This window comes from Typha latifolia, chromosome 14 (genome assembly GCF_019914945.1).
Source record: "Typha latifolia isolate L0001 chromosome 14, TyphaL0001v2, whole genome shotgun sequence".
Classification (NCBI taxonomy): domain Eukaryota; kingdom Viridiplantae; phylum Streptophyta; class Magnoliopsida; order Poales; family Typhaceae; genus Typha; species Typha latifolia.
In genome coordinates this window covers 6705440-6777528 of record NC_133099.1, presented here as the reverse complement: position 1 = coordinate 6777528, position 72089 = coordinate 6705440, and the positions used below count along the sequence as shown (strand labels likewise).

Below are 72089 nucleotides of genomic sequence, written 5' to 3'. Positions count from 1 at the left end.
GGTGGCCCTCTCTAATATTGTCCAGAAACTACTTCCATGTATATCCTGTCTCAATATTGACGACAGCAAATGCTAATGGAAAAATCCCATAATTTGCATCCCAAGCTATTGCTGTAAGAAGATCACCAAGATATTTCCCTTTCAAGTGGCAGCCATCTAGTCCTAAATATGGCCTACAACCAGCCATAAAACCATCACTGCATGCTTTGAAATAAATAAAGCATATATTGTCTTTTAGGTTTATATCCAACTTAATTGTATTGCTAGGATTTTTATCTTCAAGCTCTCTATAAAGAGAAGGAAAAAACTCAAGGATTTGTTCACATTTCCATGAAGCTTCTCAAATGCCAATTCTCCTCCTCTCCATAGAGCATAATACAACTGTACATGATGTCGTCCTTGATTCTTGCACGAATATCTTTGATTGTAAGGTTTAGGTTCCAATCTTATCCGATCAATTATTTTATTACATATGCAACTAGATGTAACCATTTTGTTCACATAGACATTAACAGCCTCACATGTGTGTTCACCTTTTTTACTTGTATAACTGGGCACCTTGTAACTTTGATGCATGCAACCTCTAACTACAATCAGGTTTAGCACATCTAACTGTTACCCTGTGTTTCTCATTATGGATATAATGTGTTTTAAAATGGTTGCATATTGCGTAATCCTAGAGAGCATCTCTAAACATATACACATTATCATATAAATTACCAACTATCATAGATGATTTCTGCTTCTCTGTTTCATATGCGTGAATCCTAAAATTCTCCACATCTTCGGATGAGCTATCATCTTCATCTATATCGTCATGTAGGCCTCTTCCATAATGCCATCAGAAGACTTTTCTGTAATGTCACTTGCTATATCCACATCACTATCAAAGAGATAACCAACATTAGTCTCTCCAGCATAACCCCCAACATCATCACAATAGTGAGGCTACTCACTTTGCTGTCCATTATTACTAGCAGAAGGATTATATTCCTGATTACCAAAAAATAGGCTATGAAATGATTCCTTCAAGGTCTGGATTTATTACAAGAATCAGTCTGCATAATCATGGAAAAATATTCACCAAATATCCTCCTATAGTCAAAAAAAATTATGAAACTAAGTGGATTAGATCCATAACTCTCTGATTTTCATATTTATTCCCTTCACAGATTCGAACTGCAATTGGGACGAAAATACGAAAGAATGTGGGTGATAGTGGTGGTGACGGGTGGAGTGAATGTTAGGGTTATGGATGATTATGGAGATGAAAGTGGAGAAGGCGAAGGTAGACCCACAGCGCCCTTCAGACGGCTTTCAACAACTTTCGCTTTAGCTTCCAAGAAGTGGTCGAAATCCCAAAGAAAAGGGAGGACTCGACATACAAGGGAGATTAGAAGTTAGGAGAGACCTTGCTAATGGTTGAGGTGGAAGGATGGTGAAGAGGGAGGAGGGAGAGAGAATAGAGAGAAAATAGGAGGCAATAAATTAATAATCTAATAGCATAATGAATTTGGCTGCCATCCATACCTTTATAGAGGCTAGCCAATAAGCCCTAATACAATAACTAACGCTAATCCTAGTGCAATCTCGTCAATCGTGTTCGAACGCACCCGATCACATTCGAACGCACAAAAGATATTCTCTGTATATGCGAACACGATGCAGGCATTCGAACGTCGTGTTCGAACACGCCCAACTATAATCAAACGCATTTTCGCGTCCTCTTGTATTTGCGAACTTGATATAGGCGTAGCCCACTACGCTTTCCCCACTTGTATTTGCAAAATTTTATTTTAATGAAAATAAACAACTAATGCAATAAGAAAAGACTCTAACAAGGTGTATTAGCCTACCATGCTTCCTCAAGGTGTAAAGTTGGAGAAACGCTCCAAGATATTAGTCTCCAACTCCCAGGTCGCCTCATCGGATGGCTTACCAAGCCACTCGACTAGAATCTCCATCTCTAATATGCTACCATGTCGTCGTCGGCGCCTAGCAAATACATGAACCAGCTCTACGATCTATGTCTCCTCCAATGGCTCCGGTAGAACTAATCCAACGACCTCATTATCTCCAATCCGCTCCCTCAGCAATAAAACATGAAAGACAGGATGCACTCTCGACACCACCGGCAGCTCCAAACGATATACAACCGGACAAATACGCTCTAACACCCGAAACAGACCAAAGTAGCGATGTGCTGACTTTTAGTTTTGCATCGGACACAAGGTCACCTGTCGATATGGTTGCACCCTCATAAACACCCAACTATCGATGTCGAACTCCTGCTCCCTATGGCTATGATCATAAACTTGCTTCATGCGATTTTGAGCAAGTTTAAGATGGGCATGCAACCTCCTCAATGTGGCGTCTCTATTCATTAAAGCTAAGTCCACCTCCGTCTAATTTGCAGATGCCACTAGATCATAAGCGCGTAATGTCGGAGTCGTGCATCAATACACCACCTCAAATGGAGTCATGCTAATGCTGCTATGGTAGGCGGTGTTGTAAGACCACTCTGCCCACGGTAAGAACTCCAATCATCGTCTCGGCATCTCTCAACAAAGCACCTCAAGTACTGCTCAATGCATCGATTTACTACTTTGGTTTGGTCGTCCATCTATGGATGGTAGGCCGAACTAAAGTTTAATCGAGTCCCTTGTAATCTAAAAAACTCAGTCCAAAAGTCGCTCATAAATACACGATCACGATCTAAGATAATCATGCGTGGCATGCCATGTAATCGAGCAACATCTCTAACAAAAATTCCAGCCACTGATTTGGCTAAAAATGGATGTGACAATACCAAAAAGTGTGCATACTTGCTCAATCTGTCAACCACCACAAAGATAACAAAATAATCACGTATCAGCGGAAGACCCTCTATGAAATCCATAGAAATGTCTTTCCAAACACGATTCGATATAGGTAAAGGTTGAAGTAATCCTGCCGTTTAAATGTTGTTGCCTTCGCCCTTTAACAAACTTCGCAAGCATGGACAATACTTCTCACATCCCGTCTCAATCCTGGCCACGTGCAACTCTGAGATATCCTCCTATAAGTCCTCAAGACACCCTCATGACTAGCCTCTGGAGTTTGGTGGAAGTGCTCCAACAATTTTTGCCACAATCCATCATTGCGAGCACTCGAATGCATCCACGGTCTAGCAGCAAACCGCCTTGATTCTCCAACTCTGGATAGCACTCTAGATCATCCAACACCTCCTGCAACAATCTCAAAATATTTGGGCCAGATGTACATGCATACCTCAGCTCATCAAGGAAGGGAAAGGTAGGAGAAGAATAGGCTGCAAGCTCGGCGGTGTCGGGTTGGCGCGTAGCGCATCCGCCGCTCTATTTTCTGTTCCCTTCTTGTATTGGATTTCATAATCACACCCTAACAATTTTGTGACCTATCTCTGTTGTGCGGGAGTGTGTATATGTTGTCCCATAAAGTATGAAAGGCTCCTTTGATCGGTTCGGATAATGAATCGCCTATCGATCAAATAAGGCCTCCACTTTATCGCCGCATGCAGAATTGCCAACATCTCTCTCTCGTAAGTCAATAATTGCTGAGATTTTTATGATAAAGATTTGCTAAAAAAGGCAATGGGACATCCTCTTTGCATTAGTACAGCTCCTATACCAACACCCGATGCATCACATTCCACAATGAACTTTTTGGTGAAGTCCGGTAGCGCTAAAACGGGCGCCGTCGTCATTGTTGTTTTCAGTTTTTCAAAGGCTGTAGTGGCTTAATTCGTCCATCTAAAGAGTTCTTCTTCAACAAAGAAGTGAGAGGAGCAGCGATCTTGCCATACCCGGCGATGAAGTGGCGATAATATTCGGTAAGCTCCAAAAATCCTCACAATCTAGTGGTAGTAGTAGGAATAGGCCAAGCGCCATGCATGCTACCTTTTGAGGATCCGCCGCTACACCTTCTACTAAGATGATGTGGCCTAAATACTCTACTTGTGGTACTTCCTTTAGGCACTTGGACTTATTGATCTTCAATTGGTTTTACTTCAACAAATTCAGCACATTCTCCAAATGCCTCTAATACTCCAATTCAGTCTTGCTATACACCAAAATGTCTTTAAAGAAAACCAAGATATACCTTCGCAATAGAGGCCGAAATATATTATTCATGAAGCCTTGAAAGCCGGAGCATTGTTGAGACCAAAAGGCATCACCCGGAACTCGTAATGCCCGTCTGGAGTCTGAAATGCAGTCTTATGCACATCCGCTGGGTGAACTCTAATTTGATGGTACCTGGCCCTCAAGTCAAGCTTGCTAAATATAGTCGCCCCTACAAATTTGTCCAGCAACTCCTCTATAACTAGAATGGGATACCGGTCCTTAACAGTAATAGCATTTAGTGCCCGATAGTCGACACAAAAATGCCATCTCCCGTCCTTTTTCTACACCAATAGCACGGAGGATGAGTATGAGCTATGACTTGGTTGAATGAGGCCTTGCTCCAACATCTCGGTTACTATCTTGGAGATAACTTCTTTTTGCACATGTGGGTACTAATATGGCCTAACATTCGTCGGTGCAGCCCCAGGCACAATCTCTATGTGGTTGTCCACCGTTCTTCTTGGTGGCAACTCCTTTGGTTCCTCAAACAGTCCAGCAAATTTGTCTAATAAATTAGATAACTTGATGGTAGTGTCTAGACTCATTTTAGGTTCATCTCCTGCTGGTCCTAGCTGAAGAAGATAGGATAAATCACTCACATATGGCAGCCCCACCATAGGTTGCATCGTAGAAATCGACGGAGATCGAATGCCATCAGGCCGCACATCTTTGTTCCCTTGCTTAAATTTCATCCAAATGCTCCGAAAATCAAAAGTGACGGGTCCCAAGCTTTGTAACCACTGAGTGCAAGAACAATGTCTACTCCTCGCAACGCCAACAGATACAAGTCCACAATAATATCATATCCTTGCACCCATATACCGACCCAGCGACACAAGCTCTCCGCCTTAAGCTTTGTGCCGTCTCCAATAGCAACGTCAAACCCCGTGGTCGGTTCAACATCCAAACCCAATCTCTTCACTAACCTCTGGTCTAGAAAGTTCTGTGTACTCCTAGAATCGATGAGGATGTGCACACAATGCTTTCTAACGAGTCTGTCTACCTGTAATGTCCTCGGCGTGGAAGTACCCGAATATGCATGCATCGATATTTCAGCTTAGATATCTTCCTCCGCGCCCTCCTCAATAGCCTCCTCATGGACCTCCTTTGGACACTCTCCATCATCAACAATCTCATCATCCTCCTCAAGACCATCGATGAGCATCACACTCCTGATTCGTTTGGAACACCGATGACTAGGGGTGAAATGTTCATTGCATCGAAAGCAAAAGCCCTTCGCTCTTCGCTCCTCCACCTATGCAGGTGTGAGAGTTCGAATGGGGGGGTCTTGTGCCTCCTCTAACATCGAAAGAAGTAGTCTTTCAGATATGGTAGTCTTATATGGATAGGTGTAAGCTCTTATATTGATTTATCTAGTAATTTGTAAAATGGTTTAAGCATATGAGCAGTGCATTTTAAATAAGAGACTTTGTGCTATTGCCTAAATTTTATGAGGATATCGGATGATGTTGAGTATGTTTAGATTAGTGACATTATTTATTAGAAAGAGAAGTATGAGTTAAGTCTTTCAGATATTCTCAAAATAACTTGTATTTATCGTTCTACTTGCTATTAGTGATAGTATTGAGGAATAATCCATTGAGTATGTTTGGGATCGGAGTATATATTCAGTAGATTAAAGATAATTTACTTAAACAGGTTGTATCATATTATCATAGGTATTGTTGTAGTTAGCAAAAAAAAAGTGATAAATTAGGACAGCTTGAGGTACTTTGGAGTAAAATATGATTCAGTTAATAGATGACGACACATTTTATATTGCAGAATGAATTTAAGCTTTCCCGCATACAAGTGGTATTAGTAATGTTTATGTGATTACCTGACTAACCTAGATCTAGAAAATTTAATTTTTGTAAGGGGGTTACTTGTAGTGGTATAAGTTATAGATGTGAAAAGTAAGATTGTGCAATTGTCGATTTGATTAGAATGTACTAGAACTAGATATGTAGATTTTCTTACAATACCAGTGTGATTTAAATTTCGGGGTCGAAATTTTCGTAAGGGGGAAGGAAAATGTAATAACCAAAAAAAAAAAAAATATATATATATATATATATTGGTGTTCCATGGCACAAGCTCGTGCCATGCAACGTGGGCATGTGTTGGGGGCACCACGTGCGCCCACAACTGCCGGCCCGGCCAACCGGGCCGGACCAGCTAGCTGTGGTGGGCCCCGCCGCCACCGCAGTCGCCGCCCTTCCCCCTCCTCCACCGCCTTCCCTCTCTCTCTTTATATATCTCTCTCTCCTTCTCTCTCTCTCTTTTCTCACATATTTTCTTGCCGACACCTCTCTAGCGTCGCCGTCGCTGCCGTCGCCGCCGCAGCACCACCCTCACTACCTCTCTCTTTCTCCCTCTAAATCTCTCTCTCTCTTTCGATCTCTCTCTTCGAGCTCTCTCTTTCTCTCCTTCCCTTGCCAACGTCGGCCTACCACCGCCGTCGCCATTGCCGTCGTCGCCGCCGCACCACCTTCTCTTTCTCTAACTCCCTCATTCTCTCTCTTACCCTCCTCTCTCTCTCTATCACCTCTCCCTTTCTCACCATCTTCTCTCTCTCTAACTCCCTCGTTCTTTCTCTACCCTCCTCTCTTTCTCTCTCTCTAGCACCGCTCTCTTTCTCTCCTCGCCAACGGCTTCTCGTTGTCGCCGTTGTCGCCGCCGCACCACCTTCTCTCTCTCTCTTACCCTCCTCTCTCTCTATCACCTCTCTCTCTCTCTTGAGCTCTCTCCCTTCTCTTATCAACGCCAGCCGTCACTATCGCTATCGCCGTCGCCGCCGCCATGGCCGCAGCCTAGGTGAGCCTCCCTTCCTTCTCCTTCTCTTCTTCTTCTTCTTCTTTCTTCTTTCTTTCTTTCTCTTCTTCTTCCTCTCTTCTTTTTCTCCATTCTTGGCCCTCCTCCTCCTGTTGTTGTGTAGCAGACAGTGTTGGAAGAGGACTATTATTATATTTTTTTTATATATAATTACTTCCTAATGATAAGTAACATAGTCTATTATTTTGATAATTTATAACTAATATAATTTTACTAAGCATTTTAGTATAATAATTTATTAATTAATTACGATTATAAATATTGCCTATAAATTTATTTAGAGTTTTAGTTATTATTTATTAGTGAATATATGGTCTTATATTTATATTTAACTTATATTATATATGTCTATTTTTAGTATATTAGTATTGTATAATAGTTTGTATAAAATGGAATACTAGAATTGCATATTATTTTTGTATAATAGGATAATGATTATTATGTATAATCTAGGATTAGTTAAATAAGAGTAAGTATTATAAAATAACTAGTAATAATATTATTCTATAATTATATTTTTATTAAATCATATATATATAGTCGTCTTGGTTATTTATAAAAAGGAGATAAATTACTATATACTTATTTCTATACTTACCAAATTAGGATTTTATTAAATAAATATAAATAGCATATTAATATTGCCATAATTAAATTTATCATATAAATCTAATCAATATTAAACCTAATAAAATATCATATTTTACTCGAACGAATTATAATCAGATAAACAACTAACTTTATGTTACTTAAACATTTTCAAACTCTGAACCCCGTTATTTGAGACCCCGAGGATCTCAGCAGCATCGAGTGGCGGTTGATTGATGGACCCGAGTGATATGTGTGTTGAGTCTTCTGATAAGATGTGAGTAGTCTTATCCCCTAGATATCTTTCTCAAATTAGGTTATAGTATATATGATGTACATGCATGTCTTGGCCTTCAGCATGATTATATGATTTTATTTAGAGATAATTTCAGTCGAGCATATTTTATCATGCATTTGATTATGCTGATTTGGGATATGAGTACATTGGTGATATATATAGAGATGATTAGAGATGATTCTACTATTATGATTATATACCGAGTTGATCTGTAGCATGATTATGCATGTGTTGACGATACAGTTGGAGACTACATTGCATCATTTACTCTTGATTCCTATTATACCTAAATTCCTGTTATGCATTGACTTGTTATCGTATTGGATATATGCATTTGATCTGTCATTTAGAAGGAAAGCATGAAATGTGATTGATAGGATAGTTGATAGAAAGCATGAGGATACTCGAGTGGGCGCAAGGGTTAGGACGCACTTGGTAGATGATTGATCGCTCGACATAGTCGTGATCCTATTGGCCTTACGTCTGAGGTCGTTGGCCTTACATTAGAATCTAATAGATAGTATGACATGGAGATTTATTTATACATTGTCGAGGATTATATATTTTATCAGTTATGACATGACATGTTATCTATTTTTTATTTATGTATTATTAAGGAACATTCATATACTCATTCATGACATGATGTTCTTTTTTATTCATATTATTCAGTATATGATTTACTCTCTGTTTGACATCACTGATTCGGGGTAAGGTCTATTCACTGAGCCTTTTGCTCATGACTCTTTATTTTTTTTCTAACCCCTCAGATATGTGGTATGTGATAGCGACTTGAGATATCTTGAGAAGATATTTTAGAGCGATGATGATGTGAGCTATAGATGTGAGACGGTATAGATGATAGTTTATATAGAAATTGAGTTGTACTAGTATTTGATATTTGTACTCTGTTGTATTAGACAATGAATTGTATAATACATGTCGAATCATAGTGTACTCTTATATTAGTCATTTTAGTTGTATTTTGATGGTTTGTTGTGGCCTGTGTGGGTCCTGCCAGATTATGTAGTGGTTTAATGTATATTATTGTGGATTGGGATATTCATATGTTAACAGGTTTATTTGGTTAATAATATAATTTAATTGGGATGGGTTATGTGATCATGGATATGTTAGCAGGTAGTATTTGATGATGTCATGATTGTATGTGTAAAGGAGAGTATTTGTGCGTGACGGGCCCCGCCCGTCCTATCGCGTGCGCTGCGCATGCCATGTGGGCTCATGGGCGTGCACGTGCCCGTTGCCGGTGAGGGCGTTACATAAACCCTCTACTACAAATAACTTATCAATATCAATATAATATCGTTCCTTGGAGGTGAAAGCTTGCCATCTGAACCTTTGCGTCCTCGTCTGTCTCTTGACGATCAAAGTATTGTTCCACTTGAAACACCCAATCTGTTGGATCACCTCATTAGAATTTTAGAAAGTCCAAGCATGTAGTTCTCCCCTAAATAGCATTGTCGGGTTCGCGAAAGATCCTTAGTTTAGGTCTGAACATTTGTGCATGTTGATCTCCTTCTCTAAATCCTCAAGCACGTCCATCACCATCTTTGAAGGAATCAACCTCATCCTTAAAGTGCCAATCCTCCTCGTCGATGAAGCACACCAGTGACGCACACCTCTCGGTTTCCACCACCGTCGGTCTTGAGTTTTGTATCGAAGGTGGGGGATAATGTGTAGGCATAGGTAAAAGAGGATTATTGACACTAACATATTGCACCTGGACATGTGGGGTATCAGTTCAGTGTGGTCCCACCGCTGGTCCTTCTTGAGGTATCGATCGTCGTCGAGGAGATGATGAAGCCGATCGGTTCATGACATATTCTTTTAAATCATTGTGATCCTTTTGCATTGCGTCAACTCTATCCAGCAATATTTGGAACATGCCCCTAAGTTCATCCGCCAAGCTCATATTCACACCCATGGACATTGGTTGACTCGGTTCAGCCGTGGTCGCTCCAAAGAAATCGGCCTCACGGTTAGGGTTATCATGGGTTGAGTTTTCCCTTGTCGGTGTGCTCTCCATTGGTCTCCTTGTTGATATCATCTTCCTTGTTTCCACCATTAATAGAGGTCTGAGATTCACCTAGCTCTAATACCAAATTGATGGGGTTACAGTACCAAAAGATAGGCTACGGAATGATTCCTTCAAGGTCTGAATTTATTACAAGAATCAGTCCATGCAGTCGTGGGAAAATATTCACCAAATCTTCTCCTATAGTTAGAAAATTATGAAACTAAGTGGATTAGATCCGTAACTCCCTTATCTGCAATTTTAGTATTTATGCCATCTGCAAATTCGAACAACAACTAGGACGAAAATATGAAAGAATGCAGGTGATGGTGGTGGTGATGGGTGGAGTGGATGTTAGGGTTAGGTGAAGGGATATAGACAAAGGGGAAAAAGTGGTCGAGATCCCAAAGAAGAGGGAGGACTCGACAGACGACGGAGATTAGAAGTTAGGAGAGACCTTGCTAACGGTTGAGGTGGAAAGTTGGTGAAGAGGGAGGAGGGAGAGAGAATAGAGAGAAGATAGGAAACAAGAAATCAATAATCTAATAGCATAATAAATTTGCCTGTCATCCACACCTTTATAGAGGCTAGCCAACAAGCCCTAATACAATAACTAACTCTAATCCTAGTGCAATCTCGTTGATCGCGTTCGAACGCACAAAAGACGTTCTCTGAATGTGCGAACGCGATGCAGGCGTTCAAACGCGCTTTTTGTGTCCTCTGTATTTGAGAACCTAATGCAGGCGTTCGCAAGGGCATTCGAACACGACCCCTCCACGTTCGAACACAACCTATAGAAATTTTATTTTAATGAAAATAAATAACTAACGCAATAAGAAAAGACTCTAACGAGGTGTATCAGCTCCTCATTAGCCACAACATATATGTCAACAAATTTTTAAGCTTCACATTCATCAATCATGTTGAGTACATCATAATCTGTGGATAGAGTGGCATAAGTTTTCTTTTTCTCAACATCTTTTAGCAAATGTGCATGTTATACTTGTACTCTAACTTCGACTCAGTCTTAATATATTCATACAAATCTTTGAAATTAGAGTAGTCTTGTTTCATTACAAAGTTAATTTGCCTTCTATTCACATATTTCGGTAGCAATGCTTGTTGATTTGTCCTCCATGTACCTCCATAATAAATTCTTACATCAACAAAGCTATTTTCCATCTACAATACAACCATAAGAATACATACCACTGGAAATCCATCACATAAGAGCACATAACTATAAAACCCATTACACTGAGAAAACTTAAAAGAAATACATAACAAAATAGGGAACCTTACTTTAAAATGCATCGGAACATAAATTCTTAACATAAATCCATTATTGGAAATTTTAATAGAAATTTATTACTGAAAAATGTAAACAAATCCCTAACAAAAATCCTTCTCCACGAACCATAATACAAATAAGTAAAACAATGTAACAAAAGACAAAAGAAACAAAAATAAAAAAGATTTAAAGTTAAGATAACAAACCTTGATTGTTTGCATGCGACTATGTTTCTTAACAAAGAGAACCTTAGCTTGTGTAGAGAATACAGGGAGGGAGATGGAACCTTGACTTTATTGCTTGCGACATGAAAGACAGGGAAGAGATGAAGAAAATTTGGGAAAAAAATGGAGAAAAATAGGGTTTGAGCTAGAGAGAGAGAAAAATAGGTGAAGTTGTGGGAAGCTTCTAAGACTTGTACGTCGCAGAGATTTTTGGGGATTCTTATGGGGTTTGATATTTTAATTTTATGAGATAGGGTTTAGTTTTAGAAAATAGGATTTAGATTTTGTGGGGTAGGGTTTAGTTTGGGGAAAAGAATTTTGTTTGGTAAGGTTTCGTTCTGCTAACCCAAGATTTTTTAAGGGTATTTTAGTAATCTTTGAACTAGAGTCACATAAACCATATAATATGGTTAATATTAATTAGTTAAAGTAACGTTAGGGAGTTAAATAAATATTATAGGAAAAAGGAGGTGTCGCATTATAAAATCCCTAAAGACGGGGTGCAAATCACAAAATAGGCAAAATGTAGGATGTGATTTGTAAAATTCCCTAAAATTATACCCAAAATACTATCATATAATCAAAATTATTTTAGCCTTTTTATTAAAAGAATATGTTTCTCAATTACAAGTTTTTATTATAACTTCTTTGCTATCATTGAAATAATGTAGCTATTTATTATTTGTTATCATCAAATCAAATAGTAAACTATAGATGATGCCAACTAGGTCAGATCGGGTCACATCATTAAAACATTGGGCTCGATGGATTAAGTTTATTAATATTTTAATTAATTTATGATGTAAGCTTTTAAGCCAAGTCTATTTAAGTCATGTGAGTTTTTAAAACAAGTCCAATTAAGTTAAGTAAGTTTTTAAGGTAAATTCTAATTCGAGACGTATAAGCTTGTAGGGCTAGTCCTAGTAGGACTTAGTTATACCCGACCTTTATATATAGAGGGGTTGGGCTCCTCTTTTTAATCATCAATTAAAGAATTGAGAATTATAATTTAGCCTTAGTCCATCTTAGGAGTAAGAGTAAAAGTAGCATAGGAGTAGTCATAAGAGTAAACTAGGGGTAGAAGTAAATTAACCTTCCGTCACCACCTCCATTACCGCCCATCTTCACTTTTTAAACCCTAGTCACCACCTTCCTCCATATGCCACCCTACCTTACAGCCATCCACCACCACCTTTGGTGGTTCGCCACCCTCCAACGACCACCGCAACATTAGATAATTACTAATCTATTTATTTTTGACCTTCCTCCACTATTTTAATTTTATCTTTTCTCTCCAACTTCAGAATCATGTGAAATCAAAACTGTTAGATTCGTGACTCTCAACTCCCATAAAAATATTATAATTTTATTACATCCAGATCAATCTAGATTTGGTTTATAACAGTGGAATCATGGTCACCATTTCTCAACCATCGGTGAATACGTGCTCTAAGACAAAATCGAAAGAGATTGCTACCATGGAGGACCAAGAACTCATCTCCATACCAACTGGATCTTCTTCGAGGCCACCATCGGCCACCCTCTCATGAGCGCCGCACCATCGGATATTTATAATTCTATCCAATTTTGATCTTCCTTCCCTGTTTCCTTTTTATTTTCTCACCTCGATCTTAGAATCACATGAAGCCAAAGCCATTAGAGTCGTGACTTCCGAGACTTCCTCATATAAAAATATCATAGTCCTAACACAAATTATAAAAACAAACTAAACTCAAGGCAAAAATGAAAATCAAGTAAGAGAAGAAACATAAAGCTAAGAACAAATAGAAAATTTAAACATGGCAAAGACCACGACATACATATTTTAACATGAAAAAACCTCTCTCACAAAAGAGAGGAAAAATTATGGATCTAATGAATTTCTCGTTTCAATTTATTTTATGCTCAAATGTAGATACAAGATTCACTTACAACCATTCTCACTATGCTTAGAACAGTCTCAAAGATTGAAATCATTCTCTTGCTTGAAATTCAAGTCTAAGTTAGCTAGGGCAGCGGGCTGATTAAGTCGATTGAGTAGATCTAGTCAAGTCTAAGTCTGATGGATTCAGACCTAATTGGCACATCAGAGGACATTGGACTCGAATGGATCAAGTCTATTTACCTTATTTGTTTTATTTATTTATGTGACTTAGTCAAAGTCTTAGTAGGTTTAGCCATTTTACTTATTTGTATGAGCTACTTTTCTTATTTGCTTGAGTTAGAGTCCTAGTAGGCTAATTAAGACATGTTGAATTAGCTAAGTCTAATTAAGTTAAGTTAAATTAAGTCAAGTTGAGTCCGAATTAGAGTCGGGTTAGTCTCTATAAATATGTGGAGTCTTTTGATAATTATACAATTATTGGATTCATCCTTTTTGATAATTGTACAATTATAGGAAAATCTCAACTCATCTCTAATAATACTTAGGGTTAAATATATTCTACTATCATATACTTATACTCAAAATTATTGTAATAACCCAAGTAGGGTAAAAAAAAACTGATGGGCACGACGCGATCGGCCATGTTATGGCCGACCTCGTGCCCAGCATGTTGTGGCAGCGGTGGGGGGTGCCACGCACCTCCACCGAGCCACACTACTACATGCGGCAACGACACATGGAGGTGGGACCCGGCCCACCGGCCACTCCACCGCCGCCACGTGACCAACTCTCTCTCTCTCTCTTCCTTGCATTCTCCCGACCTCTTTCTCTCTCTAGCTCTCTCTCTCTCCATCTAGTGCACCAGCGGGCACCGACTATCGGAAAAAGTCATCGTTGGCCCTTCTGTCTATCGGTGAGCCTCTCTCTCTCTCTCTTTGTCAGTTTCCTCTCGGGACGTCAGAGGTTTGAGCCACCGGCAAGAGGCCGGCCGCTGAGTGGCCACCAGCGACCGTACCCCTTCCCTACGACCCAATCTCCTTTCCTTTCCTTCTCCTTTTCTTTTTTTCTTCTTCTTCTTCTTCTCCTCCTCCTTTCCTTCTTTCCTCCTCTCGGATTGCACCCTGCAAGAGGTGCTGGGCTCGGCCCAGCACTTGCTATGTCAAGGTGCTGGGCTGAGCCTAGCACTATGTATATTTTTATATATATGCATATTATTGATTACTAATTATATTTGTTTATGTTATTAATTATTTAATTAGTTTAGTTAATTTAGTGTATTTAATTTATGTGAATTAAATATAATTATATCATAGTTAGTAAATAAATCTAATTATATCATGTTTAGCAAAATACCTGCAATATAAAATACTATTTTAATCCTAGGTAGGTAATAGTAATTATTAGGGTTATATACGTATATTCTTGCGTAATTTTTGTAGTAACTTAATTCTTATTTTCTTAATTATTAAAGAGAACAATAGGTAGATAATTATGTTTTAAATACACTATTCAATAATATAATTATGGTTAATAAATAACAAAACAAATATAAAAATAGAGTACATGATTACAATAAGAAATTATCTTTAAGCCGGGTTAATTTTAATGAATAGAAAGACTGACATTATTTGTTATAAATAATTTCAGATCTCGCCCCCCCTGTTCAAGGCCCCCTGGACTTAGCTATCGAGGCTGATCGTTGTCGTAGCAACGTGAACAAATGGTTGTTTGGTATTTGTAGTGGTGGTGAGTAGTCTTATCCCCTAGATGTCTTTCTCAAATTATGTTATATTATATATTATGTACATGCATGTTTTGGCCTCCATCATGATTATATGACTTTATATAGATATGATTACAGTCGAGCATATTCTTATCATCCATATAATTAGGTTGATCTTCGATATGAGTATGATGATGATAAATAGAGATGATGAGATATGATTATACTGTTGTAAGATTATGTTCAGTTGATATGTAGCATGAGTATGCATGTAATAGATTAGCATAAGTATGCATGTGTTGACTACATAGTTGGAGACTACATTGCATCATTTTTCTCTTGATTCTTATTCCACCTAAATTTTTGTTATGTAGTGACTTGTTATCGTACTGGATATATACATAAAATCTATCATTTAGAACAAAAGCATGAAATGTGATTGATAGGATAGTTGATAGAAAGCGTGAGGATACCCGAGTGGGCGCGAGGGTTAGGGCGTGCCTAGAGATGATTGATCGCTCAACATAGTCGCAATCCTGTTGGCCTTACATCCGAGGTCGTTAGTCTGTATGCGCAGTAGACATTCGGACACATGTCGTTCGTCAGGGTATATAAGGTGAGCTATTCTCACGAGGATTCCATCAGCTAGGAAGGGTGCCTGGTCTGGATGGATGTTGATACCTAGCGGGTGGCGAGGTATGATTATATTTGAGATACTCTTGCGGGTGGCAGAGTATAGTCTGAGCCTTCGGACATGATGTTGAGACCGAGTACCGGGTGCTGACTGTGCACAGTGGTCTAGTATGATGATGACATATAGAGTGGACATTGATGACTGAGATGTTGAGAAATGCATATGATTTCATTATCATCTGATTACCTAATTATTGAGTAGTTAATATACATCATATATGATTACATTTGATATCATAATATCATCATGGTCGGTATGCATCATGTGTCATATTTGAGAGAGAGTTATGATGATACTATGGCATGAAGATTTGTTTACTTATTGTCGAGGATTATATGCTTTTATCAGTTATGACATGTTATCTACAATTCAATTATATATCATTGAGATTATATTCATACTCTCATTCATAACATGATGTTCTTTCTAATTCATATTATCCAATACATTATTTGCTCTTTGTTTGGCTTCACTAATTCGGGGTAAGGTCTATTCACTAAGCCTTTAGCTCATGACTCTCTTTGTTTTTTCCTTTCCAAAAACCCAGGTGAACGAGTGGAGTAGGATACTCCCTTAGAGATCTTGCTAGTGGGTAAAGAGTAGTGTGTGGTTAGTGTTATACGCTATATGAATTATCTTATTTGATGTATTAGTGAACATCCTCCAAAGTGTGTCTTTATCCTTGTCTTATATTCTAGCAGGTAACTTTGTACTTTTATAATTATGTATATACCACCGTTGTGTATGTGTGGTGGTGAAAAGCTCTTAATGATGTGTTGTGGCCTGTGTGGGGCCCAAGTAGGGTTATCTGTGTACTATTGACAGTTAGACTTGTGTTATTCTTAGTTTAGATGTTGTGAATAAATTTATGATATTGATACATATTTATTTGATTGTTAGTAACTAACCAAATAATTAAGTGCCACGCACGTACCATGTGGGCTTGTGCCATGCACGTGTTTAGGGTTGTAGGTGCTACAATTATTTTACCCATCTGTACTTTAAAAAGTCTCAAATCTATTTCTATAGTTATAATTAAAGTGATAACGTTAGTTTTTCTATCAAATTTAACTAAGCACCATTGTCATTTTGGTCATTTAGCAGCAATATCTCAAAAAACTATATATCCTATCTAAAAAAACACAATAAGGGTATTTTGGTCATTATAATATAATTCAGTTAAGTTTAATAGAAAAACTAATATTCTCATTTTAATCATAAGTACATGAACATTTAGAAGTTTTCAAAATATAGAGGAGTAAAAACTAATTTTAGACATAAATACAAGATGGTAATTTATAGGGTATTTTACAAATCACACCTTATATTTTACCTATTAAGTGATTCACCGTCTTTAACAATTTTGTAATCCGATCCCTCATTTTTTCCCTATAATTCTCATTTAACACCCGGATGTTATTTTGACTAACTAATATCGACTAAATTACTAAAATACTCTCACCACTATTTTTTCTCCTCTCTACTCTTCTTCTAAAGAAGGCATGAGTAATTTAAGTATTTATAAATTATTTTATATATTATAACAGAATGTTCCTTTACTACCGTTTAAATTAGCAGAGGGTGCTGAATGAGAATTATTAAGAAAAAAGTAGGGTCGAGGTACAAAAACTCAAAGACAGGGTGTGAATTATAAAATAAATAAAATATAGAGTGTGATTTATAAAAAAATTTAAAATATATTAAACCTTAAAATTTAAATTATAGCTCAGATTTCATGGTAGCCGTTCACCACTTCCTATATACAATGGAACATTGAAAGGAAAAAACTAATCCAACTTGCGAATACAATCATATAGGAAGGTCGAGCTAGAATACACAGCTGGATTCAGGGCCCACAGCACGTGCATGTGCTGCAGCTCATGCCCCACGTGCTCTCCGGAGACCTCATCGATCCCAATAAACTTGATCATCCCACCATAAGTTCCCAAGTAATATATCTCAGAACATACGGCTAGGATTGGCCTGATTTATCTTAACAAAATAATCGGACGGTTGGGGCTCCGTGTGCGTTTAGCCGAAGAAGGAATCTTTTGTTAGTTGCCATGAAGCTGCTTAGAAAGTGGCATAGCCATAGAGATTCCAATATATAAAAAATATCTCCAATGATTTGGTGGGAATGTTGACCGTGATAGTAGGTTTGACCGCATACCCACGTGTGGGCGTCACATGATCGTACATTTTCTTCGCTGGCTGACCTTGGGATTCCACGTAAGATGTTCCGTCATATGTGACGGAATATACTAATGATCATTAGTCTCCATCTTCTTCGTTGTATAAAAGTAGTTACTTAAAATAGGTGGTTGTTATTGCACACTTGGAATATTCCCCAGCTCAGGAATTGATGAGTTTAGGAGATCTATCTATCTATATATTTACGTTTTAGATGGGTATAAGCATACAGGAAAATTTACAAATTTCTTTAGCCAGACGATCTACAGTTGTTACTGGTCCGGTCCCTGAAAACATAAAGAAAGTTTAAATACATTTTATATTGAGTACTTTAAAGAAAAAAATGTCCTTCCTTTTGAAATTTTCCATATCATTTATGCCCCCAAAATTTTAATTAAATTATAATTACTAAGTTTTTCTTTTATAATTAATAGTGTCCGTGTTTTATCTTCCAACATTTTATTAGTTTGAACACCTTTACATGTAAAACTTTTTTTTAATCTGCGTGTCACGCTAAACTTTGTATCTGAATACACATTTATTTAATAAAACTATAATTCTTAAAGTCATTTTTCACCTCAATTAATGAAGTTATAATTAGCGTTCGGTTAAAAATTCAAGGGGTACAGTGACACGAAAAAAGTCTTAAAAAATAAATTAATTTCCATCAATAGCATAGGCGGTTAAAATAACCCAATAGAAAACTTCGCTCAATCTCAATCTGGTAATCAAGCGCATTGCAAACTGTACTTATCGTATAAATTGCTAGTTCGGAGCGCAAAATAAGTACAAAGTTGTTGGTTCCTCAAGATGCCAACTAAGAGATAGTTTGTATTATTCTAGCATTCATAGTATACACTTTTGCAATAAATCAAATATTTGGTTGTCATTCATACACCTCCTGGGCAGGTGTAAAAACAAGTGTAAATCTTCTACCTAATATCTTCGATTTATATGAAGTTAAGAAAAAAGTATATTTTTATATTAAGTGTAAAATCATTAGTTTTTTAATCAAAAGTAATAATAAAAATAATTTTATTAAAATTATTAACTTTTCACTATTTTGCCATTTATTTTATTTTCTTTTATTTTTAATTTTTTTTTAATGTTTAAAATATAAAAGTGGGAAAGACTGAATGAGAGAAACTTAAGGCAAATACAAAAGTTAGTTTTTTTAATTAGTTAATGACAGGTGTAAATTGTTTTTTTTATCCGTTTAGATAATCATATTAGTCCATATAATTAAAAGCGTGCAGCATGATGAGGAGGGAACTAAGGCACATGGATCGCACATGGGGAGGGGAGTCCGTACGATGAGTGGGTCCAATGTGGGTGGTAGGGTATGATTGGGGGAACACGTGGGACAGCTAATATGCGCGTGGGGAGCGCACACTTCTGATTCATCTACCCGACAGCGCCTGGGATTCGGAGATTACCCCGGTGCTCATCACTGTTCAACAAACACTTTGTTATTGCAATTTGCTGGCTGTGATCTGATGCAAGAAATTATCACACTTTTAAGTTTCCTGGTTTTCAAAAGTTTTTATGTTTCATTTTCTTTTCTTTTTTTGAGGAAACCCAAATGTCACTTTCAAAACTTATGAAGATATCTACGAGGTTTTTCCCGGATTTCTCAAAAAAGAGTAACAACAAAAAAAAATCCTAACTCTATAGGAATTTCATTTAAATATTTATATTAACCGGAGTTTTTGAGGGGGGGGCGGGGGGGGGCGGAAATATCATTAGGTAGGTAAGGGAAGAGCTGGGAAGAGAGCCCAGCGATTACGGGGGGAAATGAGGGGTGTCCGGAAAAGGCTCGACAAAATGACACGCACGGCCAGAACTTGTGGGTCCTACTTGCCTCCTCCTTGGACCATTCGAGTGCTTTGGACGGCTCAATATCGACTCTAATTAGCTAATTGATTGTATCGAGCCATTCAATTACCCATCCATTATTACCCATAATTAGGCTCCCCCTAAGTAACGAATTCCTTTATGATCTATATTAGATACGAATCTCCTTTTGTAGAGCATATTAATCTTCTTTGCCCACACTAATTTGGGATTTTTGCAGTCAAAACATTAAACCAGTCAAGGAGCCGGATTTTATGGGCTTGGTCCAAAGCTCAACAAGGAAGCTCAGCTAGAGTCAAATGGCAATAATTTATGCGATCATGCCTGCCACAATAATTGTTAAAACCTCCGACAACGCTAAGTCATGATTGTATGCGCTGCGACCCTTTACCTATTTAACACCCCAATACAACCACTTCTCTCCCCAGAGCCTAAGGCCTTTCATTTGTCCTTCTTCTCCCACCTTCTCCAAGAGACCCAAAGATGACAGTAGACAAGGTAGATCTCGGACTTAGTTTGAGCCTCACCTGTTCTCACAACCACAGCTTGCCTGCTCCTATCTATCAAACCACACCGTGGAGCAATCTCCTAGCTTCTTCAGGTAGTTTTTGTTTTCTTCTGATTCAGGTAGCTAATTATAGATCTATATTCCAAGAAAGAAAGAGTACTTCTTTCTTGCATGTGTGTTACATATACTCTTGGAATATGGAAATTAATTAATAGTGCAATTTAGTCGAGGAAGCTCGGCCGACGCTAAAAGGCATCGACGTTATCCGGAAGGCCATGGCGGTGGAGAAGGCGACGGAGGAGGAGGAAGAGGGCGCGTCGTCGCCGGACAGCACGCTGTCGAGCGAGAGCGGCAAGCGGAGCGGACCGGATCCTTTCGACATCCATCAGTTGGAGCGGACCGGCTCGAGGGGGATCAGCGACGAGGAAGACGGCGACGCCGGCTCCCGGAAGAAGCTCCGCCTCTCCAAGGACCAATCCGCCATCCTGGAGGAGTGCTTCAAGGAGCACAACACTCTCAATCCGGTATATACGCATTGCTCATCTAAGAATAAGAATATGAATGTAGCTTTCATCTCCTAGAGAGGGAACGACCTAAAAGTGTAATCCTTGAAACAGAGGCAAAAGTTGGCATTGGCAAAGCAACTCAATCTGAGGACAAGGCAGGTGGAAGTGTGGTTCCAGAACAGGAGAGCAAGGTACGTAAAAATAATCTAGACCTCTTAATTTATTTTTTTATCCTTTGAATAATGTGAATAGTATGTGATAATGATGATTAAAATGTGAATGTGTATATGATGCAGGACTAAACTGAAGCAGACAGAGGTAGACTGTGAGTACTTGAAGAAGTGGTGTGAGAGGCTAACAGAAGAGAACAGAAGGCTACAGAAGGAAGTCAGCGAGCTAAGGGCACTAAAGGTTATGCCGCCGCTGCTCCGACCGCCGCCGGAGAACATCGTCCCTCTGACTACCTTGACAATGTGCCCCTCCTGCCAAAGAGTCAACTCTTCTAGTATTGCTACCACCACCGCCACCACTTCTCCTCTGCCTAACCACCATCAATTTTTCCCGATGGTCACCGTCTCGAGTCAACGTTCTTCGACATTGCCGGTTCTTGCTACTGCCTATAATCCACGTTCGCGGTGCATCTAATTATTCTTTGCTAGATCTCGTGTTCCATGAGCTGACTAACATTGCAACAGAAGGAACTTCTAAATCACAGTGTTGGGTCTCTAATGTTTGGAGTGATGAAGAAATTGTATCTTATAAGTTTGACACGTTGTTTGGTGATCGAAAAAAGATGATTTTTTTCGTTTTTAGTTTCATTAGATTTGTTACTCTGTAGGTGACGGTAATGAAATGTAACCCCATCTACTTTTTCTTTGATGGGAATGTAACAATGTAAACTGTGTTCTATCTTGGAACAAACTTTATGTAAGCAAGCTCTCGGCAAAAGCAAGAAATCTGGAGCTTTTTCTCGGCTAAACTGATTTGCATAGTTACTGATTCATTTCAATTCCCTCTTGTTCTGCTCATGCTTCCAGGTAGATCCCCCAAGATATTGAGAACTTACAATTATTCACCAGACCCTCGACTCAGGAGAGTTGCAGTCCAAAATGGTTCAAAGAACAAGATTAATGTCTACCAGATTATAATTACTTACCTATGAATAGTTAAGGGAAGGGTAAAACACGAGCTAACTAGCCATCAGATTTATATGAACAAATAGCAGTTTAATGCTACATTCATGGGCCAAAGTTTTTTACACTCAAAAGTCATAACCACAGGGTAGCAAGCTGCACGGAGATCATATGGGGACAATGGAAATTATTTTCCACTGCAACCTTTACTAGTTATCCTTGCTTCTATGTTCTATCTATTTTCTTTACGTCCAAACAATTCTACAATACTTGATAAGATTTACAATATTTCAGTTTGGCATCTCCCACAAATGTCAACAAAAGAAAAAAGCTTTGTTGAACTAACTAGGTGAAAATCGGTATTAAGGCATATTAATTTATCCTCAGCTTCCAGTTAACAATATCAATTTGCCCTTGACTTCCACTCGATAATGGCAGAACGAAGTGAATGATTAGGTATAAGAGTTTTATTCGGTAACTGCAAATTTGTCATTGGAGACTTATCATTCATGCTAAGCCACATCTCTATCGCTCTGCCATCATAAGTGTATCCATCCGATGCAACATAGGGATCATCCATCACCTCCTGCATAGAAGTTGGTTCCATGGGTGTCAGATCACATAGAGAAAAATTGCATGCTCATCAGATCTTGTAAATTGCATAAACCAAAGTTGGCTACCATCTTAGGAAATATAATAACTGAATGGCGACTGGCAGCACACAGTTTACAGACAAGAGGCAAATGACATAATAACCTGAAGTATGGGACAAATAAAGTGGTTTGGAGGTGCAGATGGGATATGAAGTGCTGAATCTGGAGCCTTCATTGCGATCTCTTTCAGTCTTTCCACAATTGGAAGAACTTGCTCCTTCAAGTTAGGCCGGTCCTTGCGCCTCAGTTCAGCACAGCTTAGGCCAAGACGAAGCAACTCCAGCGTCTCCTCAAAAGGCCAATCCCCAGCTTTTGGATCCAATATTTCTCTTATGCATCGATTTTCTAATGCTCTTTCCACAGTGTGGGCAAGTCCCATCGGTGACTTTGCTGTTAGCAACTGCAAGATAACCATTCCTAAAGCATAAGTATCAGACTTAGGTGAGACCAGACCAGTCCTTTGGTACTCAGGGTCTATGTAGAAAAACGTCCCAACTGGAGCAGTGTCCTTGATCACTGTAGACATTGTACAATTCACAGAAGGAAGTATGGTGGAAAGGCCCACATCGCCAATTTTACTCACAAAGTTACGATCAAGCAAAATGTTTGCAGGCTTAAGATCACGGTGTATAATGGGTTCTGGCTTTGAACTGTGAAGGAAAAGGAGAGCTGAGGCAACCTCATAGACAACTCTATACCGGTGGAACCACGGGAGAGGGGGAGTATCATTTTTGCACTGTAATCTATCATCCAGACTACCATTTTCCATGTATTCATACACCAGGCAACCACGTTCAGGACAAGCGCCAAGAAGCAGCAAGAGATGTGGGTGACGAACTCGGCCAAGAATTTCAAGCTGAAAAAATAACCATTAACTAAGACAAATGAGGGCTTGAAATATTCTGAAAAAATCAAGTAAGAAAGAAAAGTATAGTATTTGAGCCTTTTGAGGACACATAAGTACACATAAGTAACAGATAGAAAGCTTATATTTGATTTAATTCGGACATCATGATGGATATATCTTTTGTAGAATGTAGGGCATGATATCAGATGGAGATTTTTCAACTCTGTTATATCTAAGAATTACATAGTTTATTCTGCCATCATAGTTGCTATCTATGCAATCCTTGAAACTTCCATACCTCTTGATTGAATTGCTTGGTTCCATGACCCTCATTTGAGTGAAGAACTTTCACTGCTGCAATTGTATGATGAAAATTACCCTTGTAGACAGTTCCATTTGACCCCTTACCTATCATAAACGCATTAGAGAACGATGATGTTGCAGATTGTATCTCGTCCCATGTATACCTCTTAAATTGTTCACTGCAACCTTCACGGTATTTCTCTAGCATCTGCTTCACCGCTAATTCCCTAGCAGCACTCTTCTCTGTGTACTTTCTTTCTGCAAGTTCTCTCTCAGCACATGCCTTTACAAATTTGGCCTCTCTTTCTGCTGCTTGACGTTCTTCCCTTTCTTTTGTAGCCAACAATTTTACTTTCTCTTCTCTGAGTTTTATCTCATTGAGTTTAACTTCTTCTTGAATTCGTCGAATACCTAATTCATGTACCTTATGCAAGATAAATATGTAGGCACATTATTATAGTTATCTTCCTCTAATATCCACGCTAAATTATGGAACTCTTAAACTTACTTGGCGAGAGGCATCAACTGATTCATCCTCAGCAACCTCACGAAGCTTCTGAAAATGCCTAAGTTCAATTCTCAGTCTTTCAAGCTCAAAATTAATATCAACCTGCATTTAAGAAATCCCTCAGAATGGATAAATCATTGCAAAAAAGGTAAGCACTCTATGGACATTGCAGCCAAAGGTAAACACCCTTTAAGTTGTTCAGTCAGTTTGGTTACCTGATCTTGATGAAGTGGTGAATCTAATCTATTTTCTGATGTTGACGTCACATCGGAATCAAGTAAAAATTCATCTGACTTGAAGCTTCTGTAACTTGAAATCATGCTGTTACCATGTGTTTTGGATCTCGTTGAACTGGAACTCATCGAACCTTCATCAGTATACATTCCTAAATTGTCGTAAGAAGTATGCCTCCTATCAGCAAAATTGTTGTTTATATTTGCGATGGCTTGGCTACGTTGACATGGTAGGGGAGAATGGTGAAGGGAGAGACTTGTTGTTCCATCTGTTTCAGTCCATATGTAAAGCAGAAGGAAACAAAATTAACTCAAAAAAAAAATCACTCAAGTACAAAATAAAGAATATACATATATGCATTTCACAGAAGTTGTAATAGAGTACATAGATTGATAGAATTATAGAATATAAACATATTCAGAATCTTTTATATTCATCAGTACAAACTGTGGGAATTACAGTAAAAGACAGTACAACTGTAAAAGATGCATGCTTACAGGTTGGGTTGTTGAGTTAGGTAGTGTCCAGTTTAAGTTAAATCTCATAAATCTTGTCACATATCAAACTTTTCTCAACTCAGACCAAATAGTTCTGTAATATGGTGAAATAAGATCACAACTGAGTCCTTTACTAAATAAAGATCCAAATCAGAATTGCTGACCAATTAAGAAAGAAGGTCAATCTAAGCCCTAACTCACTTTCACAGTTTCCATATTTGATAGCTGTTGTTTGCGCCTTTCTTCTTCTCCTCCTCAAATTCCTTGTCGAAACCCTACTGCCCTCATCTCTTCTTCCTTCGTTTGCATCTTCCGTCATTGTATCTTCGACCTTCGTTCGCTACGCTCTCTTTCTCACATGCAGCGGCTCCAACGGCCAAACCTATGTGGAGTTCCAGGGGAACCCAATTTGTTTATTTGCTGTTTTTCTACCCTTAATTTGGTTATCCTGAGTTTGTTTGGATCAATTGCAAAGACATTGTTATATCCAATCAAGATTGATGCTATAAGATAATTAGATTAACAGGCTGCACACAGCTACTACTGACATCTTTCTAATCTGAATCCCCATTGCCATGAAGTCCGCTGAGCTTTCTTTATTTGTTTATTTTCTTGAATGAATCAGAAGGGGAATATTTCTGGTGAGGCTCGGAGGGTTGTCATAATTAGCCAGGGCGGAGAGGGATGATCGGATCCTCCTTCCTAATTTGGCATGCTTAACCAGCATCCATGATAGGTTGGAGTGCCCGAAACTTGCTTGTTTTGATATCTCTGAAAATTATTTTTGAGCATAATTGTCGGCATTTCAATGTTTCATTTCTATTTTAGTAGTAAATCTAGTCAAAATTATAGATTTGGGGTTCAATGTTTCAGGGCATGTGAATTGTTCTATTATCTAAAAGGAGGACAAGTGGATGATGGAGAGGAGCATAGCAGGATTTATGGGTATTCTCAATTTGGCAGAAAAGGTAATGAAAACGAAACAGGAGCAAAAACTTCCACTTTTGTCTTAATTATTTTACATTCTGTTTTGGTTTTCTTTTCCTTTTGGTAGGATTATGATCTTGGGAGAATAAGAGGCTTGGAGCGATGTTGTTGTTTGCTTTTGTTCAAACTATGAAGTTTAAAATAGACTACGAACTTGAGTTATATTGTACTTGTGATGGATTATTGTTAGCTTTGAAACCTGGAACTATGATTAACACTTAAACTTAATTACTTAATGGTGGTGATTAGTGCCTTTGAAATTGGCACAATATCTCTTTAATTACTTAATGTTCTTTTGTGTTAATTTTTGTTAATTTATCAGTGAATTGGTGAGTTATTATTTTTATGTTGAATTTAATTTATGGTTGAATTAATATTTTTGTGTTGTATAAGCTTTTTAATCGTGTTAATCGTGTTACCCTGTCATGTTAAAATATTATGTGTACATAACCTGTTTACCATACGGGTTACATAGGTCATCTCGTGTTACCTATTTAATATTCGACTCGTGTTTCTGTCTATCAAATTTGACCCGTTTAATAATCGGATCGTATTCGTGTTAGGATGAAATTGGCATGATCCAAATCTGACCATTACACATAATGGTTCTTCCATAATAGTTTTTTGATACATATGTTATTCTTAAAGTTCAAGCACTTTATACATAAAATATACTTATACTTATAGTGTGTTGTTATTTATGAACATATTTGAGTACAATAGAGTCTTCAAGGGATCATAAAGAATTCAGAGTAACATATCATACTAAAAAGGACATAGAAATTGCATTAATGAACATGAAGTATAATAGAGTATTTTCATACTTAGATATATGTTAACCTTTTAATATTAATAACAGAATGGCATATACATTTTCTTGCTTGTAAATTATGGAAGAGATTCAAAGATTTCAATTGGGGTCTCATCTCTGTTACAGGAATTTACCTGAACATGTAGTTGAAGAAGAAGTTGAAAAGCTGGAAGAAGCAAAACTTGAACTATTAGCATCGTTGGTGATTTCTTCTACTCCTGATGTTGCACTATGAGCAGATGAGAGTTTTCCTTTGTATACAATATAGACTGTACAGAAGCTGGGAATGCATCCTGAGATTTTTGAAGACATCTTGGAGTCTTTAACTTTCCTGAGAGTAGATTGGTTGTTGCAATATGAGTATCAGACTTTCAGTGAAAAGTATAGATGGTCTAGCCATGCAACACATTATGCCAAATTCATGCATGGACTGATCAGAGCATGCATTCAGCAAGCATATGGCAAATAATTATTCATTATCTGTACTAAGCATCATTTTTAAGAAAGGAAACTCGGCATTACAAACAATTTTAAGATAATGGCAACAAAATTACATATTGAGAATAGGTGAAAAGGATACTTCTAACAGATTTAATATGTCTTATGTTGCTGATAAGATAATGTAACCTCCCAAAGTCGACAAATGCAAAGTCAAGGTTTAGAGTTTACTATGTTTTAAGAAAAACATTAAGAAAGGGAAACTATACTAGCAATATATATGCCATAGTCTCCTTGAACAAGCATACGACCAATAGAACTCATGCTGGATTCCTACTATAACAGGGGATTTTTCCAAAGAAAACAGTTCTTGCTAGCCAATAGACAATCTTTCTCCATGTTCAAACTTACTCAAAGTCTTCAAAACCAAGTGCAACTAAGTTATGATTTTACCACATCATTGGAACCAAGTCCATAACTCCATATAATATTAGATTACTTCCACCACTTTGACAAGGCACCAATTGCTACAATATATCTTGGTGTTTTGTCCAAAGTCAACATGTAAATTTCACAAACTAGAATAAGAAGTTAACTGATGCAAATATCAGTGACATTACATGTGCATATGTATCAGTGCAGTTCCTCCTTCAAAAAATTAATCTTAAGTCAATTATATTTTTTGGCAATTGTTTAGCATGTTATTTGCTTTTGAGTGTGAAACCGTAGTTGTGATCGGAGGTGTGGAACCCTATTCCTTTTTTCTTTCTAACCATCATCATTCCTAGAATCCTAACGATCCCATTGTTTCACATTATTTACGGTATCAAAGCAATGGTCTTTTAGAATTCAAATCTTCTCCAAACCACATTTTCTACCTCCATCGCCCATTAATCTACCCATGCTGCCCATCTTCCCCAACGTTATCACCATTTTCACCGAATATAGACAGCCCACCTCCTAAGTTCTATGCAGCTCAGCACTTGTCCTTCATTCGACACTTGCATCACGAATGTCAGATCATCACGAACTTCATCGCATGTTGAGTACAAGAGATTTCAACTGGCATGAGAGATCACCGTTATAGAGGAACGAGAAGAATCAGTTATCACGGCGAAATCGCAAAGCAAGATCCAATGATCACCATACATGGAGTTTTTCTGCATCATTCAAAGTCCATCATCACCTAAATCAACTTCTTCTTTGTCATAGGTGAGCCCAAAAAAGTTTGAATTTTGAAGAATTTCAAATCCCCCCCAAAAAAAAATATCAAAATTCCCTTTCTTTTCTTTCTTACCATATCTACCAAAATTTCAAATTTTAACTTCCCCCCAGAATACCAAAATTCCCTCTCTTTCTCCAACACATTAAACTCAAAGCTATGAACCCAAACCAAGTCAACTCTATCCAAATCCATTAGCATCCAACCCAATCTGCCATATTAGCCTTAACCCCAACCCTATTCCCACCAGTTAGCCTTAAGTCATCTTCAACTTCAACATATTTAAACCTACCCTAACCCCAACCTGATTCATTCCTTCACCAGACTCCCCATAGTTAGCAACTTCTACCGATATCATCGCCGCCAGCAGTGCTCTCTATTGACGATGACGCCGCTAGTGTCGCTCTACCAACGCCGTCACTGCCAGCATCACTCTCCACCACCGCCGACGCTGCCAACATCGCTCTCCACCACTGCCATTGCCATCTTCTCTAAACTCCACCTACCATCGCCTCTTGTAGTTGCCAACCCCCATCTACCACTGCCGCGTCTCTATCGATTTATTCTCTTGTCTCCATGATCAGTGTCATTTATGAAAGTGAGGATAAGTCTTGATATGAGGAAGATTTGGGTGTGAAACCCTAGCTTGAAGGTGAATGTGTGAAATCTATCCCTAACCATGACGATACTTGGCTTGACTGAAGTGACTTGGAACAATAAGAACTCGACAAATTAGAACAGTATAAGAAAAGTTTTAGTCCACTACTCAAAGTCACTAAGAATAAGTCTTGTCATAAGAAAAACGTGGGTGTAAAACTCTAGCTTGAAGGTGGAGGTATGAAACTTATCCCCGAATATGATGATATTAGGCTTGATTGTAGTGACTTGGAGTGTCAAGAAACTATGGGACTTAAGCAATATGAATGCTGGACTAGAGCAATATGAATGTTGCAGGGGACAAAGTCGAATTCTCTCCCACTCAAGAAGAATGATGCAGACATCAGTGACATACTACACAAGCACATTTGTTAGTACAGTTCCTCCTTCAAAAAATTAATCTTAAGTCAATTATTTTTATTATACATTTTGTTATTTATAGTGTTTAGTGTTATATTTACTTTTTTACAATTGTTTAGAGTGTTATTTGCTTATTGTCATTTATAAGGTCTATATATATACTAACTTTTTTCTCAGTCGGAGATTTATCTCTAATGTGAGTTGTGGGCATGTAACCTTAGTTGAGAATGAAGGTGTGAAATTTTATTCTTTTTAAACATTATCATTATTAGATCCTAATGATCCCGTTGTTTCACATCATTAACTCAACCTCCAACTAATCAATTGTATATGACAAATATATTCCGCATAACATGATGCCACAAGTTCTTTTTTCACAACTCCACAAGGCACAATGCTTCTGTGCAAAAGTTAAGATTTCTGACCTTCTTCCTCCCATTACAAACTAAAGAACCTTTCCGTGTTTCATGGCTGCACTTGAAATTGCATAACTACAAAATCTACAATCAAAATCTTGAAAGAAATCAGGATCCTTTTTAGAATTGGAAATCTACTAAACTTTAGTCTTGTGGTTGAACTTCTAAAACACAACAGCCATGGCCACCATGCTGGTTTTGTCTTCATAGTGCCACGCTATTGTTGTTGTGGTGGAAAATGGGCAAACTAGCACGTGGTGGCCAACACGGTGAATCATGGCAGCCGTCACCGATGATTATGGCCAATGATAGTCATAGCATGTTCAAATTTATTTCTGTTTTGATAATGTATATCAAGTACTCCAATTAAGGATTAATAAAAATGTAGCTCTCTGCTTGCATTTCAATCCTATTGACATGAGGCTAACTCGAAGTCTTTCAAAACAACTATGCAAAGGAACATAAAAATGGAAGTATACATATAACTAGTAGGAATATCGACATTATTTTAAAATGAAGTCTTCTTCTTACATTTTAAATCCAGGATTTCTTTCTCATATAAGACTATCGTCATTTCATAGTCTTGACCTACAGAAGTTGCACAAATTCCTAGTTCTGATTCTTAGGATGAGACTATCTCCCAAGCATGACTAGACTCCAGCATGACATCTTGAATCGTGATGGTCTCTATATATGTCTATGATTCCTAAACATCAATCTTCTCTGTCAAATCAATGATCATAGTCAACACCAACCATACCACTAGGGAAGTTCAATTTGAATTCTCCCTAGCATGCTGAACTGGTTGATGAAAGGTGGCTACTAATTAAACTTTTAAGATCGACCTTAAAGCTTGACATCCTCTCAGAAGTTTGACATCCAAGCTTTTCCAGAACTCACCTTTTAACAAAGCATGACAAGTTCATTGAAACTAACATCACCAGCAGTTATGGACTTAGGAGAGATATATCATTGCACTTTAATCTAGCTTATCGTTTGTACTTTGTAGGATATGCATAGGCACACAAACAAAATATCAGAGTAGCTAAATATTTATCATGGGAAGTAGAAAATACATCCTTTACCATCTTGAACTTGATGGCTCCAGATGGAGACACGCATGAGCCTTTTGATAGAAATGTAAGTTTGCCTTTTAGGAAACCCTAACCAAACAACCTGATCTTGTTGTGTTGGGTCAATGACAATAGCTCCATTACAACTGTTCGACAAAGCCGAAAGGTACTTGCAGAAAACCACTCTTAAGAGGTATATAAGGAACCTCAATCTACAAAGTTGAGCACTTAGGTAGGGACAATTCTCAAATGTTGATCATTTATTATGAAAAGAAATAAAAAAGGGGTTGGCCAAGAACATTTTGATGGAGTGCAACTCTAATTTCAAATGTGAATCGTCATTTTGAGAAACATATCTAGCAACATCTTCCTGTTTACTTAAATTAAATCAAGATCTACTGTTTACTTTCTTCCTTATCTAAATAAAATTGGTTTAGATAAAAAAAGTTTCCTTCCTTTTCCATCTAGCAACATATTTTTAACAACAAAATCCTATCAAACTACAGATTTTCAGCAAAAGATCTCCATCGAGTGACAGATTTTCAACAAAAATCTCTGTCAAGCTGCAGATTTTCAACATCCTCTTCTACCTAGCTAGCTATGTTCAGCAATCAAATCTCTATCAATCTGCATATTTTTAACATCCTCTTCTACCTAGCTATTTTCAGCAACAAAATCTCTATCAAGCTGCAAAATTTCATCAAAGAATCTTCATCTAATACAGCAGATTTTCAGCTCTAATTCAGCAACAATTCTAACAATAATTGCAACAGCAAACAGATTTCAAATTCCTATTTAAGTAGCAATTTTCAGCCAAGCAAATTACTCATCTAATGCAGTAGATTTCCAGCTTACTAACCAAGATCTTAGCCACCGGATTTTATCCAAGAAGTTTATAAATAGAGGGGTTGGGAGCTAGAGAGGAATGTCTTTTTAAGAGTACATTTTGCTTAGTTTTTTTGGAGGAGTTGTAGTTTAAATTTCAGCTTTTAGACTTGCAATTGTTTTAATTCAATTGACAGCAATAGAGCTTTTTTAAAGAAATTTTGCAAGCTTCAAAATTCATATTCTAATATTTTAGCATAATTTCTTATTTTTGGGTTTGGACTTTGATGATTTTTTAAAAAAGTATTTGATCTACAACTCTCCAGTTCGAAGAAATCTATTTGGATCTGGGGTTTGATGTTTTTACAGCTCAATGCTAACAAGGGTCTTTAGATAACCAAGGCTTTTGATCATATATTTTGTGTAGTTTTTTATAAGAAGTATTAGATCTATCATTTTGCTACTTGGTCATACATATTAGAGTTACTCTTTATGTGTTAAATCTCATGTTTATCTTTACTCAATTTTGCGTTATTAATTACTAAAATAAATTTTTAATTTTTTTAAGGTTGAGGATGAAACTTGTAGATAACATATTTCTTTTATTCTAAATCTCTCATATTTTCTTAATTTCTAAATAGTTTCTTATTTCTTCTACTTTAAGTTTATTGTTTAGAAATTAGATATTAGTTGTTTTTCTTAAAAAGGATACATCTAATGATTTAAAATTCTTACTCCATATTTTTATAAAAGGAAGCAAGAACTTAATTTTTAAAAATTGAATTGTTCATTTAAAGATAATCTTTCGATTTACCGGTGATTGATTTCTTGTGAATTGTAGAAAACAAAGAGATTTAGATTAGCTAATAAAAATGTGTTATCTATAAAGTGGATTTTAAAACCTTGTTTCTCTCACACTTAATTAAAAAAATTTGTAAAAAGATTTTCTATTTTTTATAAATCTCCTAAACTCTTTTCCAACTAGGTTAAAATTATCATTAAGATTTTTAAACATTTCGAATTTTCAAACAAGTCCTAGTTGGATCGATACCTTGCTTATCGATCAACTTCATAGATTCGTACAATTACGAGTATTATTAAATTTGTCACAATAAAGACAATCCATACATTACTTTAAAAACTCCTTTGAGGAACTGAGATGTAAAATAAATATCATCTTCCCCTTTCAGGAAGAGTGACAAGAATCTTGTGTCCTATTTTCTTTTCCATCTATAGAGCCTCTACCTCCATTTGCAAAGAAAGGTGAGTTCATTTCACTATGTTTGAGAATGTTGCACATCACTTCCAGATTTTCTATACATATTCTTAATAAAGTAAACTTTAATTTTTCAAGATAAGGTAAGTATTGATAAGGTAAGGTATTGATCTACGATCATGGAAAAAAATGTTTTGGTATAGTGTGGTCAAGAAAGAAACATCATTTAGGAAATGGACAGCAAAGCATGGATTAAGTCTTAAGAAAGGTTGACATAGAAACGACTAGCTTGAAAAATGTTGTTCAACTATAAAAATAAATAATGAGGACGCTCGACTTTCAAAACATCAAAGTAAACTCAGAATGATAAGAACTGACAACTGAGGTAATTGAACCTATAAAACACCTTTGATGGTAGAGGAATGAAAACCATTTGATTATGACTGATGCATATACAGCCTAAATTGAAGAGAATATCCATCTTTCTTCTTAATCTTTGATAAGGAAACAAAAAGATAAATATTTAATCATATTCTAATACTTCCCTTGATTCTGGGTTTGAGAAATTCTGATAGGCTCAAGAAGTGGATTTGACTTCAGAAGTTTTTAAATTATAAGTGTCAGATGAGATTGGCAAGATTCGAATTCAGAACCTTTTCTTTGATACCTTTAACTGACTAATTATTCTAACAAATCTATACAATAAGTTCATTAACCAACAATTGAGGTAACATGCAAATATGAAGCTCCCTAAAAGCAATTAGCATGGGGTACTTCAATTTCTAGATTCTTTATTGTGTTAGGCACTATGAGAACTCCTAGTCCTAGATCATTTCAAATTATCATTTATGAGCATTCCTTTTCTTGCCTAATATTTAGTGGACTAGTATAAATGTTGACATCCACTTCCTGATTAAAAAGTAAAGGGACCTAAGAGCGATAAAGTATGGATTACCAAATGAATGAATCAAGGAAATAACATACCACAATCAATTCGTTGGTGAAAATGTCATAAGATAGTCGGATCTCATGTAATGCAAATACACGAAGCTTTGCTTTGTATTTTTGGCCATATCATGAAAAAGTTCTGGAAAGGGAAAATTAACTAGAAACCTAGTGACAATTTTCCAGAACCTAATTCTGATTGCCAACTTGCCATTATTATCTGGATTAGCCAAAAGGTTCCTTCTCTAAAAACTTCGAGAAAGAGATCCTAGCACCTCACAATAAATAGTCCGTTTTGCATTCTTCTTTTCAAGTCATTAAGTAGTGTCCTGCTTATTAGGTTGTTAGTTGTCTACAACATACAAAAAAACATGTCATTTAAATTGCATGAAAACTCATGATAAAAATTACAGAGGTACTTTACATGAATATGAAAGCATATCATATACACACACGCTAAATTAATTTTCACTCACTAAATTAATTTACAAAGTTACTTGCTATTTTAAATTTTTAACTGAAACAAAGCGCATTCACATTACTTTCTAAAATTCAATTAAATTTGCAAAGACACTCGATACTTGAATCAAAAGTAGAGTACTTAAGCGTCTTGTATTACCTAGTAAAGATACTTTTGGATGAAGCACCTATAACTAGCTTGGTAATCGTAAATTTAGCGATTTCCCCAGATATTGCATCAGCTACATCATCTGCCTCAATTATTACAGCTTCAGCCTCCACCTGCATACCAAATCATTTTAGTGCTTATCCTTCAGTGATTCAAATTCTTAAGAACATACTACAAAATTAGCACACTGACCTGATGTTTAGCACACATTTTCTTGTATGGTGAAAGCATAGCATTTATCTGCCACTCCACCTCTTTCTTGTATGCAGACGCTACATCTTCTCGCACGTTGGATATAGGAAGGTAATTTCCCACTGAAATTAAAAGAACAGAAATACTTTATCAATCGTTATGTTTTACATTCTTTCTTGCATGCAGAGGAAAGATAAAAGCCAAAATAGAAGAAGAAAGTAATTATGCAACAATAAAAGTCATATATGTATTAAGATAACTGAACAAAGAAACAAGATATTGAGATGCCATGATATGTCCATTGATGGAAGGCATGTACACTACGATGTGCCTTAAGTAGTTCACCATTGCTGCAAAGCTGCCGACAATGGCCGACCACAACTGAGATGTATTAGATGGCAAAATACTAACTTTATATGCACACCCGATCAAGCAAGCATATGAGAATGGATGGATTAGCTGACCAGTGTATGTCCTATCCACTCAATAATGTAAAATCCTTCTATTCAGAAAATGCATGACTAAGAATATATTAGTCTTAGAGAAAGTGGCTAAGGTGTCATTTGGCTTCATGCATTTACAAAAAGACTGATCTACACATATAAAGTACAATAGAAAAATTACTTATTTTAATGGATCAATGGAATATCATTTCCAAAGGATAAGTAGGGCAGCTGATAAAAAAAAAGTTGGCTCATATGTTGCATGTTGAAATCTACCCTAATTAAGTGGGTGTCAAAATGCATTCTCTCAAACTTTAATGGGAAGAAAAGAGAGAAGATGTGATACTTTTGTTTACATTGGTTTTTCATTTAACACTACAAATGTATCTTGAAACACATGAAATCAAACTGGTCCTTAAGAAGTTTCTTGTTATAAAATTCCACTCACCTACAAAGTTTAGCATTGCTAACACAAAACACACACACACACAAAAGTAGGAGGTGTGGACTAACTCCAAGAATTATGATCTTGCATAAACTAGCCAAAGTAGAATCTTGTATTCAATAAGTGAGCATGTTCCTTTACAAGGAGGGAATAAATTTAATCGTTGTTCCTCAAATTAAAACAAATCGACTATAGGAAACAAATGTATGAGATTGCACTAAGAAGAACCTTCAAACACTGAAACAGGATTTTGAGAACAATCATTTTATAAGAGATCTTACTTGGTGTCGGTATCATGGTGATCTTCGAACGAATATGCAGCAGCCTGAAGAAAACTCTCCCTTCAGGTATGAATTTCTCGAGAGCCCATTTAACCGCATATTTGCTGTTCTTACTTCCATTAACCGCGATTGCAACAGTTAAGAACGTGGGAACTTTCAATTCTTCCGGTTCATCAGCTTCCTGAATTTCCATATCTTCTCGCTTTCTTGCACCAATCAGTAATCAAAATCACTCCTCTGCCAATAAAAAGAAATGGTTCATTATTTTCTCCATATTGCCTAGTTCTTGGAGGCATGAGTAGATTTCTCAAGGACATCTTTAGAGAGAAAGAATATTGCATAACGATTAGTACTAATCCTGAACGGTTTAGATCATTTGCAAATATCTGCAGAAGTAAAAGCTAAATACCAAATGCACAAACAATGAAGGGCAAAAAAACAAGCATTTTGACCGCATAATGTTATAAAAAATCTACTCTCTTCACAGATAAAACAAAACAAAACAAAAACCCAGAACCGGTGCATCGTTTTATTCCAAAATACAAGGCAGAGAAGGAGAAAGGAAATACCATGAACAACCATGAAGGCTTCGAGGCATGAAACGGAGATGGAACCTCCTTTGATCAGTGAAACCCGCGAAACAAAGAGAGAAGAAACCAGGAGACAAGGGAAAATCCAAAAGGACTCACCGTATGATATGAATGAACAGAAGGGAACCCAAAAAAATAGTTAGAAGTTTCTCTAGAAAATATATAAATAGATTAGCGTGACAGGCTGACAGCAAAAGTTTTGAGATTGATTGGATTGCTACGACTTTTCTAACAGATTTAAGGGTTAATTACGTCAAACACCCAGAACTATACCCCCCGGAGACCCATTTTTTTAAGGTTATAATGGCCTCCTTAAATTTTTAATAAATTTCAATATCATCTTTCTATTACTGTGTCGTCAAAAAAAATTAGGCAGACGTAATTAATTCTAAATTACCTCATAATCGTTATACAACCCATTAATTAAATTAGAATAAAAAATATTCTAATAAAAATTTAATTTTTTTATTATTATATTCAATATCTTTCTCCCCTCCCTTTCACCATCACCACCCTCTTCATTCTTCCTTCCCTTCTATTCACTCCCTCCCTCCTCTCTCCTCTCTCCTCTCTCTCTCCCTCTCTTCTATTCTCTCTTTCTCTAAGTGAGGATGTCGGCATGTCTCCACCACAGGTGAGTTTGTTGTCACGCCGCATGGGACAGGGAAGCTACAACAAGCTTATTGCCACGCCGCGTGAGACGGGAGGGCACGGTGAGGTCACTCTCACGTCGCATGGGATGAGGAGGCTGCGACGAGCTTGCTATCATCACCCTCCTGCCCACGCACCACTACCTCTACCATCGCCCTCACACTCACGCACTGTCGCTGTTGCTGTCACCCTCCCACTGATGTGCCACCTGATGCATATGAAGGTAGAAGGAGTAGAGACGGGAGAGAGAAGAGAGTAAATTATTTGATATTTTAATTTAAAAATTAATAATATTGTGATATATTAATTAGATATATAGTTGGTCATTACATGTTTTCTAACGTCACCGGCCCTAAATTTTAAGAGTGACATTGTAATTTAAAAAAAAAAAAATTAGAACAACTCCGAAAAAATTAGGTATAATTTAGGGGTGTGAGCATAACTATCACTATGAAAGAGAAACTAAAATATACTTTGTTCTCCGGCCTTATGTCTCTCTTCGACGGATCCAACTTCTAGAATTTCTTGCGGGACCCACTGGAACTTGTGGTTGCTTTACTTCAGATTGGTTGGTCCAAGGAGAAGAATTAATGGTCTCTTTGGACTCTTGTGTGGAGATCACAGCAGTTGACTTCGACGACTCGATTACAAGCGATTTATCTACACGGATAAAATTTATCCATCTAATCAGCGTTTCTATCCATTACAAAATTTATCAAATATCAATTTTATAATTAGAAGGACAAATCATAAGTTTTTAAGATACAATCACTGGATCACAGTATTACGATTGATCTACTTCTAAATCTTTGATAAAATTATGTTACCAATTTAAACAAAATCACTTTATCCTTTAACATTTTCTTTTTTTGGAATCAGGTCACCTAAAATTTTCTATTAGAATACATATTTATTAAAAAAAATAGAGTCATCTAAGTATTTTTGTTATTCTCTGTTGATAATGTTTAAAAGTTTATGGGAATATAATGATATGAAACAACGTTTAAGAGTAAAACAGTTTTTATTAAAATTACAAAATTTAAAATATTTTTTATTTTATTGGTGAAAACAGTGGACTCCACTGTAACCCAGTTTGAGATTGCATAGTATTGGAGATGGTGACCCAACAGCTAGCCTGAATAGATAAAATACCAAGCAACCAACCTCCTCCACTCTTAAGCAACTGCATCATCTTAAACTATTAAAGGTCTAATCCACCTTCACCAACCCTAGCTGAGTTCCACCATCACCATCACTCAGCTACCCTTTTGCTGATCCATTTTGATAGATTTGATCCTCCATCCCGAATCTATCAAACTCCAAAATATTATTTTGATCCATTTATTGGATCTCAAGGACTTTTTTAACTTTTAAGGTTCACAGTAGACCTAGCTTCCAAATCCGAGATCGGATTGTGGATTAGAGATCTTATTCAGACTCGCATCGCTCGTGGGAGTAGAAAGAAACCTTCAAATCACCGATCAAAGGCAGATCGTGATGACAAACCCACGAATGAGTCTACTTGAGAATTGGAATTGACATCATGGACTGCTTCCTAGGTTTCACACTTTAAGGTCAAGGTGACGGAAGCATGGTGGAATGATATGATTTAGGCCAACCCATTCCTCTCGGGCTAATCTGATAGTGGTCGAAACCCCTTAGTCTAATTAGTTTATTTTCTTTTGTAATTTAATCCTTGTATTAGGTTAATTTGCTTTTAGCTTTAGTTGATTTGAGTTGATACAATCGAGCTAGCCGAGCTGATTATACTATGGCCACCTGTAAGTATATAGGTGCGGACCACATTTGCATTATGAATGAATTAGAATTTTGACATAGACTCTTTCTCTAGACTCTTTCTCCCTCGATCTCTCCTTCACATGCGATCTCCCTCTCCCTCAATCCCTCCCTCTTTTAGACGACTAGATCGATCAACATTGATCCCCAAAGTTTTAATCCATTTAGTTAGGATATAATTTTAAATTTTGTTACCCATCCAATATCTGTATTCAAATTCATATCTGAAGCTAAAATATGGTTTTCACCCATAACAACTAGCATAAATGACATGTTGAAACTTATTATACAAAATCAAACCAATAAGAGCAAACAAAAAGATCATCATAGTGCACAAGATTCCACCAATACAGTGTCTTGGAAGCCCTAGATGATTCTTTTACCTAGAAGCCATTCCTATGTGTTAGGTTTTTATTTGTTGGCAATTGTGTACAAAATATACTAAGTATATTTTTTCATGTATATGAGCTTTACACAAGTCTAGAATATATCTGGTTTGAAGAATTGCAAGATTATTGGAGAAGAGCCGTCGAGTTCACACCGCGTTCACAAACGCGTTCGAACGCGGTGCGTTCACAAACGAGTTCGAACGCGAAATCTGCGTTCACACAGACAGAGAGCCGCGTTCACAAACGCGTTCGAACGCGGTGCGTTCACAAACGAGTTTGAATGCGAAATCTGCGTTCACACAGACCGAGAGCTGCGTTCACAAACGCGTTCGAACGCAACCTGAAGAATTCAAGCTGTCGCGTTCGAACGCACTCGAGCCCGTTCGAACGCACCAACAAAGTTTAAGAATATTGGACTTTCGTGAGTACGGATAAGACTCGGATTTGGCTTTATCTTGAAGATCGTGAGTATAGATAAGATTTGAATTTGGCTATATCTTGAAGATCGTGAGTACGGATAAGATTTGGATTTGGCTCTATTTTGAAGATCGTGAGTATGGATAAGATTTGGATTTGGCTATATCTTGAAGATCGTAAGTACGGATAAGATTTGGATTTGGCTCTATCTTGGAGATCATATATAAGGATTGTGAAACCCTATCTCTAAGGTGGTTGAAGAAACATTATTGAAGGAGACTTCTTGAGGCTACAACGATTCTTCAACTAACAAGGCTCTTCTCATCTACAAATCTTAATCTTTCGTCTTAAGGGCTATCTAGACGAAAGATCAATCTCGAGGGTTACTGAGATTGGACTTTAATCACGAGAAGCGGTGAATCGTGGGTTCTAGCGAGCAAGACTGAGAGGAACAAAGTCGTTTGGTTCGACGGGTTGTTTTGAGAGTCAGTCTTGTAACTGCTACTATTCTAGTGATTGGTTTTGATCCGAGTTTGGATTCGTGGTTTTTTCCCGTTTGGGTTTTTTCACGTTAAAATCTTGGCGTTCATCTCTACTTTCGTTCTTAATATTTCTACGGACTTTTACTTAAGCGAACGAGTGATATCATTGCCTAGTATTTAGATACATACGTGTGTCTAGGGGTTTTTTCACTATGGACAAGTCTTCCCATCTTGCAAGTTATCATCTAGTTCTATTAAGTGAAACAAAAGAAAATGGGATGTAGTAAATGAGAATATTTTTTTGCCCTCTTTCACTTTTGTAAGCAAATTTTTATTCTGGTATAAGTTTCTTATAGGGATAATTCTCTTTTAACCCCACTAAAGTATCACCATTTTTCATAGCGACTCCTTGAACTTTTTTTGGTACATAATGGCCCCCTAAACTATCAAAAGGAACCTCATCATATTGACGTCATTAACAGTATTAGTGAATCGACCAAATTGCCTCATGTCCACTGACGACAACACCTCCCTGACTCTATCCACTCTCTGTGCTCGTCACCATCTTCGTCAACGCACCAAAATCAACCCCGTTGTTGCAGTTGAAGCCGCTCCCCAGGGCAATCTACAAGATCTTATGGCCTCTCCGAATGTGGCCCTTAGCATCAATGTATGCGAGTTTGTACTAGATGGAGCTTGAGGAGGTGTTCCCGAACAAGTGGAGGATCATCTTGAGGGCCCGACGTGGATGAGGAGGAATTGCGATCACTATAGTGGATGCAGAAGTGGTCGAGGAACTACTCGATGAGGGGGAGGACGAGGGCCCATAGGGTGGTGATGTTGGCCTTCATGGCCTCACTCTCGATGGCCATTAGGTCTTAAAGCAATGGCGGATCTGTCTCACCTTCATTGGCCATAGTCGCCGGAGGCGGCGGCATAGCTACTAAAGCTACGCCGATCCAAGATCCAACTCCAGCAGGGACCTCAACGGAGTTGAAGTAAAAGAGGATGCAGATCTTGCTCATGATTTCAGAGCTATGGAAGATGAGCATGATGGATCCAAGCTCGAGCACATCCCTTGGAACCAACAGTGAGCTATAAAGGATGCGACAACGGTCAATGTTGTGGAGATGGCGGCTATGATGGTGTGTTGTGGAGGAGGCGACGGTTGTCGGTGCCATGGAGGCGGCAGCTATGGTAGTGAACTAGATAAGAATTGGTGACCGCAACTATGGAGCGAGAGGATGAGGTGGGGTATTTTCGTCCACCTAAAATTTTCTCATGACTTGTACATGACTTGCACATGTATGATAGGTAAATTGTCATATATTTGTCATGTTATGACACTTTTTTAAATTGAAATATGTAACAAAACTCTAATAAAAGGGGTCAAGTAAGATATTTTTAATAGTTTAGGAGTCATAATGTACAAAAAAAACATAGAATTACTGTGGATAAAAGTGATAGTTCAAGAGAAAAAGGAAATTCCCCTTTCGTACATTAGTAATATTTCTCTAATATTTTTATATTTTTTAATTACTATTTTACTCTTAAAAAGATCACTTTAACCGACTATCATTTCAATCGCTCTTTTTCCTCACTCTATGTCTACCCATATCATTATAAAAGGTATTTTAGTTATTAAGATAATTCAACTTTAACCCATTGAACTACCACTGTTTTATATTTGCATTTTCTAAACTTTTATATTACTTAAATACACCTCATAAACTAGGAAATAAAATTAACTATATGGACCTCTAAACTAAAAAACTTTTAGATACAACTCTTTGAATCAAAGGGTATACGTGGTAAAAAGATAATTTCAAAGAGTATGCAAGATCTAAGTGAAATTATCCTCTTAGTTATTTACTAAACTATCATTTTAATTTTATGTCTTGGACATTATACTAATTTTAGAAAAAAAAACACAAGAATAAGTTATATTATTATTGAAAATTAGCTATATAATAGTATTAAACTTATGATGCACAACTCCCAGGACTGAGAAGAAAATGATCTTTATTACAGGTTCTCAGTGTAACTTGACAAATATCCCCAAACTTGAAAATATTCAACAATAACTGAGACTATTAGATAACAATATTAAACATAGAGTTCTCCTATAAACTATAGATAAACTGAGGAAAGCAAAACCGATATAGCTAATGGTCTTCTATAAACAAGCTACAAAATCTCGTCATCACTAGACAAAACTCCAGTCACGATCCTCGTTACCAGCAGAGTCACTAGAGTGTCTGGATCGGACAAGTATGTGAACTCAATTTTGAAGCACCAGTAGAAAAATTAGCATGGAAAGCAGATTGTCTATGTGATCCACTAAGTCTGTGTGGCAGAGATGAAAGACCTCTTTCAGGACAGCATTCCGTGCCAACAAGCCCATCAACTTTTATGGGAATCCTTGAATGCACTGCCATTGGTTTGACGATTTCATGCTTCTTTTTCTCAGTATTTTCTGATCGAAAAGCTGGCCAAACTGGAAATGGGACAGGAAGCATTGGGTACAAACAAGCAGAAACCGTAACTGGATAACTGCAGGGCAAAGCTTCTGGTTTTGAATAAGCTGCTCCATTATTTAAATTCACCGACTCTTCAGGATGAACTTCAGGTGCAGTTTGCAAGTTGTTTACCTTCTCTGGGTCTTGTGAAATTGCAAGCTGAATGTCCGCAGACTGAGTTAAAATAGAAAAGAAAAGAAAAGAAAGATCAATAACAAATGAAGCCAGCAATGATTGATAGAGGAAAAAAAACACTAATCTGTCATTAAGAACTCCATTGTAAATAGAGGGAAGAAAGGGATAGATAACAGTCGGTACCATATGACTTCAAGGAAAAGGCATTCTAACTGAGTTAAAGAAAAAAGAAGGATCAATAACAAATGAACCCAGCAATGATTGAAAGAGGAAAATAACACTAATCTGCCATTAAGAACTCCATTGTAAATAGAGGGAAGAAAGGGATAGATATAAAACAGTCGGTACAATATGACATCAAGGAAAAGGGATTCTAACCATATCCATTAATAAGAACGTAAATAGAAGATTTATGAGAGAGAGCACTAACTTCATCAGGTACAATATCAAAAAGGCTTGCTCTTTTCTTTCTTTTATTTAAATTTGAATGCCGGAAAAAAAACTTTTGAGCGTGACTGGCAACTTGAGTAGGGGTCCTTGTTAGAACAAAACGGTGAGATATCCCACGCCAATCACCTTTCCCAAGCTCCCGCAACCCTTGTAAAAACATTTTGTGCTCCTTTTCAGTCCATGGAACACCTGTAATTCAAGAATCAATGTCAAATACAATAGATGAATTATAGTAGTACAATTCAACAAAAATATTGATTAAACTACAAAACAGACCGTACACGAGGCAAGAAATTTAATGTAAATATCAAAATATATATTTTCATTTGTGATAGTACTAGGAGTGAAAACGGGTTGGATTAACTCCGACCCGACCCGCTATCTGACCAAATTCGGATCGGATGCAGATAAAAAATTCTTATCTAATTTAGATGCGAGTAAAATTTTTGAGAAAAATTCAGATAAGGATTTTTGAAAAAAAAAATAGAATACGAATTTGGATATGGATTGGATATAATTTTTGGATTCGGATACAGATATCGGATACCCATTTACCCACATATTTTTTTGAATGATTTACAATTTTTAGTTTGCTTATTTAAAGAGTGAATATTAATATTATTACTAATGATGTGTTTATTAGTAGAGATTAATTTTTCTAATTTTCTATGTATTCGACATACAAAAAATTTACTTTTTATGAAACTCTTAATATTTTTTTGTTAATAAAAGAGAAGCATTCCCTTTTTCCAATGCTGAATCTTTAGCAGAAATACAATAATTTACTTGATTAATTGATTTTAAATTTCATTTTTCTTATTAAGGTGAAAATTGAGAAGACATTATAATGCTTCATCTAGAAAAAGAAACATACTATTCTCTCAAATCAATAAACACTAGGGTTAACATGAAAAAACAAGTCAGCAAAACAGTTTCAATCATAAAACTTGCTTTTTGTACAATCAGGCTTAAAATTGAGGAGTACTTGTGGTGGGGACACCACTTTTCGTCATGTTTATTCTCGTAAGCTTAAAAGGGCTGCACCCATAGTCCTTTGGCTTAACGAGGGTTGTAACTAGTCACCTTCTAGGGCTATTTTCGTCTTTTGTCTTTTACTTTATTTTGTCTATATAAAGGCTTGTAATCATTTTTTATGGATCAATAGAATAATTTTAAACAAGGAAATAGGTCTGTGAGGAATTATGTCTCCCAATTTAAGGAATACATACTGAGATGTAATATTGTGGAGGATGAGAGAATGACACTAAGTTGTTTTAGGTGTGGCCTTAACAACGACATTTGAAGAGAGTTAGTTTTTCGGGAGGTTACCTCCTTGGATCAGGCTTATACTCTTGCGTTGAACTACGAGATGGTTAATAGGCAACAATTGCCTAGGCGACCAATTGGGCGCACCCATCCCAGTTACGCACCTGCTGACGTAAAAGCTCCCCCTCGATACCTACCAAAATTATCCAAACTGTCGCACCTGCCTAACCTGACAAAGGAAAGAGGCCCCTCCATGAAATTGCATCTGTTAATGACCCCCGTCGATGTTACAAATGCAGACAAGTTGGACATGTAGCATCAAACGGTCCTCGAAAGGCCCTTTATCTTGGGGGAACAGGATGACACTATCAGGGAAAATGAGCCCAATGAACAAGTTTATGAACCTGACCCCGATGATGTCCAAGATAGTGACGAAGATCGTGATTATAGAGACCATATTGTTGGTGTCGTTTATTGCGCTTTGACGCAACCCTGGGAGACCAATGATTGGCGAAGAAATTGTAATATTTCACACTTACATTAAATGTGGGACTAAAGATTGCAAAGTCATCATCGACAGTGGAAGTTGTATTAACGTCGTCTCTTCTAGTGTTGTATCTCGCCTGGCGTTAAAATCCACACCTCATCCGAATCCTTATAAGGTATCTTGGGTAAATAATTTTTTCATTGCTATAAATGAGAGATGCCTCATTCCTATCACATTCCTTTCTTATAAAGAAAATGTGTGGTGTGACATTGTGTCGATGGATACCCTTGGTTATTTGATCATGATGTAACTATTTTTAGGCGTTCGAACTCATGCTCTTTCAATTTTGAAGGCAAAAAAATTAAGAAAAATCTTATGCGCCCTAAAATAATTAATAAAGATAACAAGAAAAATGCTCCAAGTAAAAAGGGTTTGCACATAATAAATTCTAAAGAATTTGAAAAGGAAGCAAACCAAGGCTCTATTGTGTTTGCCTTAGTGGCTCGTGAAGTTGAGAGCACTACCCTCACTCCATCATCCGACGAATCTGCTCCTATACTAAATAAGTTTCAAAATGTGTTCCCGGATGATCTGTCGGACCAATTGCCTCCTTTGTGTGATATCCAACATGCAATTGACTTTGTCCCTGGAGCGTCTCTCCCAAACTTGCCACCCTATCGAATGAGCCCCAAAGAACATGCTGAACTGCAACATCAGGTAAATGAACTTCTTATGAAGGGTTTCATTCGCGAGAGCTTAAGCCCTTGTGCTGTGCCTACCTTGCTCACGCCAAAGAAGGATGGGTCCTAGCGTATGTGCATCGATAATCGAGCCATCCATAGAATAACAGTCAAATATCGTTTTCCCATTCCACGACTTGATGACATGCTTGATATAATGGCGGGAGCTTCAATTTTCTCTAAGATTGATTTTAAAAGTGGTTATCACCAAATCCGAATTCGCCCAGGCGATGAATGAAAAACTGCTTTTAAGAAGAAAGACGAATTGTATGAATAGTTAGTAATACCTTTCGGTTTATCAAATGCCCTAAGCACTTTCATGTGTGTTACGACACAAGTGCTTCGCTTATTCATGGAAAAATTTCTTGTGGTGTATTTTGATGACATTTTAATTTATAGTCGATCAAAAGAGCTTCATTTGAACCATTTGCGTCAAGTCTGTCTAGCGCTTCGTGCTGCTCAACTCTATGGCAATAGGAAGAAGTGTTCTTTTCTTGTCGATCAAGTTATCTTCTTAGGATTTATGGTTACTTCAAAAGGAGTCCGCGCTGATCCTGAAAAGATCAAGGCAATTGTTGATTGGCCGAAACCGCAAAAATATTCATGATGTGCGTAACTTTCATGGTCTTGCTACTTTTTATCGACGCTTCATTCCAGGGTTTAGTACTATCATGTCGCCGATCACTGCTTGCTTGAAGAAATGAGATTTTCATTGGAGTAAGGCAACAAATAAGGCTTTTGAAGAAATTAAGAAAAAAATGACAATAGCGCCTGTAATGCGTCTTCCTGACTTTTCTAAAGCTTTCAAGGTGGAGTGTGATGCCTCAGACATCGGGATCGACAGTGTCCTTAGCCAGGAATGCTATTCTGTTGCCTATTTCAGTGAAAAACTAAATAAGGCCAAACAAAAGTACTCCACTTATGATAAGGAATTTTATACGGTTATTTAAGCTTTACGCTATTGGTGCCATTATTTACATTCGCATGAATTCGTGCTTTATTCCGACCACGAAGCTCTTCGATTCCTAAATTCTCAGAAGAAATTAAATTCAAAACATGCTCGTTGGATCAAGTTCTTATAGAAGTACACTTTTGTACTCAAACATAGAGCTGCGGTTGAGAATAAGGCGGCTGATGCACTTAGCCGAAGGGTTAACCTTCTGTCTGCCATTAGCATCAAAGTCACTGGGTTTGACAAAATAAAGGAGGATTATACAACTTGTTCGGACTTTGGCGAAATCGTTCTCACTTTGTTGACTGATCCGAACTTAGCTTTGGACAATTATTCCCTCCAAGACGGTTACCTGTTTAAGGCTAACAAGCTTTGTGTTCCCCATACGTCTTTGCGTGACTTCCTTGTTTAGGAGATCCATGCCGGTGGCCTATCGGGTCATTTTGGACGTGATAAGACTATTGAGGAAGTGGAGCGTCAATTCTATTGGCCAAGTCTCAAACGTGATGTCGCAAAATTAGTTGGTCAATGTAGAACTTGTCAGTTAGCAAAGCACAGAAAGCAAAATACTGGACTTTACACTCCGTGACCTGTGTCTGATCACCCGTGGCAGGACGTTAGTATGGATTTTATCATGGAATTGCTTCGCATATTTAGAAAATATGATTCAGTCCTCGTGGTTGTGGATCGCTTCTCTAAGATGGCCCATTTTATTCCTTGTGCTAAGACCTCTGATGCATCACATGTGGCCAAATTGTACTTTGCCCATATCGTCAAGTTATATGGTCTTCCAAAAACTATTGTTTCCGACTGGGATGTTTGCTTTATGAGCTATTTTTGGAAAACTTTATTGCACATGGTTAACACAAAATTAAAATTTTCTACTGCCTGTCATCCTCAAACTGATGGTCAAACCGATGTCATTAATCGTAGTCTTGAAAATCTTTTGCGCTGTCTCGTGGGTAATCATAACAAAAACTGGGATGTCATTCTTCCTATAGCCCAATTTGCATATAATAACTCTATTAATAGGTCTATTGGCATGAGCCCATTTGCAGTTGTTCATGGTTTTAAAGCACGCAAATCTCTAGATCTGTTGTCTATGTCATCTCATTCTAGAGTCTCTGAGTCTGCCGAAACATTTGCACATCATGTTCATTCTTTACATCAAGAGATCACAAAGCGAATTGAGGTGAGTAATTACCATTATAAAGTACATGTCAACTTGCACAAACATGCCAAGGAGTTCGATGTTGGAGATCATGTTATGATTCGTCTCAAACCCGAACGATTCCCTTCAGCAGCTGTTCGGAAGTTGCATGCCCGTAGTGCAGTACCTTTCCAAGTTCTGAAACGTGTAGATGCTAATGCTTATGTCATTGATATTCTCCCTGATTATGGCATTAGTTGTACTTTTAATATTAAGGATCTAGCAGCCTACCATCCACCTATGCACATCCCCACCAAACCCTATGCTACACCTACAACCCTTCCAGACATCCCTGCTATGCCATATACCACTTTTCCTTTCCTAAAAGATAGACGCTATTTTGGATGATCAGATAACATCTATTACAGAAGGAGGGTTCATTGTTTTCTTGTTCGATGGCACGGACGACCAGAGTCTGATTGTACGTGAATCACTCGCAAGGAGTTACAGCAGCTTGACCCTGACATTTTGGAGTACCATCAGAGCCACTCGACTGGGTCGAGTTTCTTTCACCCCAGGAGAGTTGGTGGGGACACTATTTTTCGTCGCGTTTATTCTCGTAAGCACAAAAAGGTTGTACCCATGGCCCTTTGGCTTAATAAGAGTTGTGACTAGTCACCTTCTAGGGCTATTTTTGTCTTTTATGTTTTACTTTATTTTGCCTATATAAAGGCTTGTAATCATCATCTTTTATGGGTTAATAAATATTTTGAGAGCTTTTGCATATTGAGTGTTTGGTGGTGGATTCCAACGTCAGTTGATTCCGACACTCCGATTGGTAGATTCCACGGGTTTGATTATTTTTCCCTACTTCTTCTCAACGCTACAATCGAGACGACGTCCTGCATCAGCTTGGACAATCAAATCTTCCCATCCCAAAGTCCAAAGAATCCCAACTTAATCTCCCAACCAACTTCTTTAACTCTCATCAAACTTACCTCCCTGTCTAAAGTTTCTAAGATAATTTAATTTGACATTGAATATAAAAGAAAAAGGAAATATGCTATGAAGGGACAAAATATTTAGTCATGCTTTTCAATTTTATCAAATTGATGCTTCAAAAAAGAAGTCACTTCTAGGAGAATCTGAGAATGGACCCTAAAAATTGTTAACACAATCCTACAATATGCTGCTAACAAGTTGGAGTGTCAAAAGAGCTCATCGACTTGCATGTTACTCAAGCTTGCTCACTTATTAAATGACTTGAGATTAAGCTCAAGTTTAGAGGTCGTTAAATAAATGAATTGAGCTTGCACTGACCATGGCTAACTCAAACTCGGCTCGATTTAACTCATATATATATACACAAAGACACAGAAACTACGCACCGGTATAGTAAATCATAGTGTCATTCTACTTCCTAGAAGGCTAGAGTTCATATGGGAATCATTCAAACTTTAATATCTCACTTTTATCTTCTGCAGCAGAGCATCTTAGTCCCACTAAGAAGAGATTCCTCTCATGTGAGCATTTATTTGCCCTTTCCTCATAGTAGTATGCCAATATCTTTTTTGTTGTAGGGCATATGCAGGAAGTGTGTAGGAGGCTCAACTATATTGTACCATTATTTTTCGAAACAGAGACAACTGAGCAGAGCTTGGTCCAGCTCATGAAGGGAGCGATCAATGCTCAAGCTGCCCCCTAAGCCAGCTTGACTCGAGAGCCTGGAGCTCAGCTTACACTTATTTTGAACCAAGTTTAGCCAAGCCAGATCTCTCAAGATCAGCTCATTTACTCCCCTACAAACAAGTAGTTAAATATGCATAGGTACCCTACAATATTAGCAGAATGCTTTTCAAGCAGCAATAGTACTTGTACAATATACTTAACAGGAGCATAAATCTATACAATGTCCTTAAACAATGCCCATGAAACTCTTCAATGTTTATTATCTCACAGTGCACAAGGTAACTAAAGTTGTTCCATCAGCATAAAGATAATCATAATGTATATGTTTTATTTCAATTTTTGGTTATCTACTATATAATCATTATTCATTATACATTCTAACAATCAAGATACATTACCAAACAATTCTTAAATTTATCAGTCAAATGGTTCAAACATCAGTTCAAAATATTGTATTTTCTTAAAATGTGATAAACAGAAGGACTTATCTGATGAAGAAGTGAAGCCTGATGTCCCATTTGTCTCTATAGTAGTTTCTCAACCTCATATTACTTGTTAATATAATTAAACATGATATTCTGTATCCTGGAAGAAATCCAATTTCCTGAATTTGCAAAGAAATGCAGGTGTCATAGAACTTGACTTGTACATCCGTCCTATATGATTATTTTATTCATCTTCCTGCTGAATTTGGTGTCGTAAAAAATGCTAAATATGTTGCCCGCAGAACCATTTAGAGAGAAATATTCTCATTTCCTATACTTTTGTTATTTATTATAAATCTATAGAAAGTAAATAATTATATCACTACAGATACTACAACACTATTTACATAAATAATGACCCCGCTACATGATCAATAACAAAACCCAAATAGTTGGAATTCACGGCTTGTTGTCGTTGATGTATAATCTGAGTGACATACCCAGGAACAGTAGAAACTGGACCAAAAGCAACACAAGAAAATGAATATATAAAATTTCTGTAAATTTTAATATCAAAGTGGAATCATGCAAAATATTAGCAAGAAAATAAGAAAAAAATGAGAATAGAAGACAAGTATATAAAATTGACCAGTGTAAGGTAACATAAATCAAATAGTTCGACATATTGGAACTAAACTGTAATACCCAAAATTCAACCAGGCTTGTTTATTCATTGCCCTAGATCAATAAATAAGATTCTGATGAACTTTCAAGTTTCAACTATCATTTGCTCATCCGTATCAAGCCCGTCTACATCTCAAGTTAAAACAGTAATCTTCTTTAATCGATGAATAACATACATTAACAAAGTAAAAGCTGAGTCATTCTTTCTTATTAGAATAACTATAACGTGCTAAATCAAGAAAAAGAGAACAATAGCTGAGACCTTTTTTCCGTATCCGGCGATTATTCTGCTCCGACGCATAGCCATCCCCGCGTTCCCCTGCCACCGCCGAACAGGCTCCATCGCCAGGCAAACCGCCGCCGATTCCGGCTGCATAGTGGACGATGTTCCCCGTACTGGTGCTCTTCCGGATTGCCGCGTCCGTGAGCCGCACCCCGAAGAGCCTCACCACACGGCTGGGGCACGTGCGGGAGTTATGCCCGTTTTGGCCGCACTGGGAGCACCGCCTCATCGCACTATCCTCGCCGTTATCCGCCTTCATCACAGTGAAGAAAGGGTTATCCGGACTTTATAGAGATAGGGTATCGGTTCTGGAATTGGTAACTGGAATAGCTTTTCCTATTTGGGCGGATAATTGATTTGTAATCGGAAATCGCCCGGGATAATATCGGAGGAAGCGTACATGGAAGGAAGGAAGGAAGAATAACTAATTATTAATACGTTCAAGTTGTGTTCGGATATCAGAATAAGGAAGGATAAGGAAAGGAATATACGAGGATTACGGGAGGGGTTAGAATATTTGATGCGAATAAATGATGGGATAACTTTGATTTAGATTTTTTTTATATGTTAGGTTGTAATTCGAAACATGTACTTAAATGGAAATTAAGGATACAATAAGGATTTGTTCTTAATATGTTACGACCATATCTCGATCTGGACGTAGTAAAATTGTGAAATTTTTTGTGGTGATAGACTCACGAGTTAAAAGATCTAATAATTTTAATTTCACGTAAATCGAAGGTCAAAATAAAATGATAAAAATAAAAGAGTAGAAATAAGTCAGAAAAGGACAAATCGGTAAATATCCGATGTTTTGACAGTCGTCGGAGTGTCACATATGGTCGTAGAGTAAGGTGGCTCATGAAAAGAGATGGTGGCTAGGGTTTGAAAGCTTGAAAATGTTTTACGATTACAATCTATTCATAGAAAGATAGGATAATCTAATAACTATGATAAAAGATAAAGACGAGATAATAAAAATAACTTAACTCAATAGTTATTCCACAATTATTATCAACACATAATCACTCCTATTTTTTAAAATTTAAAGCAATAAGCTAATGCTTCTAACACCTTATCCTCAAGGTGACTAGTCCCTCGCGTCTTTGTACTCGTACAACTTGTTGTGCCAATCAGTGGACTCAGATTCATCCTCTTCAAGTCCGCCTAAGAACATGATATGGGATGGCTAGCGTTTGTATTTATGACCTAGGATAAATCGATTATCATAGTAAAAACATAAGCATTTTCTTCTATGCTCCTCCAAGTCATTAGGTACAAAATGGTGCGAGATCATCTGACGGTTGAGCTGAGATGTCTACGCTAGCTGGGTCGAGATAGGTACAATCTCTAGTGGTCCTTAGGCTTGGGCCGTCTTTATTCTCTTGTCCTTTAGCTCTGGTTCAACTGATCCAATTTGGACTCCATCAAAACAACTAAGGAGAAGGCCACATTAGAAGTAGTGGGCCTCAAAACTTTGACCTCAGCCTAAATGTCAAGCCTGAGCCCACTAATGAACATACTCTTTAGAGCTAAGTCTGACTAGTTAGTGACTCGATTGTAGATCCATTTGAACTCCTTCGAATAAGCTTGAACTACTGTTGACTAAGTCAGCTTAATCAACATGGCCTAAAAATCTTCGTACTTGATTGGACCAAATGGAGCACAAATCACATCCGTGAAATCCTACAAACGTTCAAAAATGTCAAGTCCGCTCAATCGACTGGTACCACCTAATCGTCATGCCCTCTAAGTAGAATGAAGCTAGCTAGACTATCTAGTGGTCGAGTGTGTCATGATATGCAAAAAAACTGCTCTGCTAGATAGGTCCAGTATAGCTAGTCTCCTCTAAAGAATTTTAAGAAATCAAGCTTGATGGTCCGCGCTTGGATCTCAAAATGTGGTATGTTGTCACAAGCTAAGTGACCTCGTGATCGAGGCGGGTCATGTGCGTTATGAGCCCATTGGTTCAACTCATGTCGCACTCGAGATGCATGAGGTTTTGGCTCAGTTCGATGGCGCGGGTCCACGTGGTTATTCCACTAGTCATCCTGAGGTCATACTCGGCTTGGGGTCATGCGTATAGGTCCCAAACTAGTTCACGCGAGGTGGTTGAACTGGTTCACGAAAATTTGGCTTGTCTCAAAAATCATGCACTTCATCATCTCCATGCAAGTGCCCTAAGCCTAAGCTGCGGCACCAAAGGCCAATGTAGCCTTGATGGTGGTTGGGTGATTCCACGCAATGGAGGAGTGGTGGTGGAAGGCCAAACTCATGCTAGTGCAATAGCTACCATGGCGAGTCCATTGACCCCCGATGACTACGGAAGGGACCCCTGGTCCTGTTGCTAATGAGCTGCGTCATTGGGAAGCACCAACGAGGCCATCCCAATGAAAAGATAGCATGTGGTGGTAGCTATGGGTTCTACAACTTGATAGTTGTACGTGGCTGTAGCGGCCACCATTGGTAATTGGCCTGAGGAAGCTAACCATGGCCGTCGATGGTCGTGGAAGCGCTGGACCAGCAACCACCAGCAGCAAGTTTGCTACTGTAATGCCCCTCGTTCGGCACGGGCACGTGCACGCCCACGTGCCCACATGACACATGTAGCGCATGCGATAGGTCGGGCGGGACCCGTCACGCACAGAAACACCCCTGTGCTCATATACTCAATCACAAAATAAATTATGGCATCATTAAGTTAAACCTATTAACATATTCATATCTAAATCCACAATAACTATACTAGACAGCTACATAATCTGGTAGGGCCCACATAGGCCACGATAAACTATTAAGATACAACTAAAACAACTAATACATGCGTACACTATAGTTCAATCTATATTATACAAATTATTGACTAATACAATGGAGTACAAATATCAAATAATGGTATAATTCAGTTTCTATATAAACTATCATCTACACCATCTCGCATCTATAGCTCATCTCATTATCGGTCTAAATATCTTTTCATGATAACTCAAGTCGCTATCACGTACCACATATCTAAGGGGGTTAAAAAAAAATTTAAAGAGAGTCATAAGCTAAAAGTTCAATGAATAGATCTTACTTCGAATCAGTCATACCACAGAGAGAGTAAATCATGTACTAGATAATATGAATAAGAAAGAAGTATGATGTCATGTATGAGTATGTATATATGTATATATGTATCCTTGATAATATATATATAAATGTAATTAATATTATCTCACGAATGGGCATATTATATTCTCAACCAAAATATATCTCGTGATGAAATTATAATATAACATCACCCAATGTAACAATATATAAAATATAACAATTATGATCCAATAATAATAATCACATCAATAATGATACATGATGCATGCCAACTACTCGGTATCACATATGCCTATAACAACCTATCTCAACAAAAAAAAATTGGTGCATAGCATGACGTGTGTAACAACTAAAAAAAAAATCTTCATTGCATAGCACGACAGCCTTGTGCCATGCAGTGGCAGCTGGGAAGAGCGCCATGCGCCCCAAGCACTAGCCTGGCCAACCTGGCTGGGCCAGCTGGCGCGGTGGGCCCCCCCACCGCCGCCGCAGCCTCCCTTCCCACCGCCTCTCTCTCCCTTTTCTTCTTCTCTCTCTCTCTCTCCTTTTCTCTTTCGGGCTCTCTCTCACCTTTCTCCCTTTCTCTCTCTCTCAAACACTCTTTCTCTCTCTCTACCCGCTACCGTCGTCACTCTGTCGGCTTGCCACTACCACCGCCACCTCCACTAACGCTGATGAGCCTCCCTCTATCTCTCTCTCTCTCTCTCTCTCTCTCTCTCTCTCTCTCTCTCTCTCTCTCTCTCTCTCTCTCTCTCTCTCTCTTTATCGGCTTCCTCTTGGGACCGCCAGAGGATTAAGCCGTCGGCGAAAGGCCGACAGCTGAGTGGCCACCAGCGGCCGCACCCCTCCCCTACGGCCCAACCCTCTTCTTCCTTCTTCTTTCTCCTTCTTCTTCTTGCTCTTCTTCTTCTTCTTGCTCTTCTTCTTCTTCTTCTTCTTCTCTTTCTTCTTCTTCTCCTCCTCCTCCTTCTTTCCTTCTTTCTTTCTTTCCTCTTAGACTACACCCTGCAAGTGGTGCTGGGCTCAGCCCAGCACCTGCTATGTTAAGGTGCTAGGCTGAGCCCAGCACTATGTATATTTTTATATATATTTTTTTATACATATATATATATATATATACACACACACATGTGTGTACATATATGCATATTATTAATTACCAATTATATTTGTTTAGGTTATTAATTATTCAAGTAGTTTAGTTAATTAATGTATTTAATTTATATGAATTAAATATAATTATATTATAGTTAGTAAATAAATCTAATTATATCATGTTTAGCAAAATACCTGCAACATAAAATACTATTTTAATCCTAGGTAGGTAATAGTAATTATTAGGGTTATGTACACATATTCTTGCGTAATTATTTGTAGTAACTTAATTCTTGTTTTCTTAATTATTAAAAAGAATAATAGGTAGATAATTATTTTAAATATACTATTAAATAATATAATTAGGGCTAATAAATAACAAAACAAATATAGAAATGAAGAGTACAAAATTACAATAAGAAACTACCTTTTGCCGGGTTAATTTTAATCAATTGAAAGACTTGACATTATTTGTTATAAATAATTTCAGATCCCGATCCCCCTGTTCAAGACCCCGTGGGCTTAGCTATCGAGGCTTGATCATTATCGTAGCAACGTGAATGAGTGGTTGTTTGGTAATTATAGTGGTGGTGAGTGATCTTATTCCCTAGATGCCTTTTTCAAATTAGGTTATATTATATATTATATACATGCATGTTTTGGCCTCCAGCATGATTATATGACTTTATCTAGAGATGATTACAGTCGAGCATATTTTTATCATGCATAGAATTAGGTTGATCTTGGATATGAGTATGATGATGATAAATAAAGATGATTAAAAATGATTATACTATTACGATTTTGTGTCGAAGTAATTTTTAATATGAGTGTGCATGTGATAGACTAGCAGGAGTATGCATGTGTTAGATACATGGTTGGAGTCTACATTGCATCATTTTTCTCTTGATTCCTATTCCACCTAAATTCCTATTATACATTGACTCGTTATCGTACTAGATATATGCATTGATTTGGCATTTAGAAGAAAAGCAGAAATGTGATCGATAGGATAGTTGATAGAAAATGTGAGGATACCCGAGTATGCGCCAGGGTTATGAGTGCCTAGAGTAATGATTATAGTCGCTGATATGCGATATCTCGTGGCCCATGTCCGAGATCAGTTGAGTTTGTGCGCACAGGACAATCGACGCATGCCGTTCGCTAGGGCATATGTGGTGAGTTATCCTCACGAGGTTTCTATCAACTATGTGGGTGCCCGATCTGGATGGATGTTGATACCCTAATGGGTGGCGTAGTATGATTATATTTGAGATACTCTTGCGGATGGCAGAGTATGCTCTGAGCCTCCGGGCATGATGTCGAGACCGGGTACCGGGTGTTAATTGTGCACAGTGGTCTAGTATGATGATATTGTACCAAGATGTCGGTGATGATCGTGATGTTGAGAAATGCATATGATTTCATTATCATCTGATTATTGAGTGATCAATATACATCATATATAGTTGCATTTGATGTCATAGCATCGTCATGGTCGGTATGCACCATATGTCATATTTGAGAGAGAGTTATGATGATCGTATGATGTGGTGATATATTTATTTAGTGTCGAGGATTATGTATTTTTATCAGTTATGACATGTTATCTATTTTTCACTTATATATTATTGAGGATGCATTCATATACTCATTCATAACATGATGCTCTTTCTGACTCCTATTATCCAGTACATAATTTATTCTCTGTTTGGCTTCACTAATTCGGGGTAAAGTCTATTCAATGAGCCTTTAGCTTATGACTCTCTTTGTTTTCTCCTTTCCACTAACCCAGGTGAACGAGTGAGCAGGATACTCACTTAGAGGCCTTGCCGGTGAGTGAGGAGTAGAGTATGGTTAGTGTTATATGCTAGATAAGTTATCTTATCTGATGTATTAGTGGACATCCTTCAAAGTATGTATGTATCCTTGTCTGATATTTTAGCATGTGATTTTGTACTTGTATAATTATGTATATACTACCGTTGTGTATATGTAGTTGTGAAAAGCTCTTGATGATGTGTTGTGGCCTGTGTGGGGCCCAAGTAGGGTTATCTGTATGCTGTTGATAGTTAAACTTGAGTTATTCTTAGTTTAGATGTTGTGGATAAAATTATGATGTTGATACAGGTTTATTTGATTGTCAGTAACTAATCAAATGGTCAAGTTTAGATGTTGTAGATAAAATTATGATGTTGATACATGTTTATCTGATTGTCAGTAACTAACCAAATGGTTAGGTGCCATGCACGTGTCATGTAGACTCATGTCATGCACGTGTTTAGGGTTCGGGTGTTACAACGTGGTCGACCTCGTGCCATGTAGTGGTAGGCGGGCCACGCTCCCCCAGCTGCCGACCCCGCCGCCGCCAAGCCCTCTCTCCACCGCCTCTCTCTCTTTTTCTTCTCTTCCCTCTTTCTCTCTTTCGGTCTCTCACTCCTCTCTCTCTCTCAAAAACTTTCTCTCTCTACTATCACCACCGCCTCGTCGGCTTGCCACCGTCGCCGCCACCTCCACTAACACCGGTGAGCCTTGTTTCTCCTACTGCTCTCTCTCTCTCTCTCTCCCTCCTTTATTTCTCTTTCGCTCTTGGGTTCGCCGGAACTGAGCCACCGGCGAGACGCTGGACTTGAGCCAGCAGCAGCCGATCCCCTCCCCGCTGGCCCAACTCCTCCCCTCCCTTTCTTCCTTTCTTCTTCTTCTTCTTCCTCTTCTTCTTCTTCTTCCTTCTTTCTTCTTTTTCTTTCTTCTTCTTCTCCTCCCACCTCGGTTGCTATTTCCTGGCTTCAACAGTGCTGGGCTCAGCCCAGCACTATGTCAGGGGTTCTTATTTTAGTTTTATTTCTTTTTCCTTTTAACTAAGTATTTTATGTAGTTAATGCAATTAGTTTAAATAGAAAATTAATTATATTGATATATATATATTCAGTAATATAATTATTAGCTAATTATAATTAGTAGAATTAATAGTTATTATATTATAGACACCTAATTGTACATATTATTTACATATAGTATTGCTTGCATATAATAGATTAATATTTAGCTCAATTAATTCTAGTCATGAGATTTATAAATATAACCTTCATTATATATATATATATATATAAAAGGTATTTCTAGCACCTTAGTGATATATATACTATTTTGTATAAAAATAAAATACTAAACTTTAATAATTATTTTTTAATGACCGGATAAAAAGTATTTTACTTGTATTTAGCGATTATTAAAGTAAAAAAGTAAGAACCACAAAGATTAACTATAATTAGATTTTATCTATACTTATATTTTTATAATTATATATAAGCCTCTTATTATTATATATATATATAAGGTATTTCTAGCACCTTAGTGATATATATACTATTTTGTATAAAAATAAAATACTAAACTTTAATAATTATTTTTTAATGACCGGATAAAAAGTATTTTACTTGTATTTAGCGATTATTAAAATAAAAAGTAAGAACCACAAAGATTAACTATATTTTTATAATTATATACTTAGACTACCTTATATATATATATATATATATATAAAGAAAAGAACAAACATTTTATTCTTATTTCATAACTAGCATTTTATAATAATAGCATATTTATATTACTATAATTATATTTATAATTAAATCTAGATATTTAATAAAACATAAAAAGAGCAATTCTAAACCTAATAAATCATAATATTTTATATAAATTAATTCTAATATAAATTAATTCTAATTGGATAAACGGCTAACATCATACTACTTAAATATTTTCAGATTCCGAACCCCTTATTTGAGACCCCGTGGGACCTTGCTAGCGATGAGTTGACTCTCGGTTGACAAATGTGAGGAATATGAGGTTCTGTCTTCTGATCAAATGTGAGTAGTCTTATCCCCTAGACGTCTTTCTCAAATTATGATATATTATATAATGTATATGCATGTTTTGGCCTCCAATATAATTATATGACCTTATCTAAAGATGATTTCAGTCGAGCATATTCTATCATTCATTTGATTAGACTGATCTAGGATATGAGTATGATGGTGATATATAGAGATGATTGGAGATGATTATATTCTTATGACATTATGTCTATATGATCTTTAGCATGAGTATGCATTTGATAGACTAGCATGAATATGTATGCGATAGATATATGATTCGAGATTGCATTATATTATTTTCCTCTTGATTTTCTTACCACCTAAATTTCTGATATGCATGACTTGTTATAATACTGGATATACACGTGATTTATCATATAGAAAGAAATGCATAAATCTCATTGATAGGAAATAAAAAAAGCATGTGGGTACCCGATCGAGTAAGCGCTAGGGTTAAGGGTGCCTAGATTAATGATTATAGTCACTAATATGTGATATCTCATGGCCCACGTTCGAGGTCAGTTGAGTCTGTGCGCATAGACAATCGGACACCTACCGTTCGCTAGGGCATGTGTGTGGCGAGTTACCCTCATGTGATTTTTATTAATTGGTGGGGTACCTGATCTAGATGAATTTTGATATACCTTTAGCATATGGCAGGGTATGAGTATGACTGAGATATCCTTAGTATATTGTAGGGTATACTTTGAGTCCACAAGCAAGATATTGAGATCGGGTATCGAGTATTGACTGTGCATAGTGATCTAGTATGATGATAATTTTCAGAGATGATATTAATGACTGAGATGTTGAGAAATGTATATGATTCCATTATCATCTGATATACCTGATTATCGAGTGGTCAATATACATCATATGTGGTTGCATTTGATATCAAACATATTTGTCATACTTGAAATAGAGTTATGATGATAGTATTATTGAGGACACATTCATATACTCATTCATGACATGATACTATTTCTTATTTATATTATCTAGTACATGATTTACTCTTTGTTTAGCGTCACTAATTCGGGGTAAGGTCTATTCACTAAGCCTTTTACTCATGACTCTATTTCTTTTCTAACCTCTTCAGATATGTGGTGCGTAATAGCGACTTGAGGTATCCTGAGAAGATATTTCTAATGATGATGTGAGCTATAGGTGCGAGATGCTATAGATGATAATTTGTATAGAAATTGAGTTGTATCGTTGTTTGTTATATTTGTACTTTATTATACTAGATGATGATTTGTATAATATAGGTCGGATTATATTATACTCATATTTTAGTGGTTATAAGTTATATCTTAATAGTTTATCGTGGCCTACGTAGGCCCTGGTAGATGGTTATATGGATATTCATATGTTAATAGGTTTATCTGATTGATAGTATGATTTATTTGGTGATGGATTATATGAGCATGGATATGTTAGTAGGTTTTATTTGATGATGTCATGAATATATGGGCATAGGAGTGTATCTATACGTGATGGGCCTCGTTCGACTTGTCGCGTGCATCGCGCATGCTGTGTGGGTGTGCACGTGCCTGTGTGCAAGGGGGGGGGGAGCGCTATAATGCCAGAGTTATATACAATCCACATATCTCTCACCATCATAATCATCCGTTTTAATTCTAAATATTATCCACCATGCTGGACCATGGTATCCAGCCCCAAACTCGATACACATCATGCCATAAGCTCAGAACATACCCTACCATACGCTAAGGGTATCTCTAGAGATAATCATACTCTGCCAAACGCTAAGGGTATCTCAATAAATAATTATACACTATCGTACGCTAAGAGTATCTTAGTAAATAATCATACCTTGCCATACGCTAAAGGTACATCAATGATAGTTGTACCATGTCATATGCTAAGAGTACAACCATCAGCCATTATCATACTCTGTTATACGCTAAGAGTATGTCTTGTACCAGTCCAGACTAGATATCAATCCAGCCATCACATCACATACAAATATATTTTTATAATTTTCTAATACATGATAGATAGATCATTTGCATATATCTAGTACTACAACAGATCATGCAACTTAGGAATTTAGGTGGTAAAGAAGCCAAGAGAAAAATGATGTAATGTAGTCTCCAACTATATATCTAACATATGCATATCCCTGCTAGTCTATTACATGCACACTCATGCTAAAGATCATCTTGGTATAAAGTCCCAATAGTATAGTCATCTCAAATCATCTCTATATGTCATTAGCATACTCATATCCTATATCAGTTTAATCAAATGCATGGTAAAATATGTTCGACTGAAATCATCTCTAGATAAGGTCATATAATCATGCCAGAGGCCAAAAGATGCATATACATAATTATATAATAAATCCTAATTTGAGAAAGACGTCTAGGGGATAAGACTAGTCACTATCTAATCAGACGACCTAACACACGTATCCCTCACGTCTATCAATCAATCGTCACTCATTGCTAGTAAGATCTCTAGGGTCTTATATAACGGGGTTCGGAGTCTGAAAATATTTAAGTGGAGTATGAAATTAGTTATTTTTCCGATCATAATCTATTCGAGTGAAAATATGATTATTTATTAGTTTTAAAAATTAATTAGATTCATAGGATAAATTTAATTATGATAATATTAATATGCTAATACCATAATTTATATTTATTAATAAGAATCTTAGTTTGCCAATTATAGAGTAAGTAATATAGTAATTTATCTCTTTTTTTATAATTAACGATAACCATATATATATGATTTATAAAAATGTAATTATAAATATAATCTTATTAATAATTATTTTGTGATACTTACTCTTATTTAGTTAATCATAAATTATATGAAAAATAGCATTATCCTATTATACGAAAATAATATGCAAGCTTAGTATTTCATTTTATACCAAGTAGTAGACAATAATTAGATGCTAAAAATAGTTATATAAATTATATATATATATATATATAAAAGATTATTATTAATAAGGCTACATGAATTGATCTAATAAATAAAAACTAAACCATAAATAAAATTTATATGCAAATATTTGTAATTATAATTAATAAATTATTATACTAAAAATGCTTAGCTAATAATTATACTAGTGATAAATTATCAAAATAAACAATTATCTAAAAAAATTAATTCATCTAACATTAGAAAATAGATTAAATAATTAACAAAAAACAAAACAAAAAAATATTCCTCTTTGCTACAGTGCAAGGCTCGGCCCAGCATTATTGCAGCAAGAGGAGGAGGAGGAACTGACAAGGGAGAAGAAGAAGAAAAGAAAGAAAGAAAGAAAGAAAGGAAGGAAGGAAGGAAGAAGAAGAAGAAGAAGAAGAAAAAGAAGAAGAAGAAGAAGAAGAAGAAGAAGAAGAAGAGAAAAGGGAGGGGAGTAGAGTGCAGACTTGGGTCGACGGGGAGGGCACCAGTGGCTGTTGGCCAACCAGTGGCCAGCTGCTTAGCTCCAGCAAGCCCGAGCTTAGGTGTGTGCGATAGAGAAAGGGGAGAGAGAGAGGGAGGGAGGGAGAGGAGCTCACCGACGCTTGTGGATGTAGTAGTGGTGGGTTACAAGGACGGCGACAGCGACGGTGGTGGTAGGCTGGCATTGACAAGAGAGAGAGAGAGGAAGAGGGGGAGAGAGAGAAAGAACAAAAGAGAGAGAGAGAAAGAGAGATTTAAAAGGTGAGAGAGAGAGAGGCGGTGGGGGGGTGTTGGCGGCGTAGCCGCCACACCAGCTGGCCCGACCAGGTTGGCCGGGCTGGCGGCTAGGGGTGCGTGGCACCCTCAGTGCATGCTAGCCCACCGCTACATGGCATGAGGTCGGCCACATTGTACCATGCAAAGATTTTTATTTATTTTATTTTTTAATGATAGGTTGTTACGGCTACAAAGTAAACCATCATTGTCGACAATCTTCCAACTAGTGATGGTGCGATTTGGCGATTGTGTCTCAGGGTATATTTGGTAAACCATCGTTGTTACCCTTTTAACAGAAATAAATAACTAGTTTATAAGGGTATTTTGGTAATTTTAACTTTTCTAGTGATTATAAATAGATGATAAATTTTCTAAATTCATTACACATTCTCAAATTCTCTAATCTCTCAAGTTCTTTCCAAATTAAATGTTTCAAGATTTTTAGTCTTCAAATTAGCAAATTCTCTCCAATATGGATTCTTTTGTTGATCGTATAAAATCGCAATTGGAGGGCGGAGATTCAATTAATCCTACACCCGCATCTCAACCTCAACTTGATTTGAAAACTCTGGCTTCGACTTTATCGTCAGATAGTTCTAAGAGATTAAAGTTCAAAGTTTGGAAGTATTTCAAAAGGATTGAAACGAAAGATGGCAAAGATAATGTTATAGATTGGAGAGCTACATGTCTTCAATCTAATCATGATTTTTCTGCATTAACTAAGAATGACACTACTCACCTAATGAGGCATATTAAAGACAAGCATAAAAAATGTCAACTTGATATTGGTTAAATGTTGCTTAATCTAGGTGCTTCCGGAAATATTTCTAATTTTCAATGGAATTATGAAAATGCTCGTAAAGAAATAGTTAAATATATTATTCGTAAAAATAAACCTTTTGCTTTGGGTGATGATCCGGAACTTGAAGGTTGTTTACAAAGAGCTTTTAATCCGACTTTTAAAATAATTTCTCGTCATACAATTAGAAGAGATGTTTTAAAATATTTTGCTAAAGAAAAAGAAAAAAATTAATTTTAGATTTTGAAAAATTAAAATCTAGAATTTCTTTTACTAGTGATATTTGGATTTCATGCTAACGTTGGTCTTTTATGTGTATAACCGTACATTTTATTAATGATAATTAGAAAATATAAAAATAAATAATTTCTTTTCGAAAACTTAATGAGAGTCATACTGGTGAATATCTTTCTCATACTATTATTCAAGAGTTAACAAGTTATAATATTCAAATTAAGATTTTTTTCTCTCACTCTTGATAATGCATCTAATAATGATTCCACAATTTTTAATCTTCAATGTTTTCTTCCTTTACTTTGTAATGGTGAATTATTACATAATAGATGCATGTGTCATATTATAAATTTAATTGTACAAAGTGGTCTAAAAGAAATTGCTGAGCTAATTCATAAAATTAGAGAAATTATACATCATATCATTTTTAATGATAAAAGAGCTAGAACATTTGCAAATATGTGTGAAAGATGTGGATTAAAAGCTAAAAAAACTTCAATTGGATGTACAATATAGATGGAACTCGACTTATGAAATGTTAGAATTAGTACTTGAATAACAAAAAGCTATAATTTCTTATGTTTTTTATATATTAATAATGAACTAGAATGTCCTACTGATTTAGAATTAGAAAATGCAGAAAAAATAAAAGATTTTTTAAAAATATTTTTTGATGCTACTAATATATTATCAAGCTCTTATTCTCTTACAATTACAATTGCTGGTATGCAACTTGTTAATATTGTTCAACTTTTTATTTCTTTAAAAAATGATCGGACTTTACATAATGTTTTACAAAAAATAGAAACTAAATATGCTAAATATTTTGAACATTTTCCTTTACTTATTGGTTTTGGCATTTTATTAGAACCTCAACTTAAAGAGACCGGCCTTTTTGATATTTTTAATGGTTTATATGAAGATAAACAAGATGACTATGTTTTCGTGCGGTAACTATTAAAAGTTATTTTGAAAGGCTTTTTAATGATTATTCTATTATATATGGTTCTTCTTCCTCTACGCCTTCATCTTATGTTATTCTTTTTTAAAGTGGTAATACTAAAAAGTCATTGCTTACCCGACTTAAAATGAAGAAAACTTCATCTACATTGAGGGGAATCACTGAGCTTCAAGCATATTACAATTATTTTGTAAGTGAGGATGAAATTGATATTTTAGTATGGTGGAAGGCAAATGAGACGAGATTTCCAATTGTTGCTACCATGGCCCGTGATATATTGACTATTTCTATGTCTATTATACCTTCAGAATCTACTTTCAGTACAAGTGGGCGATTGATTGATCAACATAGATCATGTTTGGGAAAAAAACAATTGAAACGCTGATGTGCTTACAAGATTGGTATGCTGCTGAGTCTAGATCACAAATGGACGACCATTTTGCAATAGAAAATATAGAATTTGAGTTTTTAAATCTCAATGGCTAATTTAAGTTTATTTTATTTTATACAATTAATGGATATATTATGAAATGATAAATAGGTGGGTAGGTGCCAACGTAGTTAGGATATGCTTATTCTATAGTGATGCAAAAAAATCCTCCTAATTTTGGTGTAACTATTTGTTTAATTATAAAAATATTTCTATTTACTCATTTTTTAAACTATTTCTTTTACATCTACTCATTTATTTTTATTTATTTTAATTCTAATTTTTATTTACTTTATTTGCAACGCGTTCTCTATATGTGCGAACGCTTGTTTTTGCGTTCAAACGGCCTGAACGCAGTACTGTGTAAATTTGGATGAATAATAATAATGGTGAAATATAGAGTATTTTATATAAAACTCTTAAAAAATCTCGCCAAGTGGCTGACAGCCCGAGTTAAAAAAATGGCCAAGTGAGCAGTGGCCAACTAGCAACAGTTGGCCACCATCCACAATGGCACAACTCCACAAGATGACAAGACCACAACTCTCCATCTGCCCAAACTACCTGCCTACCTTGGACCCTTGTGTATGTCACACTCCTCAGATCCATTCTTGTCGTCAACGAACTGCCGCCGCTAAGCGCACTCAACCGCAGCGAAGAACTCCTCAATCTCGGCCTCAGGCGGCGCCATCCCCGCAGTCGATTCCATATCAGCCCGTTTGTCCCTTAGAGCACTCGTCGGCGTCGTCTCTTTCGGTCGATATACCATAATGGTGGCTCTTCCGGCGGCACCTCACAGTAGGCATTACTCGAGCAGTGCGAGATCCGGCCGAGATCTACAGTGAAGCGTCGCCGACCACCAGAATTCTGCTCTGTTCTCGTCGTCCGCGGCTTCATTAGGACATTACGGCTCCAGAGTTGGAGGTAGGAGATTTGGAGCTCTATCGCTGCCCCTGCCTTTCGGCCGCGAGATCTCACCCCCTCCATCGCGGCGCCGTCGCTAAAGCTAGCGTCCTGGCTCTTATCTGAATATCTCACGGTCGCTGAAAATCTTAATCGGTAGAGCCCGGCCTGGCCCAGCTTGGACAGCCCGATATCTCACGGGTCTAGCCCGGCTCGAACCCGGCCCGGCCCAAGTGATTGGTGGGTCGGGCCATGGACAAATACTTAAGCCCAGTTAGTCCGAAAAGCCTAGCCCTCCTGATGATCACGTTTAGCGATTAGAACTCGCCACTGAAAATCTTAATCGGCAGAGCCTGGCCCGGGCCGATATCTCATGGGCCAACGGGCAATAACGGGCTAGACTATTTTAACCCAGCCTGAACTTGGCCCGGCCCGAGTGATTGGTTGGTTGGGCCGTGAACAAATACTTAAGCCCGGTTAGCCCAAAAAGCCTGGCCTGCCTGATGATCATGTCTAACTGCATACTATGAAGCATGGACATCTCTAACTGGGAGAGGTGCCCGTCTCTGATAAAGACACGTGTCCGAAACAGATTAGAAGTATCCGGATTTAAAAAAAATAAAAAATAAAAGGGATACTGCATGGACACGAGGTAGATATTGAGTAGGGTTTGAATTATTTTTCATTAACCCGAATTTAAACCCAAAACTAAATATCACACCCTCACCCCTGAGCCCTAATTAGAGCACCTCTTAGCCCTTAAACACGTCAAACCCTATCCGTCTCGGAGGAGTGCCTCCCTTCGCTCGAGTGGAAGAAGGTAGTGCGGCGATGACGATCGGTTGAGCAAGTCCAGAGCGACGAGCGGTTGAGCATGACAAGTGCGATGAGTGGCTAAGCACGGCGAGGCTCTCTCTCTCTCTCTCTCTCTCTCTCTCTCTCTCTCTCTCTCTCTCTCTCTCTCTCTCTCTCTCTCTCTCTCTCTCTCTCTCTCTCTCTCTCTCTCTCTCTCTCTCTCTCTCTCTCTCTCTCTCTCTCTCTCTCTCTCCGCCCCTCCGCAAGTAGTTATTTTCATTCCTTCGAGGGCTTGAATTTCCAGATAGGGCTTAAATTAAAGTTTTTATTTTTTCCTCTTATTTTTGAAAGCAATAGTTTAAATTTCTTTTCAGATAGGGCTTAATTTCATTTTTTTTCCTAATTTTTCCTTCTCATGAATACGTCAGCTCCTGTAGCAAGATGTATGTGTATTTTACAATATTAGATTGCAAACTTTTATTTTGGATGTATGAATAATTATACATATTTTATTTATCTATTTATTTATTTTGCCGTGTCCTCGTGTCCATGTCCGTAATTCATTGCCTGCATACTATACATGACTAGTAAATACTAAATAGTAACCTTGTTTTAATAGATTTAAGAGTTTTATCTAAATAGTAACCTTGTTTTAATAGATTTAAGAGTTTTATCTAAATAGTAACCTTGTTTTAATAGATTTAAGAGTTTTATCATGTGTATGATGAATTGTGTCAACTTTCTTAGCATAGGTGAAAATTCTAGTATTTCTTCTCTTTTTTTCCCTCTGCTTGTCATTTTGTTATTTTTTGTGGTAGCATGACTATAATTGTTATTTTATGTTTTGTGTTTTCGATTTGTTGTTATAGAACAAATATCATCTGATGGACCTAAACAACTTTCCTTTTTTATGAAACTGAACAGCCTAAGACTTCAACTCTACAGGATCGAGTCTAAAGTAAGCAATTACCCTCTGAATAGGCTCAAATTTCTACTTGTGGAGAGTATTAGATAATTTTTTAATTGACTGTGTATCGTCTTTTATTTATTTCTTTATTCTGCATTTGGCTATCAATATGACAAGAACTGAAGTTATTCTCTCTGATTGGATATATTGTCTTGTACATTTTCTAATATTTTGGTTGTAGTGTTGATTTTGTTTGCATACATTGTCTTTAGGCCATTTACAAATATTAGTTACTTCATGTTGCATGTTACAATTGCTTATTATTTAGAGGTTAACCATGTTGATTAGCTTGATTCTAACTAGAGGATATCTCCAACCTATTATGGATGAGTACCAAGGATATAGGTTCAACCTAGCGCCTTTGAGAATTTGAGAGTTTTCATATTGTACTTGGAGAATTTGGGGATTTTTCATGCTGTTTGTTTATTGTTGTTGTAGTAGTAGCTATGACATATTTGTTATTTTCATAAGTAATGGTTTGAGGCCACAGGCCTTAACAGTCATCCTCCACTATGATCATTTTTAATTACTTACTATTGTCACTAATTTTATCTTCACTATCTTAATATCACGTTTTGATGTTTAATTTACAAGTCTATTCATAGTTGAATTAATTGAAGCTCGTAAATGACTTACAATAGTAGATTAGTTTTATATTTGTATTTTCTCTATCCATGTTAGAATTAATGTCAATCTGCAATAGGAGAAACTTGGAGTTTTTCTATTGATGGAGCTTATTTAGTGCATTGTGCATGAACTTATTTAGTGTATGTATTATTTAATGCTGAGACTTTTATTTTTCTAATGATGGAGCTTTTTTAGTGCATTGTGCATGAACTTATTTAGTGTATGTTTATTTAATGCTGAGACTTTTATTTTTCTATGAACTTTTAGAGAATGAATTCAATTTTTACCAACGTTATTTTTGTTAATATATTTACTGCCGTATCTATGTCGTATTCATATCTTATTTTTTTAAGAATTTGTTGTATCTCGATATCCTTATCACTATATCTCCATATCATGTATCAATATCTGTGCTTCACTCTCCAAAAACAGAACAATGATTAAGATGAAATGCATTATTAAGATAGGCCTTTGGCAAGTTGACAAAAACTAGCATCTCAATCATCATCGTCTAGAACACTTCTAATTCTAGGAATGCATCTTTTATTTATAGTTTTAGGTTTCTTGCATTCACCCGTTGCTCATTTCTATATCTTCAAAAATGTATATTTTATGATTAAAATGAATAACCGTGCGTAAAGTTACGATGCTTAAAATTTTTCTTTATATTTTTTGTGTGTATCTTTCTTGTCTAAGGTTTGATTAAGCTCCGTCAATACATTCGTTTCTATTTGATCTCAGCAATGAGCCAATGACATATCATATATATCCAAAATGGACTATTAGTTACAAAGTTTTTTCCTTCCAAACTCTTGTGTGGGGCCAAGTCATAAAAACGTTGAAATTTTCAGCAACTTTATGTTAGAGGAATTTGGTAATTTTTGCAACTTATAGAGAGGCTGAAATTTTAAATAGTTTGGCAGGAGAAATCTAAAACTGTAAATAGTTTGTATCCCATATTAAAATAATACTAAATATTTTTTTTAATTTTACTCTCTTGATCTCGACTCTCTTCTAGTGATCGTGTTCTTTTGTCGATAGAAAGAAGATCAGAAGTGCGTTGTAAGGATGGCAGCGGACGATTCCGTTGATTTGCCACTCTTTAATGCCGAGAATTTGCAAAGTAACGTGAGATCCATCTATTACAGGTATCTGCCAATCTTATTTGCTAATCCTATGGATCTTTTCAGTAAAGTCCAATGTTTTGATTGATTTTTTAAAATCTTAATTGAGATGAATTAGGGTTTCTTGATCAGGTTAGACAGTGAACTTAGATGTGAAGTTGAAGTGAGTAGAATTTATATGTTGTACGTATTCCCCAATTGTATTCGCTAATCCTATAGTTCTTTTTAGTAAAGTTCAATATTTTGATCAATTTTTTTAATTCTTAATAGAGATGAATTAGGGTTTTTTGATTAGTTTAGGCGATGAACTTAGATGTGAAGTTGAAGTGAGTAGAATTTATATGTTGGTAGAGGATATGTTGTTGCAATTCTTGATTATGATACAGATTGGACATGACCAATTCCCCTCGAATTAGATTATTTTTGTATTTGTATTGGATAGAAATAAGAAAATCTGGCTGGTGCATTTGAAAGCCAAGAAGGGTTGTTCGAACTCTGCGTTCGCACATACTAAGCACTATTTTTGGCTATTTGACTGTGGTTGAGCAGCATTCATACGCCCGTTGGTTAAGTTGTTTTGTATTAGAGTTTATTTATAGTTTTGGACGATTTGCTAGCCTCCAAATATGTGGAATAGTAGCCACTTTGAGATTGTTGATTATTAGAGCTTTTGTTTTGCATTTATGCTTGAGTCGACCTTCTCCCTCTTTCCTCCCCTTAAGTATCCACCCCAAACTTTCTTCTACGGTTGAGATTAATACTTCGTCGTTTCTCCCTTCACTCCAACGACTAGCCATACTTAGAAGCTCTCTTCTTCCTCTTATCTTGTTCAAGATACTATTCCACTCACCATAGCCATCATCATCTTTCATAATCTTAACCCTAACCACATTACCAACTTCTATTATTCACGTCCATCCTGCTATCTCCTGATCTTTGGTAATTATTTTTCCCATATCTTTTGATCTACCTACTTGATCAACGAGATTTTGGTTGCGTTGGATTCCTAATTTTCAGAGGAACAACATATCCGAATCTTAGATCATTTCAACGGTTAAAATGATCCCTATTGCCTTCGAAAGTTTCATGTTTTGTTCTATTCAAAATAGCAACTCGGATCATCTTCTTCGATGGCCATTGTAATGATAGGCCACGGAATGATTCCTTCAAGATCTAGATTTATTGTAGGAAGCAGTTCACGCAACAGAGGGAAAATATTCACCAAATGTTCTTTTGTAGTCAGAAAAATACAAAACTAAATAGAATCAATCCGTAACTCTTTGATCTATGTTTTTCGTATTTATACCCTTCGCAGATTCGAACTACAACTAGGATGAAATTACGATTTAGTGCGGATGATGGTGGTGGTGACAGGTGGAGTGGATATTAGGGTTATGGATGATAATGAAGATGAAGGTGGATGGGTGATGTTGTTTAAGGGATAAAGACAAAGGAGAAGAAGTGGTTGATATCCCAAAGAAGAGGGAGGACTTGACAAGCGAGAGAGATTAAAAGTTAGGAGATACTTTGCCAACGGTAAAGGTGGTAGGTTGGTAAAAAGGAAGGAGGGAGATTAGGGTAGAGAAAATATAGAGAAGATAGGAGGCAAGAAACCAAGAATCCAATAGCATAATGATTTTGGCTGCCATCCACACCTTTATAGAGGCTAGCCAATAAGCCAAAATAATAATTATTAATCCTAATTCTAGTATAATCCAGCCGATCGCGTTTGAATGCGCCCAATCGCGTTCAAACGCACAAAAGACATTCTCTATTGGTGTGAACGCGATGTAGGCGTTCGAACGCGTCCGACCGCGTTCGAACACGCATTTCACATTCTCTATTTTTGTAAACCTGATGTAACCGTTCGCAAAGCCGTTCGAACGCGCCCCCAACCGCGTTCGAACGCGACCTACAGAAAATTTATTTTAATGAAAACAATTAACTAATGCAATAAGAAAAAACTCTAACTAAGTGTATCATGTAACAAAGTGGTATCAGAGCCAGCTTTCGTTGGCGTGCATCCGTAATGACACTAACCACTAGATCCGTGGCAACACGAGGGGGAGAAAGGAAGACATGTACGCATGCGGGAGAGAGGAACTCTACACCACCTACAGGCACCCAATGGCAAGAGGATCATGCACACAATGCTGCCTACTCCACCCTTCTGCATGGATCCAAATATGGAAATGCTATCAAAGTCTATTGAAGCTTTGGGACAGACCTCCACAATCCTTGCTTGAACCATCGGAACTTTGAGTCAAACAATCATGCAACAAAATGTCGATTTGTTGCGGGCGATCCGAGAAGGGCCAATCTGAGGACATGAGGTATTAAGATCTTTCACACTGAACCCCCCCATGATGGTTCCACTAGTCGGCCGAGGATGAGAGAGACCACGCCTGAGTTGAGGCTAGGTGGGCCTCACCGGGGAGCGTGGTTTGAAGACGATGATGATCACAATCCTTGGGTTAGGAGGGAT

The 72089-nt window shown here is 37.0% G+C and overlaps 3 protein-coding genes across 5 annotated transcripts; 1 reads left to right on the top strand and 2 right to left on the bottom strand.

The window, feature by feature from the left end:
• The first annotated feature begins 20085 nt into the window (after window positions 1-20085).
• On the top strand, window positions 20086-21752 carry LOC140800816 (homeobox-leucine zipper protein HAT4-like). Its single transcript, XM_073155695.1, has 4 exons — window positions 20086-20360; window positions 20493-20791; window positions 20885-20964; window positions 21070-21752. Exons 1-4 carry the CDS (start codon window positions 20243-20245, stop codon window positions 21416-21418), a joined length of 846 nt encoding a protein of 281 aa, XP_073011796.1. The 5' UTR covers window positions 20086-20242; the 3' UTR covers window positions 21419-21752.
• Window positions 21753-21951: 199 nt separating this feature from the next.
• Window positions 21952-36599, bottom strand: LOC140801422 (U-box domain-containing protein 35-like). The gene is made up of 10 exons (XM_073156538.1): window positions 36457-36599; window positions 35888-36124; window positions 34719-34840; window positions 34518-34639; window positions 26881-27077; window positions 24433-24719; window positions 24218-24319; window positions 23705-24133; window positions 22663-23415; window positions 21952-22492 (listed from the first exon to the last, which is right to left on the bottom strand). Exons 2-10 carry the CDS (start codon window positions 36078-36080, stop codon window positions 22310-22312), a joined length of 2388 nt encoding a protein of 795 aa, XP_073012639.1. The 5' UTR covers window positions 36081-36124; window positions 36457-36599; the 3' UTR covers window positions 21952-22309.
• A 5619-nt stretch (window positions 36600-42218) lies between these two features.
• Window positions 42219-51478, bottom strand: LOC140800993 (transcription factor KUA1-like). 3 transcript variants are annotated; one of them, XM_073155968.1, is made up of 4 exons: window positions 50973-51455; window positions 43298-43506; window positions 42865-42906; window positions 42219-42766 (listed from the first exon to the last, which is right to left on the bottom strand). In XM_073155968.1, the coding sequence occupies exons 1-4, from the start codon at window positions 51250-51252 to the stop codon at window positions 42680-42682; spliced, it is 618 nt and encodes a 205-aa protein (XP_073012069.1). In that variant the 5' UTR covers window positions 51253-51455; the 3' UTR covers window positions 42219-42679. The 3 variants fall into 3 exon arrangements, 2 of the variants coding, with proteins under 2 accessions (XP_073012069.1, XP_073012067.1); XR_012111350.1 differs by having other exon boundaries at window positions 42219-42906; window positions 43298-50205; window positions 50973-51456; XM_073155966.1 differs by having other exon boundaries at window positions 42219-42906; window positions 50973-51478.
• Window positions 51479-72089: the final 20611 nt, after the last annotated feature.

Bases quoted from the DNA above. Each gene is read 5' to 3' on its own strand.
- LOC140800816 (XM_073155695.1), top strand. From the start codon at position 20,243: ATGACAGTAGACAAGGTAGATCTCGGACTTAGTTTGAGCCTCACCTGT. The intron at 20,361-20,492 runs GTAGTTTTTGTT...AGTGCAATTTAG, and splicing joins CAATCTCCTAGCTTCTTCAG to TCGAGGAAGCTCGGCCGACG. The intron at 20,792-20,884 runs GTATATACGCAT...TCCTTGAAACAG, and splicing joins AGCACAACACTCTCAATCCG to AGGCAAAAGTTGGCATTGGC.
- LOC140801422 (XM_073156538.1), bottom strand. From the start codon at position 36,080: ATGGAAATTCAGGAAGCTGATGAACCGGAAGAATTGAAAGTTCCCACG. The intron at 24,720-26,880 runs GTAAATTCCTGT...GGACTGAAACAG, and splicing joins TTCTTCAACTACATGTTCAG to ATGGAACAACAAGTCTCTCC. The intron at 24,320-24,432 runs GTAACCAAACTG...TCTTAAATGCAG, and splicing joins CACCACTTCATCAAGATCAG to GTTGATATTAATTTTGAGCT.
- LOC140800993 (XM_073155966.1), bottom strand. From the start codon at position 51,252: ATGAAGGCGGATAACGGCGAGGATAGTGCGATGAGGCGGTGCTCCCAG. The intron at 43,507-50,972 runs GTCTCAGCTATT...CTTGAATTACAG, and splicing joins TCGCCGGATACGGAAAAAAG to GTGTTCCATGGACTGAAAAG. The intron at 42,907-43,297 runs GTTAGTGCTCTC...ATTTTAACTCAG, and splicing joins TTGATATTGTACCTGATGAA to TCTGCGGACATTCAGCTTGC.